Genomic DNA, 71,602 nt, shown 5'->3' with positions numbered 1-71,602 from the left:
AAAGAATTTAGCTGAAGAGCGAATTGAAGAAAGCATTGATGTGACATGACTGCCACAAGATGCTGCACAGTCAGTCGACCGACCTCCGACAACCTCGGAGTCATCCTCAGCGCTCTATCGGGTACACACGACTGCGCATATTTAATTGCTCATTGCGCGTGATTCGCGGCTGGGCCATGCCAAAGGGTAGAGAGAAGCCTCAACACTCCGGCTGCTCGACTCTAGTACTTTGACAGTTGGCACAAATTGCCAAGAGCCGAGCGCCAGCTTGCCAGCTAGTCAACTTTCTTTCTTGCGATTGGAATTCTGTGAGTGCGCCTGCGCAGCATCCTCTGTGTCATTGTCTCAGACTCTGCTTGTCGCCTACGCGGTGCATGCCTCATTTGCATTACTCTGCCGTCATGCAACATTTGTGCTTCTGCCAGTCGCTTATGTCCGTCTTCGATCGCCCGCTGCTGCTGCTGCTGCTGCTGATGTTGCTGTTGCATGTTGTCGCTGTCATAAGCCGCAGCAGCTGTCAGTTGGCTTTTGGCGTTTGGTATTGTGTGTTTGGCTCCCGTGCAGATGCCTTTCGGCTCGTTCCACAGTGGGCCAAGAGCAGGAGCTGTGTACGTCATGGACTAGTTGTCATTTGCATTTTGTGAGCTACTTTCTCATAAGTCTTAAATGTTAATTCGCTGCGAGTCAGAGTTCAGTCTCTCGCTTCATTTCGAGTCGAGGTTCGATAAAAATCATAATTGTTGCGTAAACATTTGGTCAGCTATAATTGCTTTAACAAAAATACTGTATTATATCTCCGCACGCAGTCGGACGCTGTAAAGCCGTCATTTACATAATTTTCTTACAAATCACGCACACGAAACACAACAAGGGTCGCTGGTTGAGCCGGTCGGGTTCAGCGCTGTAGCTGACCAAAACAAAGGGAAATCCAGTTATTGATTTACCCACAACATTGCCTTGTCGTTTATGCCACATCATTGTGCAACATTATTTGAGGCCATCAAGAGAGAACTTTTGTTTAGTTTACCTTTATGTGTCTCTCTCTTTTGGCGTATCATCGCTGAAATCAGCTGCAAATGCATCTATGGGACTCTGCAGCCATCAGCTGCGCGTCGATCTCCAAAATGGGGCAACAGCATCATTAAGCCGGACTTCAGACTCTAAGCTTCGAGCTCCACTGGAGCTGCGTATGTAAATTAGGCTTTGAGATTAGATTGAAGCAGCAAAGAGCTGAGATGCAATACTTGAGATGTCAATTGGTAGATAGTCTCGGCGAGATATACAGACTTTGTTCCCAAGCCAGAATAGACTCCAGAATGATGCACTGATGCAGTCATGTCGCCTTTCGCTCATGCGTCTGCCCGTACATAAGCATTTAATGGTATTCATATATCCGTCCACGTCCGCCGCGCTGCCCATTATTATCTCAGGCATTAACTGTTATAGGCTGGCCCATTCACATTACCCTATCTAGCACAAATCCCAACAGTCATTGCCCATTAACATAACCTCATGAGGGACGATGGCCGTGCCTACGTCCTCTCATCGTCGTCCACTCAAACGGCAGTCAACAAGTTCTAATAGGACGCCTCCCACACGTGGCCAGCATCTACCTGGCCAACATCTTCTTGCAGCCCCATCGTCCACAGCCCACGCTCTCCTCCTAGGCCCGTTCCCCTTCTCCTGCCCCCTCCCTTCATCTCACGAGCTGCAACTGTGCATATTGCATTTATGCAATACGTGCCTTGTTATTGTTCTGTCTGGCTGGTTTCTGCACTCTGCGCTCTAGCTCCAGTCCAGCTACAACAGATCGAACAACAACAAGAACAACAACGACAACAACAACAACAATGACCAGAGCCACACACCCACTGTCCGGTGGGCAGTGGAGCGCGCTTGCATATAATTTATATGCATTTGACAGTTTTGACTGATTTATCGATGCAGGAGCATGGCATACATAATGCGTGCAGCCAACTTTTCCAGTGAAATCAGGAATAGTCATGTACGCGCACACACCCAAACAAATACACACACACACGCTCGCACTCCTATACACACAATCAGTTCTACATATACGTTTATTTTACATAAAACTTACGTGTTGTAGATACTTTTTTTTTGCAGATCCTAAATCAAGGATTGCAGCGCAGCACAGCGCTTGTTGTGAATCAATTTGCCGATTTGCCTTCGTATGAAAAATAGCAAAATTGTTGCTCTATATGCATATTTTCTATATAGAGCAAAGTTTAAATTGCTAAATCACACCTTAAAACATATTCGAGATAAGATGGATCTGTATATATGGAGAGGTATCGATAGTAATGACAATAGTTAATAATTATCTATATTTATTAGACGAGCGAAGAGAAGAGAAGCTATCACCATATTTATGCTGTTTCATTTGATAATTTAGCATTTAGAATATTTATTATTAGAATATTATTGGATATAATAAAAATAGCAATTAAATATTTATTAGAATATCATTGGAATTGTTAGTTGAGAAATTAGCGTTACAAAAGCCGCTCATAAAAATTGGACTATTCTTTACTTGCGAGATAAGCTTGATATAATTACATATATCGTACTTTTCAACTAAATAATTTTCGCTAAGCAACAAAAATTATTCAGATACCACTGTAGCTATTCAGATACGACTGTAATTATCACTCGTTGACACTTGAATGACTTCACTGCTGAATTCTCTCAATGATTTGTCTTTGTACCTACAACTCTCACCTCCAAGAAAGGTGGAACATTAGCTAAAATACTGTGGAACATACTATTTCAATCAAGTCATCGTCAGATACGACCATGGTATGTTCGATGTCAATCGAAAGGCGAGCCAAGTCACTAGCATAAGGCGGCTGTGCGTTAGTTTGTGATGCAGTCTGTGTCGCGTGGTCTCAGTCCTGTCAAATTGTGAACGACCGTCGCACAAATTCAGCTGCAGTCCAACGCAAAACAATAGCCAAAAGAAAGTGAGTCGTGGTCGATGGGAGGTGGAGGGGTCGGTGCGAGAGACGTTGACGAGACAGAGCTCGACTTGGCTGGCTCGACTTGGCTCGGTGGCCCACACGAAAGCGTGTTTAAACAAATTTGATTATATGCACACGTCTAGCACTGGCTGCGGATACTTTTGTATCTCTGTTCCACTTCCAGTTTCCATTTTCACTTTAGTGGACGTTGGGGCTGTGATTGCCTTTGCTACGTTCTGACTATACGCTGAACCCGTTAAAATGGTAAGTCAGGGTATATTGGTTACGTGAAAATGGGTGTAACTGGCAGGAGAGGATATCCATCTCAATCTGTCTATATACTCTCGATCGGGACAGCACGCTAAGTAGAGTTTGTGGGTCCGAATGGTCAGTTAAACTATAGACTTTTAATCATAAATAAATATATTTTCATTCAATGTAAATTTTAGTATCTATAAAAAACGATAGCATGAATGTGCTTTTTCAATAGTGAATGATTGCAGCATCAGCTCCTCACTGAGTTCAGGGTATTTCCCAGTCGAGTTGTCTTGGAATCACCTCAAATTTTGTTTCTCTCTGTTTTTGTTTTTGCTTTGGAACGAGTTGCTTTACCGCAGTAATAAACAATCAAAACAAACACAAAGGCGACGCTTTATTGAGTACGGTTGGTTTGTCATCTTTCACTCCGTGGCCAGACCATGACTGGGCTAGCCTGCGAGCGTGGGTGGGTGCTGGCTCTATTTATGGCGTCTGCTGAAACTTAGCAGCCGTAAGCCAAAGTACATTTCGTCGTCGTCGTCATCGTCGTCCTAATGGCAAAATGCCAAATATTAAAAATACCTAACGAAAAGAAACTTTGCTTGCATTTTTATTGAATTTCGATAATGAGAAATGAATGCAAACTGGCGACGGAGACGCTGATGGCGACTCATAATTCATGACTGCAGCAGCAGCAGCAGGAGTAGGAGCACATTGAGCTCCTAACAAATGGAACCCGAACAGCTAGGTAAGCAACAAGAGGAATGAGAGCGACCGCAGCAGAACTGACTAGCATATTGCAAAAGTTTTTCAAGTTCATATTCCACGTTGCGGGTGCGTAAAATGATTTACCTGCTGCTTGGCTGTCGAAACTTTTTGGCTAGCAAAGTTCAACTCTTAATCTCATTATACGGTGACTTTTGTTTTTGGACGTGTTCTCCGCAGATATATAGCTCCGAGGCGCAGTGTAGGTGTGTGGATTGGGTATTATTTTCTTATTTTTTTATTTGTGCCCTGCGCAGTTGTCGCGCTCAAAACTTGCGACCATAAAGTTGTCTTGGCAGCCCGGCCGCAATCCAATTGCCAAAGTCCGGCAGCGGCGAGAGCGGAAGGGCAGGCAACTGTCTGAGGCCAGCAGAAGCTGCAATCCGCAATCCGCAACGAAATGTTATGAATATGAAGGCAACACGTAGAATTGACCGATGGGGCAGGGAAAGACCCAGAAGCATTGCGACACTTTGACGCCTTTACTAATCTTATTAGTCACAAACTCGTTGACTGCCAGTCGCTTAAATGTTTCCCATGGTCAGATAGTGGATGCCGATTGAACTACAGTTCCACACATAACTTTCGTTTTTATCTATTTCCTGGTTATCTAACTCTAAATATAATACTCCGTCAGCTCTGTCAGATTACACAACTTCTCACCTTTAAACGATGCATCTCTTTCTTGAATGATCGATTTTCAAGAAGAAGTCATGACTGCTCTCTCATAGATACCCTGTAATTGAGATTGCCTACTCTCGAATCGAAAGGCACATAAGCTGATGATTAAATTCCATTTATAGTCCCACTTTTAGGTATGTCACTTGGGGAATTATTTACACCCGACTGCCTAGTCGTACAGGGTATCACAATCCGCTATAGGGAAATCAACATACACATCAGAGTGAAGAAAAGCTGTCAGCATTTCAGTAATTCCCTCAGACCCAAAGCCAGCTCCGGCTTTGTCCATGCAAATCCCTGCATTGACGCCTTAGGTGTTGGGGCTTTGGGCTTCCAAATAATAACACAGAATAGGTGCAATAGAGCACTAACCAATGTCAGTTCATTATGAAGACTTTGCTGTCATTTGAGTAAATTTGATGGGGCTCTGAAGCAGTTAATACTCAGCGCCGACTATTAGACATAAAAACGATCATTTCGGGCGAGCGCAGTGAGCGCAGCTTTATGAGTCGAATTAAAAAACTATTCAGCAAAGTCCATTGGAAATTTATAAAAGCGGCTTTTGTTCGATTTGTCTACTTGTGGCGTCTAATAAGCCATAAAGCGATGCTCGCGTTGAACGGGCTTTTGTCGACGAATGTAAATATTTGGATGTAGCGTTTTTATCATTTCGGCATTTAAGAGGAAAAGTCGTAAAGTGAAGCTCTTTTCATGTGGTTATGATTGCCGTTTTGTGGTTAGCGTCAACTCACTGAGTCATCCAATATTTTCTTAAAGACTTCAATTTGCTGCGCATCAGATGGCAGTAATTCTGTCTAAGGCTAACTGGCGAAGGAGCCCTCTTCGGTATTCCATAGTATTTACAGTGCAGATTGACGACGAGTGTGCTCCAGAGTGTCCGCACTGCAGAGATGCCCTGCCAGCCCACATGTGCCACACGCCACGATTGTCTTGGGCTGCACAATGAGTTGGGTGAGCCGGCGGCTGAGGGAAGCCCCAAGTGCAATATTCAGCATGAGCCGGCTGCTGCTCTGCAGTGCTGCACTTCACTTTGATTTATCAATAAAAGGCAAAGTTTATTTATGAATTTCCGATTTCAATTCAATGGCCCAGGCAGAGGGAGGCCAGACAGATGCACAGATGCACAGAGACACTCGAGCAGGACTGCACCACCCATGCGACTTAAATTGTACGAATTACTTCGACAAGATGCAAAAAGCAACATACGCCACAGCAGCCCTCGGCCCTCCTTCACCCGGGCCCTGGAGCCGAGGAACCACTGCATTGTGCTCCGGTTAGCCCACTCTCTCGGCACATTGCGCAACTGCAACTGGGGAGGAGAGCGGGAGGAGGACGTTTCTGTAACAGGTAGGAGACGTCGGTGGCTCGGGAACCAGTGCCCTGCGGATACCCACTGCCTGCACTTGCCAATAGACGGGGGCATCTTCATTTTTTGCCCGCCACGACTTGTGCGGCGTCAATAATCATGATCAATAAATTCAGAGGCTGCTGCTGATATTCGACTCCAATTTCTGTGGCCTGTTCTCTGTTCTCTGCTCTTCTCGTGATCAGTTTGACCGCCGGCTCAGTGCCATGGGAAGATTTCTTCGCAGCACATCAACGAAATTTCTCCGTTTCTTCTCGATTCTTCGGTTGTCGTGTTGAGGCGACATTAGTTTTTATTTCGCTGGCACTTGCAGATTATCATTTTCATTTGATTTTCTCTTGTTTCTCTCCTTCTTTTCTTTCGGGGTTTTCAATTTGTTAGCTCGCCAACTTGCTTTTAATAATTTAATAAATCTGCAAAGCCGCGAAATGGGTCAGAGCCATTCAAGGTTAGGGATTTCGCAAGAGCCCATTCGCATTTGCGTGAACTACGATGGAAGCAGGGCGCAGTGCGAGAACAGCTCTCAAATGTACTTTCCCAACAGCCGACGGCAAGTTCCGTTATAAGCAACAGGAAATTGTTCATGAAAACTGAAAGAAAGGCTATTTATAAACGCAGTGTGATCTCAGCAAACACTTCCAGTAGAGATCGCTGGGACTGAGATGTGACTGGTGCCGAGTGGAGTCGCCTCGCGGTGCGCATCGAGAAGGCCTGGGCCCATTCACCTTCAGCAAATGGCACAAATGCGAGGTGGCACGGGGAGGCGGGAGGCGGTCAACCACATGAGGAAGCAGCGTGTCTTTGAGGTATTCTACCACTGTCCGAGAGCCGGAGATGTAGAGGCAGCAGACAAGGTTAAGCTATAAAGAATTCATTGTCTGCAGTTCAAAGATCGCAAATTGAAAAATGTATGTACAAGTTGTGCAGCCAAGCGCGAAATAGAGGGAGAAAGACAGCCAGAGAGGGAGAGAGGCACAGCGAGAAGAAGAGAGAGAGAGAGGGCAGCGAGCTAGCCGAGTGGGAAGTGCATGAGAATATTATTAATAAATTAAAGGCCACAGATAAAGTCAAAAGACCAGCCACAAGTTTACACAAGCATTCCCGAAACAGGCCGAGACGCACGATGCATGTTGCACTTGATGAGATCTTTATTGGCGGTGAATCTGCACTTTAGTCATGCAACATGCACAACATAAACCACATGCCTGGAATCAGCGACTCTTACGCCCTGGCCGATGCACTTGCCTGAGCCGGTCTCCAGCCTGCCGTTGATTGCGCGACGCACCTACGGACATGGATGGGCTATGATTGGATGGCTGGCATATAGGAAGTGCATCATGTGCACCATGCAGCTGGCCAAGGGTCTAACGATCGTCTTACCCGAAACTGCCTGAAATGTGTACGAACTACAAACAGGGAGCAACGCTCTAAAGGCTATTCGAGTATGATCGTAAGAGTGAGTTGACTCTGCGAGTGCTTGGATCAAGCTACCCGCTTTCAGTGTGCATCCTTAGCCGATGCCAAAAACCGCTCGAATTTACGATTCGAAATGGTTTCCAAAAACGCCGAGACAATAAAAATAACATTTTTTGGCGAATAGAATCTGCACTTGGTTGCCAAAAGTCTAGACGGCCGACCCAGAGGACACCAGTCCAGACAATGGCACAAACAATGCCAGATAGCTGCCGTAGTACATGGGCAAACAAACGCCGGGCAAGGGACGGGACTGCGGTCTGCGCAAATATACCTGTGGGACTTTCAGCTGACAGATCCCGCTCTAGAACTGGGTATGCAAAGCGCATTGTTGTAGAAGTGAAGGTGAAGGTGAAGGTGAAGGTGAAGGCGAGGTGAAGGCGAGGTGAAAACAAGGCGACGAAACATTCCGCGACATGATTAAACATAAATTAACCGGCCTGTAGCAACAGTTTAAGATCATCGGCATCGCAATTGGACTGGGCGGCCCAGCGAAGGACTTCGGACCCGAGCAGACCATTAAATGTTGTCCGCCTTAACGGAATCAACTCGTGTCGCAATAATTTATATGAAAACAGCGAACTGGGAACCAAAACAAAACTACAATAAGCGATGACAGAAATCGAAAACGACGAAGCGGATGGACCCGCTCGGTCAGGGGAGTCGCGGGCTGGGGGCGTGGCTGAAGGGAGGACTCCGTTGGAGGCGTTGTCTTTCGATTTCGTTGGTTCGTGCGGGCCTCGGCTGTGTCGCGTTGTTGTTGTCGATATTTAAATGGATTTCTGTTGTAGTTTTTCAGTTGTCTACAAGTCGGGCTTATGTTAACATCGACAATCAAGAGCTATTAAAAGCCGCGATATGTGTTATACATAACTCTGGAGGTAACTGCTAACTGAAGGTTATCGGGCCATAGATTTATCGCCCGATACAGATGCGTGTGGCTGCCCGAGAAAGAATCTGCCCCAACTCCAACGGCACACACACACACACACACACAGCTGCGAAGCTCTCCCTCAGGCCGAGAAGCACAAAAATAAACAAACCGACAAACGATAATGAGACATTTTATATTACAGCGACAAGTTGGAGCGGGGCTGCGGTTGCCCGCTTTCGGTATGAGTAATGAACCATCGCGAGCATTAAAAATAAAAACCAGAGCAGCGCGGCCCGCGCCACAAGGGGACGGAGCTGGTCTGGGCTGGAACCAGAGCCGGAGCCGGAGCCAGGGGCAGACTGAGATTGTGGTTTCAATATCTCAAAGTACAAGTTAGGCATATAAATTTCCCCACTTTTATAACGCTGGCCGGCATGCCTCTTGGCATGGCCTAAGAGACCGCCGTGATTTTGTGTTTTTTATTAACTCTTTATGGATTCGCAAGAGGATCTCATCACCGACGCTGGCGATTAAAACAATTTTACGACTTAATGAGCCACTCCGGCGAGGCATGTGGGTGCCACATTGCCCACTGGCTACGTCTTTAGCTCCAGTTCCAGTTCCACTTCCAGTTTCAGCAGTCGGCAGCAGACCGAGGCGCAGACTCAGCGAGGAGACAATAAAACGATGATAATGATGATGTGGCGCATAGAGGTGACAAAATTGCTGTACTCACAACTCCGGGACTCTGGTCATTTTGCATTAAGGCCCGCTGAGACTGCTCTGGTGAAAGCTGGAGCTGGAGCTGGAGTTGGTGCTCGAGCTGGGGATAAATGATAGCATCTTAGTAAAATAAAAATGTTTATGAGTGCCGGGAGCATTAGAGATTAGAGAGTGACTGCCAGACAATTAGCAAAAAGCCAAACAGATTCAAGTTGCTTCAAGATTTCGGCCAGTTGACCTCAGGCCTGGGTGCTTAATATAATTTCTTTGGTCTTGACTTGTGGAGGACCTTTTCTTTGTGCGGAAGTCAATTAAAAACATATTTAAGTAAGCTGTAAGTCAGTCCCTAAATTGTTGGTCTTATACAAGTCAAGGCCATACAGCTCGCTCAGGTGAAACGAAATGAATCCGAATCGATTATGAATAAATGTAGTAAACCTTTAAAGGGCTTAAATATATTTATTATTTTTATCAAGCTGTAAATAACATAGACTTGACATTTTAATAAAATATCCTCCCATAAACAACTTGAATTGCTAGGGACTCGGATTGGTATCTGAGGTTTCCAGATGAGCATCGTAGCGTTGCCATCCTTTCGTAGCCGCATTTCACTAATATAATATAATAATAATAATAATAATCTTAAGTTTTTGATATGTGATGAGCACATGATCTACATACTCAATTATATACTTGAAATTGAAATTATAAGTTTGGAGAGCCTAGCTTTAAAGATGTAAACCAATGTAATTCTAGTCCAGGTTATAGCGACGATAATAACAGCTTAAGAGATTGTTAAAGATCGTGTGAAGACAATCAATCTTACCTAAATGTAAGACTACTTAGATCTTCTGCAAGTTACATTAACGTGCTTTATGTAACTCATTTTTCATTCTCAGTTTCACTGTTTATACTTAAAAGGCCGCAATGATTCTCTCTTTAGAGATAAGTATTTGACAATGCTGCATGCAGTTATTCGTATTCGGCGTGGGCCTGAAGGGAAACAGTAACTGCCTCTGCCCACAACATCTGGGTTGCTATTAATGTAGCTGTTGGTGTAGACAGCACCGAGAGAGTGGAGAAGGGGGAAGGAAGAAGGGGGGGAGGGAGAGGGAAGATGTAAGATGCGAGCTGCTGGCTGTGGTGGGGCATTGTAGCTGGTTACGCTTGGTGCAAGTTTAGTTGCTTCAATCAAGTCAACGAAAATTTTCTCAAACTCAATTTAAATCAAATGCTTGGCGTCGCACACTCAACTACACACGTGCACACACACACACATTCGCACACTCGCACACACATGGGAGCGTAAAAAGATTTCGAAAAGATGCCATGTTGGCTGTTTCTGGCTCTTTTGGCTGCTTCGTTTTGGTTGTTTCTCGGCTGTGCCGCCGCAGCAGTTTTCACTGTCTTTGAAGACTTTGATTGTCAATTTGCGATTGTCTCGAAATTGAAGCGAGCGACAGCAACAGCTCGACAACAACTCCAAAGCAAAGCCAACAACTGCAACGGCAACAGCAACAGCAGCAACAACAGCAACAACAGCAACAGCAGCAACAACAGCAACAACAGCAACAGCAGCCAACAGCTCGTTGGTTCTGCTTCTGACTGTGAGTTCTGTCAGTTGGCTCGTCTATTTTTAAGGCGCTTTTATTTTACCATGAAACGGTTGTTGTTGTGTGGCCTGGTAATTGCTGCAAGGGCGAACGCCCGAAATGCCCAACTTTAAAATTGGTAACGCACATCACATCAGAGCCGAAGCGAGGCTAAGATGGAGGAGGAGGCGAGAGGCAGCAGGCAGCTGGCAGGAGATGGAAAGTGGAAGGAACAAGCGGAAGCCAGCATGATAGAAACATTGAGAGAGAAGGAACGAGCTCCCATGTGTCTGTGGCAGGACCAGAAGCGGAAACAAATTTGCGAGAGTTACAACTTGAGGCTCGAGTCGAGGAAATATAAAAACGGGTTACAGTTCTCTCGGCTGATTGACAGTCGAGCATGGCAATTGGCACTTGCATTATCTTGGCTATGGCCCGAATCGTGCTCTGCTTCGCTCTGGTCGCAGCCGCATACAGATTTACCCAGATAACAATCAAGATGGAGCACAATGGGAACTCGTATCCTGCAGCTACAATTTGGTGCAGCCCTTTCCAATACGCCGATTAGCGATCGATTGACAAAGTAATTTAACTAAGTTTCGATCTAGTATTAAGTAATTTGCTCAGCTAAATTGCTTGGGAAAGTTGAAGTGAGCCAGCTGAGAGGGCTGAAAGGAGCGGGCAGGAGTGGGCGAGAGTGGGCGGGAGTGGGCAGGTCATTGGACACTGAGTACTCGGCATTCCATCAATTCACATATGGCTAACCAATAGCACATCCGTTCGCCATAAAATTCATGGCCGAAAACCAAAATGCATTTCAAATAGCCACAAAAAAGTCGACAGCTACTTTACTGGCCGTAAAAAGGCCGTGCACTGCCTCAGCTCGCGTTCGGGAGCGAGCCGGCAGCCGCATTTAATCACACATTTTCCAATGAAACTACAGCAAATTGTTTATTTAATTTTTAATGTGTGCACTAGAGTAAATGCGCGAAGGGGCGAGCTAGAAGCAGCAGGGGGCATGGGGGGAGGGGGTGGGGAGTGGGGGCTCGCACGTTTCGCGTATCTTTGGGATGCGCGTTGCGCACTTTGCTTTATGGCCATTAGCGTATGATTTGTCTTAACAATTAAGCGCAGGCCAGCTCCGGCTAGACACAGACACAGACACAGATACAGCAGAGACTCTTGCTGCTGCTGCTCAGCTTTTATCTGCATCTTGAAGATACACATGCTGCATGCTGCATGCTGCATGTTGTTGGTGCTTCGCTTGCGGCTGCCAAGCAGCCACTTCAAAAGAAAAATGTGCATGTGCATCTCATGGTTTGCTCTATGTGCTATGCAGCCATGTTTATATATTTTATTTCCACTCCTGCTTGTTGCTGTTGCTGTGCTGTTGCTGTTGCTATTGCTATTGCTCGGGTGTCTGGTGTTTTATGAGTTCGCCTAACTGATTGATGCGCCTATTAAACGATTTCTCATTCGCTCGAGGTCTACTTACGAATATGTCTGTGGTATGCGGCGTTGTTTTGACGTTAATTGGATTGCCGGCTACGAGCTGGGAGCCGTGAGTATGGCCGAAATGAATAATGCCACACGAAAAGTGTGGGGAAAATAATTGAATAATCATTTACTGATTGCTTTCAAAGTGATTGTGGGTGCTGTGAGAGCGGTGCGAAGCCCAGCCACAGATGAAATCCAGTGATAAGCAGAGCGAACCAGAAGGCGACTGTGGCAGTGGTGTTGACGACACAAAAAGAAAGCGAGAGAATTACTTGGAAATTATCTGCTCGCTCGCCCTGCTTCCATCTACTCAGGACTCACAGAATATTTACAAAGCTCTGCTAGCACTGCATTCCTTTGTCGGTCTACCTCAGGCTGTTTGCCTCATAACTTATTTACGATTTTAATATTTTTGGCAAATAAAGCGACCTGCTTGCAACCTCGGCAAATTTCATTAGCAAAAAGAGTCTAGTTTCGACTAGATACTCTGCTCCTGCTGCTACTGCTGCTGCTCCTGCTGGTGCTGCTGCTGGTACTGCTGCTGTTGTGTTTATTTTTTCATTAAAAAATACATTTTCATGCAAAACCCAAATGACATCAAAGATTCATTTTTATCATGTCGAGACGTGAATGTCTGGCTAGGTCTCTGCCTATGGGTCTAGGCAGGGCCTATGCACTGTGCTGGACTGTGGTGTATTGTGTATTTCTCTCATCCACTCGCTCTCTCTCTCTCTCTCTCTCTCTCTCTCTCTCTCTCTCTGTGTTTGCCCTCCCTTCCAACTTGGTTAACGGTCTGCGTAAACGTCGTGCGACCCACCTCGCCTCGCCTGTGCAGCGACGAGCAGCTGTCCCTGTCTTCATAGCGCTTAAATATTTATAAATTTAAATTCAGGCGAAAAACCAAAGCGCCTATCGCTTCGCTGGAGTATTCCGGCGGCGCGACATTCGGCAACGAAGTGCAGCCATGTCGCGCAATTCAACAGAAATTGAGAAATGTCAAAAGGAAATGGCGTAATTTTGTAATTTTCAGTCGAGCAAAAAGCGAATGAATTAATCTCATAACTTGTGGGGCATTCCTCACTGCGGCGCCGTGCCACATGTGACAAGTGAAAGAAGGCGGCCATGGCTGAACAGCCCGATCCTGGCTCCATTTCCATCTCCATCTCCATCTCCGTCTCCATCTTCTTCTCGTTCTCCTTCTCCTTCTCATCAAGCGGACTTTTGATTTACGTGAAAAATCGCTTATGTGGAAATGTTTTTACATTAAATAAACAAAGGGCTCCAACAACAAAAACAACAACAACAACAGCAGCAGCAGCACGCACATCAAAAATACTCCTGGGCTTGAGCAAGCTCTGCCGAATAGCAGATTTGGGACCCTGTTTACGGACTTGACTGCACAATTTATTGAACGCATTTCAGTTGCTCCAGCCGCCTTTGTGCCGCGCACTTGCAGATATTATATACACGCATACATAGAAACACATGTGTATATATATTCCTGTTACACATATTCAAAATGAAAATTTATTGCATTTTTAAGGCGACACATTCGCGTATGCATGCTAAATGGGGATTAGGCCTTGGCTGGGCGGCTGCGAAATGGCATTAAAACCAGAAACGCCTGCTCGGCATAAAGCATAAAGCCATAAGAAATATAGGTCTTTGTACAGCAATGCCATAGTTTTTTTTTGTCGCTAGCGAAAGTTTATATTCTATATTAACTGCATTTGTAATTTATATATTTATGAATCATATATAATTCATATGACAAAAGCAGCTCAGGCTCTTCCGTTGCACTTGACGCACGTTCGATTTTGGAGCCCATTTTAATTTCCGCTTGAAGCTTGGCGCACACGCCAAAGCAGCCACGCCCACTCGCCGGGCTCCCTCTGCCTTTGTCCAGCTGGCCAGCTCATTCATGAGCTGAGGTCCGCCGAGTCCACGCTGAGTCAGCCCGATCCGGCATCTCTGGTTCATAATAATAAAAATCAACACACGCCTCCTTTATACGAAATTAATTGCTAATTTCGAGTCAGGGCAGCAACAACAATTTCGGCTCTTGAAGCGATCGATGCGGTGTCATAAACCAGGCTTTAAAGCCCATAAACAAACAGGCAAGAAACGACGTGAAGTGGCTTAGGCGGCTTCAAAATTTTATGCTTCTCATTTTTGATATTCCAAATAAAAGTATATTAAAAATTGAAATTCATAAATAAAAGCAATCCAAATAATCCAGAAAGCATGGCTGGCAGCCGTGAGGGATATTCTGGGAATATTTCCCCAAATAACAACTTGACAGCTTGCGGCTGGGCCAAATTAATTGGTATTTAAAGGCGTGTTTCGGATTCTTAGCGCTGAGTTTGGCTCAGATCTTGATGTGTCCGTGCTACAATTTATGCCTGGGCTCAGTTCGGCATTTAGAGGTTTGCGCAGAGCAGAAATAAACTTCATATAACATTTAGCATGGCCGATGAAGAAGAAGATTGGCAACAAATAAGATTGAATCACACTGACAATTATTATTAAGTATTAAGTATTTAATAAAATAAATAATAATAAACATAAATTCTACAATATAAATATAGTATATAAGTATGCGAAAACAAATACGGAATTTGCCTAAACTAAATTTATTCATTTAGTTTATTAATGCAATGCAAATAATAAAAGATGAGAATAAAACTATTTGATCTATCTGAAATCAATATAAATATTTTTTTGTTATTTTAATGAATACTATGGTCGACACATCAGTGCGATAAGTCGATAATTAGTTTCATACTTTAATTTAAATACAGCATAATCGAGATATTTTTCAAAAGCATAGTAGATAGCTTCATCTAAACTGCGCCTGTTTCATGACCTAGAGAAGAACAGAACATGGATATAGCCTAGTCCAGTAAACAGTATACCGCCGTCGAGCACCCTCAAGGAGCGCTCTTATTTACTCTTCTCTTTCACTCGCACGCAGCTCAGTTTATGAGTGAAATGAATTATGTGGCTATACCACGCAAAGAGTCTCAGAAGGATCATTAATAAATATTTCACTCGCCGGCTGCTTAGGTCTTCAGTCAAATTCAAAGGCCTAATGCACACATACAGACAGCAAAGGAGCTTAGCATGTTCGCATATGCCGGGCCTCGCTAGCTCACTCTATCGCGGGGCCGCGCGCCTCCCGGCCTGCGCCCTGTCAGTCACGGAACTGAGCCCCAGCCAGTGACGGGCCTGCCAGATCCGACCCAGTGGATCCGAGACCCAACAACAGGTCTAAGGCCTCGCGACGCATCTCGCAGATGCCATGCAAAAATTCACTCCACGCATTGGGTAATCCGCAATTTAATGACTTATTTTCTCAGCTTGCCTCTTGGCACTCGACAGTCGACAGTCGAGAGTCGAGAGCCGGGAGACGACAGTCGCCGTTCGCGATTACCTGACGTCTTGGAGCTCAGGCTGGAGCAGCACATGTGCTGGGCTCTGAGCTCTGGGCTGGGGTGCCGCCCGCGTCTTGCAAACGATTGCCTGCCTGGCACGTAGACAAACACCTACAGCTAAAGCAGAAGAGGAAGAGGAAGAGTCTCGTCCCACTACATAAATTGTCATTTATTATTTTTTTAAGCAATAAATATGCTGCTCTCCTTTCATGCGAAGCCGAATACGCATTCATTTGAATTTTCCTGAGGAGATAGTCTTCTGCGCGTCTCGGAATGGCCCCTGCTAGAAGGGGCTGTTTGCACTGCAGTCATGCTCAAATATTGACTCGATTGCCAAATGAAATTAAAGACTTGCAAATGCAAAGTGCGTTATCGCCCTCGCTGTAAGCTCTAAGGGTTGCAGTTGCCAGGTGGCAAGGTCAGGGAGCAGGAGCAGGAGGAGGCGGAAGGTGGCTGGGCAAGGGCCAAGTGGCGCTGCAGTGCCGACTATTAAAATATTTTACAAATTAACCCTTTCGGCCAGACGGTCGCTAGTTAATTTATGTACGTGTCTGCATAGCTTGCATTGACTGCAACGCGCCTGCAAGTATGCAACAGCAGCAGGAGGAGCAGCGGGAGCAGGGGGAGCAGCGGGAACAGTCGAGCTTACCATTTGTCTGTTTCTCCAGTTTGGCTGTTTGCTGATTAATTGCAAATTGCAGGGGTGTCTGCCTGGCAAACCACATTAAAAGGCACAAAGGTCACGAAAGCAGCGATGACAGCGCTGCTGCTGGCCAGCCCGAGCCATCGATTCCAGTTGCAGTTCGTGCGTATTCCTAGTTTATTATTTTCGCTTCCACCCGTCATTTATGCAAAGTGGCGCGCAAGGACCTGCCGCAGTACACACAGCGAGCACACTCCCCCCCCATCCCCATTCTTAGCCTAGTACCCAATCTAGAACCCTGCAGCGCAGCTTTGCACCTTTGATGTGCGCGCTCCACGTCGCAACGGCAGGGACTTTGGCACTGGCAGCGCCAGCAGCAGCAGCAGCACTTTTATCATTTGGCTTTTGCCTTTTGCACCCCAGCGCCACTTTCGACCACTTCAGGCAATACCAAAGGGGTTTCCACTTGACCATTTGTCGCTGTTCCCGCTACCGTTGCCACTGCCGCACCCCTTCCCCGTCCACTCCTGGCCACTCAACGTCCGTGCGACTCTCCGGACTCGCTTCAGGTCACTCAGTCAGGGCTTTGGCAGCTGTTAAGTGTTGTGTTTTGACTACTGACTCTACCCTCTCGCTCTCTCGCACACTCTGCCTCCTCTCTTTCGGGCACTTTCTCTCTTCTCTTTTTTTTGGCTCTTTTGCTTTATTTTACCTCAGTGCTCAGCTTGTTTGCCGTGTGCCTTTTGTGCGAGCAGATTGCTATTGGGCATGCTTCTGTTGACTGATTAACCACGTGACTTTAAAATTGACAGCTGCTGAAAAGTGTCTAGCATACAGCTGGTAGCAGCAGCACCGTCTCTCGTGGAAGCACCTCTACCGGAAGTGGTGTGCCCTGCTGCTGATGGCAAATGGGAGCTGGCTCCATTTTGAAGACAGTTGGTAGCCAAACAGAGTCAAAGGCGGTCTCCGCCTGGGTAAGTAGTAGGCAAATGCATTCATTAATAAATTATCGAGGCACACAAAACCTCAAACTAAAACAGCAGCCGCACACACAGAAAGCGCAGTAATGCAGAGGCTGGGCGGGATGGCTACAAACCAAGGCAGCCGCCGACAACATCAACAACAACAACAACAACAATGGCACACATCAGACAGTCCTGCCATGGCAAAGCACCACGGCGATATCATCACATATACGTAAAACTTCCGCCTTAGAAATTCAATTAAACTAATAAATTTTCCATTATCCTTATCGGTGGCAGCGCTGCCGATGAAGCTGGGTGTGTGTGTCTATGTGTGTGTGTGCGTGGCCCCTGGCATGTGGCGCTTAAAGTGGCCTGGCAGGGAACTGACTTTGAGCCAAACAATAGGACGGACGGACGAACGAGGACCGAGGACCACCACACGAGTAAAAATATCAGCAGCAACAAATATCGACAATTTGCATAAATTAAAACTTTAACTCAGGCGACGACACAGTGAATACATAGTAAAGCATACAGTATACAGAATACAGTATTCTCTGCAAGGTCAGATCTAGCTAGCACTCAAGACTGTGGGATCGATCGAAATCAAATAATATGAGGAATTGCATATTGTCTGATAAAATGAACACTGATTCGAATTAGATTAAATAATTGTTCTCGTTTGCTTAAATTTCTTATGATATATTAAATTTTATTTTTAAGTTCAATTTATTTTTGATTGGTACAGTTTGTTTAAATACATTGGCCAAATTAGTTCAGGTATAGAACTAAGCTGTTGGGAGCCAATCTGTTAATCCTCAACCTCTCTTTATTGATTGTTATATTATGAGCCCATGAAATAATTGAGGGTTAAATTTTAAAATAAATATAAATAAACTTCAATATTTAAATGAAAATTAAATAGAGAATCGAACACAAAGGGACAGCTTGTTCTGGATATTACAGAGCTGTCCATATTCGGCGGACTCATCTGGCAACCCTAGAATATTCGACAGACAAACCACAATCACAATTATGTTTACGATAAGAATAGATTTGTTGACGTCGCTGTCAAAATATATATGGGGATCCAGATGGGTCCGTCGAATATGGAGCTGTTTTGCAGATGTGTGCTCACACATAGTAATCACACATAGTTTCGTCTTATTCTTGTCAAACGATCAATCAGGTAACAGTCAGATTATAGCATTAAGTGTGAGTATTCTTTGTACTACTTTTACTCAAGGATAATACCTTATATACGTCGCTCTATATATGTTATATCCTTATAGCCATCTCTTATTAGTAATCAAATTTAAAATACGATTTTTTTATATTCATTGATTCAGCAATCGAGTGGATAAGTATGGAATATCATTATTTTAATATTCTCACTTTTAAAGGTATTTTATTATTTTTAAATTTTCATTAATACATTTCATCTGAGGCTTAGTGATGTGCACCGATGATTTATTTGCTTGTAAAAAAATAATAAAACAAAAAAGTAAGCGATATAAAAATATATATATTTTTAAAACGGGCTTAATTGATCGATCCACAGCTTATAAAAAGTCAAATTCCAGCTCTCACATAAGCGTGTATAGACCAATATTGATAACATGACAGCTCCGGCTGACTGCTTGATGTAGATAGCTTGAACAACAAATAAGATTTATTCGCGCAATCGTAGAACAATCTGTCGTGCATAATATACATCTTTGTTTTTCCAATTCTAAATAATAAACTCGAAAGTTGGCAAGCTTTCTATATTACTGGCCACAGAGCAACAGCTTTTCAAAACTGTTCAAGTTTGAAACAATCTTTTGGTGCGTCCAACTTTTTGGATCCCCAGCTCCGCTTGATTTATCGATTGGCATGATTAAATATTGGGCGATTGGCAGTCGAAGCTTGCCCACTGCTGAGTTGAAAGTTGAAAAGTGCCGATTAAACAAGTCAGGGCAGGGCAGGGCAGGGCAGGTGGGGTAGGCGGTCGGTAGAGGGGGCGTGGCGGGCGTGATGTTAAAGTGACAGGCGGTGTGGTTAGGTAAAAGTTGTCATACAAAATTAAAGCATGTTGTGTATGCGCGTTGTCCATTTAACTCTGAGCACATTAAATGGGCTTCCGTTGGTCTCCACAGAGGACGCAAAATTTACATAGCCCCGGAAGGGCAGCAGGCAGGGGTGGGGGCGGATGCTGGGGCAGAGGAGACGGGCTACTCCAAGTAAATACGACGGGTAAATGCTTCAGCTCCGGTTTTTGCATGTGGGGCGCCGCAGCAGCTGATTTCTTTGTCAGGACACACATAGTCCATAGTCCTTGCTGGTGCTGCGGTGGGAGCACAAACACGTAAATTAATCTGACAAGTGATACTTCTGGCCTCGGGCGGTCTGGCTCCTCCTCGGTCTTCGGCACACTCGAGCCAACGTGAGAGCCGGGGACGTCAAAATGTCGCTGTGCAGGACAGCAGCCATGTGGCAAGCATAAAAGTCCTTTGGACAGCACACACACACTAGCACATGTCGCCCACGACGCAAAGCCCCGGACGCAGGACAATGGGCTGAATGCTCTCCGGGCTGACTTTTTACTCGACTGCCAGTTGATGAGACGCTGACGTCGACGTTCTCACCAACACCAACAACAACGACAAAACGAGTGCACAGCATCCCTGGACCGAGGGTTAGTCCTGGCCGTAGGACTCTCCAGTGGGTGTCCACTTTTATTTACATGTATTGCAGTTATTTTGTATGTAATTTATTTCTCAACAGCCTGACGGCTGGACAGCAGCGCGCCAAGTGCGTGGAAGCCTCAGCAGCCAGAAGCCAGCAGTCGGCAGCTACCGCAGAGGACCGCCTTTCCGCCTTCCCGCCTCACCCTTACCCTTCCCCTTTGCCTTCAACCGTGTTTGTTTTTTCGGGCCCTCTACATGGAAGCTTTATGCGTTGCTTCCATCGCTCAGTTGTTTGTAGCTCACAGTTTGCAAAGTGCAATCTGCAGCACTCTTAACGTTGTTACCTCGGACAATATTCAGTTTTAATGGTTAGGCCGTGCAGTAAGTGGCCAAAGTCTGAAAAATAAAACAACTCAAAGCCTACAGCGAAAAGTAAATTCCATAAATTTTCATTCAATGTCCTTCTAACTGAATTATTCCTTAAGATCTCATCTGCCAAGGCATAATCCATAATACAATAATTATCAGACATTTTTCAGTTGCATCAGCATTAACATTAACACACAATAAAACAATGCAAATTATTCCGTAAAATCTCTCATAGACTTTAATTCTACACAAAAATGAGCAAAGTGAAATTATTCAGATCTAAAACATTCCTGTTTATTTAAACGAGATGCACACTAAATGATTCACAATGCAATACAAAAGCAATAATGTGCTCCATTATGTGAATACATATAGAGACAGAGCTTAGGAGCAGTCTGTTAATATTCGCTTCAGCAAGTCACTCAGACCCGCATATTAGACTCGATGCTCAGATGCCCCAGTTCTTTTAATTGTTTTGAATGTTATTTGACTAACATTTGACAATGCCCCGATGAGCAGCACTTAACAAAGGCATTAACAGCGCTGCAGTTTGATTGGGAATGGCCCATTGTCGCGCTTAGCTTAATCGATTGAAAACATTTGTGAATTTGAATAGAAAGTTTCGCCGACGCCTTTGCCGTCATTTTGGCACTTGGTAGAGCAAATTGTTTACATAGACATCGGGACGGACGATTCGCGAATGTGGTAAACAAGAATTGATTAAAACATCACGTAATCGCAATCGAAGTCGCAGTCGCAGTCGCAGTCGAAGTCAGCGCTAAACGGCGCCAACATCAAGTCTCAGCTGGAATGTTGCACGTACGCGTGTGGCTCTTATAATACAGTCAGCTCGTATGAATATAAATTTCAATCAATTCTAGTCGATTTCTGCGAATTTGCAGTTGATTCAGCAGTGGGGCAACGCCGAGAATTATAACTGCGCTCATCAGGCGGGGGTCCCAGGTTCAATTGCAGATCGCCTATTCCGCATCGAGCAGCGAATGACAAATTGAAAGCCGATGATGATGATGCTGATGATGAGAGTAGGGATGACTCAGAGTGGGTCAGCGGCAGTCGACTAACCTGACCCAGCCAGCATCTTATCAACAGCACCATAAATAAGCCAGACGGAATCCGCGTATTCGAATTCCTGGCAACAACAGCCAGCTCCAGCCGTAGAGCCAGAGCGGACACCGTAATTCTTTGCTGCAGTCTTCATAAATTTCATTTTTACATGCAGAAGATGTCAGTGCCCTGGCCGGGGCCCCGTCGGCTGGCCAGCCAAATATGGTTAATGACTTGTTTGTGTGCTGGATTAAATATAAATTATATTTTTTGCGGCGCGACCGCGATCGGAGGGAGAGGGCGCTGGTGCGGGCACGGGCAGGGCAGACAACAGGCAAATGCAAAACGAAAAATAAAAGCAACAAGAACAAGTTTCGTACTGCAGCATGATACAAATTTTATTCCAATGAAATTTGTTTGCATGCCCAAACCGAAAAGGGCAAAGCAATGCAAATTAAAACTGTGCAGCGATGGCAAAATATGTGAGCCACACACAGCCATGCACCCCTATTGATGATGGGCGGTAACGATTTGTACTGATGAATATATGTCAAAGTATGCCACTTTAATTGATATCAAATAGAAAGTCCGATGCTCGCACTCGGGTATTCCAGGCGGAGTTTGATTTATTGCTGAAAAATGGACGCTGCTCTAAAGCGAATGAACTAATCAAAAACATGAGTTCCCAAATTGCAGCTATTATCGGGCTGAGGTTCTGTGTGACATTTGGGTCAATTAATCAAGGGATTTGCGCTACATACAAAACGGCTTGGTCCTTAACATATAGCCTGCAATGAATCAAAAGGCTAAAGAGAAGAAGGGGAAAGGAAAAGGAAAAGGAAAGAAGGCTGCACATAAAAAAATTAATTTACAATGAAAATATGTGGAAATTTATGTACGTAACCCTCAAAAAAAGGCGCCACTTGCAATAAAAAATTGACCAGGACATAAGTTCAATGGTGCGTATGAGTAATATGTGTGGAGGAGGCGACGGAGGGTGGGTGCTGGAGGGTGGATGGTGGAGAGTGGAAAGTGGAAAGTGGCAGCCGGAATGCTACTTACGAAATATGTTTCGAAATAAATAAAAATATGCGTGCGAGCAGAGCCGCAGTGAAAATGATGTGCTCTTAGCCCTGCGAGCAGCCGACGAAGACAGGAAACTGCATGAAATTGCGCAAGGAGGAGGCAGGCTGAGAGAGGGGCGGGGCGGGGCTGCTGTTGCTGCCAGGCGAACTTGAAAGCTGCCGACGATCAATAATTTCCACACAAAGTTATGCAAAGCTGTCAGCCAGGACGGACCAAAATCCCTGCACATGTTTATGAAAATGTAAGCGAACGAAACATCGAAAATCTGCAGCCGGAAATCGAATGTCTGTCAGTGAGAAATTTATATAAATAGCAGCGGAGTGTTAGTAGGTAGCCTGGCGCCATTTCAACTTCACTACTCCCACCTACCTCCCGCCTCCTGCGAGTCGAGTCGAGAACTGGTAGGGATACCACCCACCCACGCCGACATAATTTATGCAAATAAGTCGGCACACGCATGTCTGGCAACGGCACAAACGGCACAAACACTCCCTCTAGCGGCTCGCCAATGAATCATATGGCTAAAGGAATTTGACAGCTACTGCAGATCCTAGAGCTCTCTCCTAGAGCTTTAGTAATAGGCCCGTTGGGTACTGTCACGCTTGTCTACGTGGCGTATGGGTAATGCATCCAGGCACTCGGCACTCAGCACTCAGTGCTCGACTCTGATGATTCGAGAGTGGAAATATCCAAAGTTTTGTGCTTAAGTCTGTCAAAGTCAGTGGACGTCTGTATCGGGGCAGTGGGCGGCTCGTCTCATGCACTTGACTTAAGCTTCAGCTATTGTCTGTCTGCAAACTTGGCTGTCAGCTGCTCCCCCAAGAGTTATCCTTGCTTTTCACCTTTCGCCGAGCGCGATAAGAAAATAACGATGACGAGATAGTAGCGCTACTTAACCTTAATTAACCCAGTGGCATAATCATTGCAGCTTAGAGGGGATATGAGGCTAGGGACCCTCTAATGAGGGCTTCTAGCAGCCACACGCCGATCAATAGCATTTTGCATATAATCAGCTAGCCCATGTGCGAAGCAGCCATGCATGAGCTCTCTCTCTCTCTCTCTCTCTCTCTCTCTCGCCTGGGAGCCATGCTGTTAAGCCGGAACGGACCTTTGGCCAGGGCTAGACAAAAAATCGCCCATTTACTCAATCGTGCACTCGAAAATGTCAATTTACATTTGCGGCTAGCACTGTCCACCCCAAGGGCCCGACGGGGAGCGACTGCCTGGGAGGGCGGTAAATGAGCCATGGGCTAACTGATGCTGCTTGGATGCGGCTGGGGAGCCGGCTTAAGCTGACTTTAACGCCTGAATGCATCTGTGAAAAACTCGGAGAACGATTCGTGATGCGCACATAGTGAAAGTTTTCGTTCCACAAACTTTTTATTAAAGTCAGCAAAAATCTATGGGACTTGGTTTGGTTTTAAATTTCCTTCTTCCCCTTCCCCTTCCACTCCCACTCCCACCCCTTCTCCCATTAGCTCTTTTTATTTCTCTCTGCATGTGTTTGACAATGTGGGCGTGGCACTTGGGCTGTCTGTTGCTCTGGTCAAGTTAATTTGTATGTGTGGCCATAAACTTTGCCAGCTTAGACTTGCAACACGCCCAACTGGGCATGGCTGAGCGCCCTGTACGCCCTGCACGCCCTGCACGCCCTTCTCGCCCCGCCCGACCGACCGAGCAGTGGTTGCTCCTCGCTCTCGGACATCCTCTTCTGATATCTCAAATGTTCAGTTGCCAAGTCCGACTCGGCACTCAGAGCTCCCAACTGGTCTCCGATTCCAATGGCCACAATGTGTGAATTTTGTTGGCTTATTGCTTTTGTTTGCCGCATAATTGCTGACTTCTTTCACACACACTCTCTATGTAGTGTGTGTGTGTGTGTGTGCGTGTCTGCTAGACGCTTTGTCCTTGAGCATTGCGCATAACTCACATGACCGAAACGCTGGAAATTTATGCTTCGTTGCATAACTGACGCTCATGTCGAAGGATGCTGGAGCTAGGCTGGGTCTGAGGAACTGTTTGGTCAGTGGCTAAAACAGATAACAAGCGCAACAGCCTCCAGGCGGAATGGCTGACCACTGGACACTCTCCAGGGGAGCTCTCCTCTGGCCTGATGTCCGCTGGCGGGCTGATGTCTGGGCTCGGCAGAAAATCAATTCCTTTTCAATGCACAACTCCTGCTCCATTCGCCGCATTACTTGAAGCGGTTTCTATATCCACACGAGGCGCCAACAGTTTCGCGCTTAGTGGGGCGGCGCCGTTACCCCGGTTAGCCCGCTGCCAAGGCGACCTTCGCTTGCTGCATGACAACAAACAACAAAACAAACAACAAACTAATGGACGCATAGCAACTGGGCAGGCAGTTTGTGTTATTTTTTACCACGTTAATCGACATTGAAACTGACTGCGTCGCCTTGAGAGGAGCTTATCTTCCATCTTCCAGCAGATCTGCTAGCAATGCCCTGCCTATCGGCCTGTAATGTGCGGTTTGTGAGCGCCGAGGCGCAGCTCAAGCAGAAGTGCCAGGAGTTGAGGGCTCGCGCCCAGACCGCCGCGTACCGTCCGCCCATCGGGGGCTATAGACCGTTGACATCACGAGCTGCTCATCAGGGCTGCTTCCAGAGAGGAAACGACCAGTTTGCGGCCTTTGATCAAAAGCAGCTGAAGCGCAACGAGCGCGAGAGGAGGCGTAATCAGGGCGCCAAGGAGCTCGTGCTGCGACCTGCCGACTTGAATCGCCTGAAGGAAAAGTGCAAGTTCGTGAGCTTCCATGACAAGCTGCAGGCGATTGAGCAGGCCGAGACGGAGCATCGGAAGCAATTGCAGCTGGTGAAGGAAACCAAGCAGCGCTTCAAGCAGATCGACGACGCTCGCAAGGCGGGGGCGGTTGCCGGCGAGAGTGAAAGAGAGAGTAGCGTCGACGAGGCCCTGGAGGAGCAAAATACTGTACTCAGTCGAGCCATTCTGGCCAAGCAGGAGCAGGAGGAGGAGGTGAAGCAAGTCAACCGCATGATTCTCGACGCCAAGTGCAAGGCTGTGCGGGAGGCCCAGATCCAAGAGAAGCAGCTAATGGCCAAGGCCCTACGCGAAGACGACGAGCGCCTCGCCAAGATGGAAAACGAGCGGGCGAAGGAGGCCCTCAATGCTGAAGATGAGCGGGAGCGCCTCGAAATCGAAAAGCGCGCAAAGTACGCACAGGAAATTCGTCAACAGCTGAGCGAGCGCGAAAACAAACGCTTCCTGGAGGCCCAGCGGATGGCGGATGAAGCCAAGCAGCTGCGCAAGGCGACCGAGCTGCTGCGGGAGGAGGAGGAGCGCCAGCGGAACTTTGTACAGCTGCGCAAGGTGCGTTTCCGTGAGGAGCTACAGCGAATTCGCGACATGTCGAATGTGTTCAAGACCATGCTTAGGGAGCAGGAGCGGCTGGCAGACCTGCGAGTGGCTGCCTACATGCGCGAGAAGCAGGAGAAGGAGCGCCAGCTCAAGGAGATGCAGAAGGCAATGAAGAAGCAGTTCGAGAGACGACAGCAACGCATCTACACAATCGCCACTGAGGCCCAGGAATCGCGCCAGACCAATGAGGAGCTTAAGTATCTCAGGGAACGCAATCGAGTGGAGCGCGAGTATCGCCAGCGGGAGAAGGAGATGGCAATGGCCAAGCGCGAGGCCGAACGCGACTTGCTTCAGAGTCGGGCCCAACAGGCGCAAGAAATGAAGCAGCGCCTCGCCCAAGAGATTGCCCACGCCGAGGAGGACTTCAACAAGCTGTTGACTCGCATGCGCGACGAGGAGGAGAAGCAGAAGAGGCTAGACCAGGAGCGCGAGCAGCGCACCCAAGCATATCGGAGGGATCTGAAGCAACAGATGACCGACAGGCAGGAGGAGCGACGTCGCCTGACGGAAATCGAGCACGAGCGCATGCAGAAGTGGATGGAGCAGGAGCGCCAAAGGGATGCCAACATCAAGCAGGTGATCACCTCTAAAATTGCATCCATGCGCGACAACTGCCTGCCCGAGAAGTACCTGCAGGATGTGGAGAAGCAGCTCAAAAAGATCCAAAGCAGTCGCAATCGCATTCGTTGAGCTCCCAAATCGACCGACTGCCCAAAGCCAGCTCACGGGACGAGCTTCCAGTGCATAGCTTTTGGCGGACATTTGCGGTGATCAATGGAAATCGACATATCGAACCCCTCCTATAACTATGCAATGCGAGTTTTCAAATGAAATGTAAGTTTAATTATATTAAGATGACCTTTTTGTGAAAGACATGTACTTTTCATCCTCATCCTCATCCATTCATTACGAAATTGATAATAAAGATAAAAGAGAATATTCAAATGAAAGCAGTGTAACGAAGGCTTTGATTTTATGTTCCAAACAATACCTTTTTACGACTCCAATAATATTTGACCATTAGAATGATTGCACATTAGCTTACAAAATTGTTTTGGAAGTTAAGCCACTTGAATATGATGAGAGGCTTAGTTTATTACTCCACATCAATTTTATTGTAATGAAATGGAATCAACTCAACACTGATTGATAACAATAAGAGAAATAATATTAATAAGCACATCATAATATGAATAATAAAACAATAATAATAATAATAATAATAATAAATAAAAACAAAATAAATACAAAATAAATCTAATTAAATAATTAAAAAAAAAAAAAAAATAAATTTAAAAAATTACAAATATAATAAATAATAATAAACAATAAATATTTGTATAGATTTTTAGTTTTGAGTTGACTTAAGTTTGACAAAACATATTATAATAAATAAATCATAAAACCAAACCTCTTTTTGTATTCCAGAGAACAGCAACTCAACCGTAAATACAATACATTAGTACAAATTATATTACAAGTTTAATAATGGTCGGGGCCTTAACATTATAATTTATACAATATACTTATATATATTTCATATCTTTAAATATCTGCTTGGATCCGATTTAAGAAAAAATTGTTTTGTGAATTTGTAGCTTGTGCCAGGTGTGGCCCTCGATCGAAATCCAAGTGCAGATTGACATTGGATGTGCTCTTTGTAGCAATTCTTGGTCTGTTGCGCCGTCGTACGATTCGAAGCGCACATGTGGAAGGAAAGTTGTCGAAATGGCAGCCCCGCCCAAAAGTATACTACACAATTCCGGATACCCGCAAGCCGCAGCTCAAATTAGTGGAGCCGAAATCAAAGGCACTGACGATAACCATGACATTGTTGCGTGCGACACAGTTAAACACTCTAAGATCCCGGCAAGACATGCCCAAGACATCCCATTCCCGCGCACAGTCCGCTAATTTCTTAGCGTGTGGGTGTTTAGTTTGCCATTCTCTCAATGCATTCAATGGCTCCCGGAGGCAGGCACACGCACACATGCACACACACACAACAATTACGAGAGCTACAGATGGCAAAAACTACGCCGCATTCCCCCTCTCCTATCCGTGAATGAGTGGTAGCAACTTTTGGTTACAATAAAATTTTATTATGCCAGACACATACGTGGCACACACAGCCACACACCAACACACCCACACACATATACAGAGAGAGGGGCAAACAAAGCAGCCACCGATGCTGAAAGTTGAAGATGGCTCCTCCACTGCCTGACGACGATGAAGTCTTGTGCATGGTTCAATTATCGTATTTCATGATTCGTTAAATTTTCGCATACGCCAAAAAATACGCAAGACATTGCTAGACCCACCTCCCGTCGCGTCCTACTCCACCGTCCACCGTCGCCCACCGTCGCTCTGCTGCTGGCGGGCAAAGAAAATCCAAACTGAAAAACAGGTTTTCCCCTAGCAACCATTGTGATGTCTACCTACAATGACGCTGACGCTGGAGACGGGCTGGAAAACTGCCAGACGAGCTGGCTATTCCCTTCCCCTTCCCCTTCCCGCTGTTCCGCTCCACTCACTGCTCTATTCGCATGTGGCAGTAATAATTCCAATGACAATAAACGTTGTCGTATTTACAAGTACCAACACACTCGCACCCACACACATGCACACACACGCACACATACACACTAGCACACTGACATGAATTGATGAGAAAAGTTTTTGAGGAAATGTCAATAGAGTAGCAGAGACAAACTATGCGTCGATGTCGTAGAAGAGCGCTGTCAGATACAGTGGTAAAATGTGCAGAAGATACACAATAAATCTGATGCTCTAAGCACAGTGGGGTTGCCAGAGGCATCTGCCAGCCAGTTGACGGTTCCATGTTGCAGTTAGGGAGCCAATTAAATACCGAGTCAGTATTTAATAATAAAAAAAGTACTTCAGCATCGATCAAATTTTTGATTAACTTTCGCTTTTTATGGAGTTTCGCTGGCAAATGGGGAATACTTCAGAGTTATGTAAATAGCCGAGCTGCTGCTTTGATTTGATTTCCGCCCACTGTTCGGCATATTTGCCATTTATAAATATCATGAGTGGCAAAAGGTAAAAAGGCAAGAAAACAGATATTGTACGAGTAATTGGAAAAAGGGAGGAAAATTGCAGCAGCTGCACTGCACCGCACTGCACCACACTGCACTCAGCACTCCGGCGGAGCACTCACTCTCGCTCCATATTCAAAATTTATCTGCAAGATTGCACTCGATTGTTTTGTACTTGGCGGGAGGGGAGTGGGATTTTTCGTTTCGTTTTCTGTTGTGCTTGAAAATAAATTGCTTGGCTTTGGTTTTGCGTGCTATTTGTAAGGCTTTCCCTCCGTGCTGTGGCTCCATTTCGGGCTTTGATTTCGTGCGCACCGCTAAACCACAAAAGTCTTTTGTACTTCAAAGCGGCAGTTATCTCGTAATGTATCTGCATTTGTATCTGTATCTGTGTCTGTGTCTGTATCTCTATTTACGTGTGTGCTGGGCCAAGTGTGCTCATATCTAGGTGACTAGGAAATGGGCCTCAATTACATAGCTGAACATCAATCGTTGCTGATGCGCTGCCTGGGGGCTAAAATCAATATAAATTGGCAAGCCCTGATGATTATGCCAGGGGCAGATAGATTCGCCGACACGAATTAGTGGGCCAGGAAATTGATTCAAATGCTTAAATATCAATTGAAAACTATTTGTGTACGGCACGAAATCAAATGAAACTCTTGGCTCCTCATCTGCATTCCGGGCCAAATCGTTGTTTAGTCGAAAGTTAATGTTACTGGCGCCAAGCCTCTTCATAACGGAACCGTTGTTTATTTTGATTCACTTATCAGCCCAGGCATGCAAAAAGAACCACGTTTTCTGTGGAGCACCCACAACGAGTGCGAAGCACCTAGACGTTGTATTATTTGTTCTAGTAACTCCTTATCAAGTGATTAGATACGAAACACCTCCAGTGCAGCCAGCGTAGCAGAGAACTGTTTGTCGTGTGTCTACAGCGTATATTATGACCACAATTACATATTGGCTCTATCGACAACGGCTATCGCAGCTGTCGCAGCGTGTCGCTTTGTCTTATCTGGCGCTCTTCTATCTGATTCTGGTGTTAAGGAATTTGCGAGATAGGCTTCCTCGAAAGTACGCACTCTGATAGAACTGGTTGAAACCAATAAACAGTTCAGGCCAATTAATGTTATAAAGCAGATTATAGATCTCATAGGGAGAGTTCAACAAATCATATTGCAGTAATTAATTTATTTGAAGGAATCGACAAACAAACACTAAACATAATTAACATAAAACAAATAATTATCATAAATCTGTTCATAAATCATTCGACTCGAGCACTAATAAATCTTTAACGCAAACTACAGCTAGAACATTTTAGATGACATTACATTGCTGCTTAACCGAGTATATAGGTTTCTTGCTGTGGAATTTGAGAACATCTGCTCGTGCATACCCTCATTTCATATAGGTTCGGCAAACCGAATCATCGAGGCACCATGAACGAGTATTGCGCAGTTGGTTGGACTCTGGCGACTTGACTTACTTTTACTTTGTACAATGTTTTTGCTGCCTTATCGACTCAAAACTATGCGATGCCGACGCCGACGTCGCTGCCTGAAGATGGTATCAGCTGATTGGGCAGCCCGCTGCAGCGGGCCGCGGGCCGCCGTCTGCTCATTTCAAAGCGGCAGCTGCGGCATTGTTTACTAACAAACAAGCGGCAGCCGCCAAGCGCCGAAGGAGCTGCAGCTGCTGAGCCAGTATATCTCTGATTCGGGCTACTCTACAATGGGTGTGATTGCGAAACGCTGCGAGAGCGGCTGAGCTACTGAGGAGTCGCTATGAGGACGAACTGCTGGCCATCTGTGCATTTACGCTTTGATAAGAATTATTTTGTGTCGCCGTTTGCGTTCCGTGCCCACGGTGCGAGCGGCCGTTGCACAACGTCGGATTTCGTAAATCATTAACGGCATGCGGCATGTGCATATCAGGTAAACAGCGCGCCGCGCGCTTATCACATTTTGGTTAGCTTCGATTTCTAATGGAAAAATAGTCGAAATAGCTTCAGCCTATGGGTCCCCATCTCTGCCGGATCTGTCGGCTTAGACAGCATTTGGCAAGCTCAACGGCAGCCCTGCTCCACTGGGCGGTGGCGTTGCGGAACGTGATGTGGGCGGCTTGTTGCCGCCGTCGCTGTCGCTGTCGCTGTCATCGCCGCCGTTGCTGCCGTTGCTGCTGTCGCAGTCGCAGTCGACGTTGACTGCGTGCTCGATATCGCGATCGGCCTGATCAACGACGTTGTTGGGTCCATAGTCCAGCGACGCGGCCGTGTCGGAAGCCGCAGCCGCAACCGCAGCGCCCGCTAAGAAGTGCACCTTGTTCGAAGTCGTCGAATTGTTATTCTCGGCCAGCAGCTGGTGGTGTAGATGGCGGTGCCGATGGTGGCAGCCAGCGCAGTTGGTCGGCGCGCTCAAGTAGCCCAGAGCAACGGGACTGGCCGCGTGGGGTCGCACATGCAGCAGATCGCCCACATAAATAGCCGTGATCGTCGCATAGACGACGCCCAGTAAGGCGCCCGCCAGCACGTCCGACCAGTGGTGCCAGTAGTCGGCGACGCGGCTCAGCGAGACGTACCAGGCGGCCATGAGCAGCAGGAACTGGAGTATGTGGCGTATGACGCGCACGCTGCCCCGCCCCTGCCACACGCTGTGCACGTAGAAGGCCAGCAGGCACATGGAGTAGAAGCTGAGGCTGCTGTGCGCGCTGGGAAAGCTCACGTGGAGCTCGCGTATCTGCTGCGAGGAGAGGTTGCGGTTGCTGCAGTAGAACTGCTGCACGTACACGTCCGCATTGTGGGCATCCGCGCAGCTCGAGCCGTCGTGCAGCCGCGGCTGGCAGGCACTGTAGAAATGCGGACGCAGTCGCCCCACCACGTGCTTGGCCAGCTCCGTGGTCAGGAAGGTGGCGATGAAGCCGAAGCTGAACGTCGCCTGCGAGCGCCACAGATTGCGCAGGTATTTCCGCATGCGCAGGTGCCTGCAGCGGCGCATTATCTCCACCACGCTGATGAAGAGCATCGGCAGCAGCAGCATCATGACCAACAGCATGGGCACTGTGATGGTGCACTCGCGGTATGGGTAGCGCAGTGACAGGTCCGAGCAGAAGAAGCCGCGCTTGAACGTGCGCATGATTGCGTTGGTTCGGAACTAATTCGGAGTAGATTCGGAGTTAATTCGGAGTATGCTCTGGGTAAACTCGGAGCAGGTTAGGAGCTTATTGGAAATTACTTCAGAATTAATTAGGAGTCATTTAAAAGTTAATTCGGAGTTAATTCGGAGTTGATTCGGAGTAAATGTTGAACTAATTTCAAATCAATTATTATAAAGTTTTCCCATTTGGGATCTCTCATTAGTGCACCGCTATCGTAAGTATTTTATATTCGGAGTCACTCCGAATATGTGATGACTGTCTGTCCTATGGAACTGATTTTGACTGTTCGGCAAACAGCATCTATTTTGTTTTGAAATTGTTTATTGGCTGCCTTATCACTTAAGCACTCGCTGATCTACACAATCGGCATGCCTTATAGCATCGTCGGCTAAGAGCTTTAATCAACATAAATGTTCGCAAGAGCGACTCGTTGTTCATTCACTTTTTGGCACTTGGCAGTCACAAATTGCGTTTTCATTTATTTTCGTAGATTTATCAACTCGAGTTGCTTTCAAAACAGGCGTCACGATTTTCAGAGCTCGCGTCAAAAGCAATTTTCTATTGTTTCTGGGAAGCTGTGAAGCGGCCTTAATAGCTCGTCGGAATAGTTTTTCAAAGTATTAGCGCGCGCATTTTGTCGGAGTGGAAAATTAAATCAATTGGCCTGAAATGCCACTGTCAGTCGTTCGTCTCTGGCTTAGCTGTTTGCCTTTTCTTTTTTGTTTTGCCTGTGGGCTGTGGGTTTCCTGGGCAACAATCTCGTTGGCCGTGTTCGCTTCGTGGTCTAGCCGGAGCTACGCGACGACGCTGACGGTTTGCTTGGGCGACGAAATCTGACTGTGACTGTGACTGTGACTGCGCCTGCGACAGCGGCGATCGTGCTGTCGAGCAGCTCAGTCGCGCTGCTGCTGCTGCTGCTGCTACTGCTGCTGCTGCTATTAGCTCGTGGAGAACCCACTAAACCCACCGCAACTGCGGAGGAGGGTTCTTGTTGTTGTTCGCATTGGTTCGCATTGATATTGAATTTCAATGCTAAGTTTTCTTATCAATTTAGCTTCGTCGGCGGCGGGAGCGTCGCCTCGTCAGCGCTCTCGCCTCGACCAGTGGGACCAGTGCACTCGTATTTCTCGGCTTCGGTGCTGACGCTAATGAGGAAACTGTTGAATTGTTTTAAGGTTTGCTTTTGCAATGTTTGCTTAGGCCTGTTTGCCAGCGTCTTGGCATTTGTGCATAATGAAAGAGTTGCATTTACCCGATGAATACCTGCAAGATGAAGGAGTGCCTCCGCTCGAGCAGAGTCTGCGGCAGCAGCTGACGACTCCCATGCCCTGCCTCCCTTTCCAGCAGTAGGTCAGCGCAACGTGCCTGAGTTGGCTGCTGGGCTCTGCTCGGATCGCTTGCTGCGTGTCTTATAGCGATTGTTGATGTAGGTCGTCGCACGGGCCGTGAGCTATGCGCGGATATGGAGACGACGACGACGACGACGCCGACGACGACGACGACTACGACGACGGCGAGACCCACTTGGACAAGTACTCCGAATGCTGCTGGGGCAGGCATGTTGCTCTGCAAATGCTGCCCATAAACTGCAGCGACTTTATGGCCACTTTGTAGTCTTACAGCGCATATAGCTTCTTTATGGCAATTTTCAACCTCTCAATTTACATAGAAATTGTCGCGGTTGGCCATTCGCTGTTAATTTATGCTAATTTCCGAATAAAGCGAAGTTGCAAATCTGTTGGCTTGCGACTCCGCGAGAGACATGTGAATCATTGCAAGTGGATTTAACGATCATATTTCATCTGTATCGAATCGAGGCGAAAGGGTTCAGCAGACAATGTTTTCCTACCAATGTTTAGCCTACCTCTGTATACCTTTTTGATGGTAATATAGGTTACTCAGGATTAGAGACTGGAAACCCAAAGACTTATCCCTGAAGGTAGTTTTTTTTTATACCAGCTTAATATTATATCTTATGGAGAGCCATTTGTTCTCTCTTTTCATTTGCAGCCTTGATCCATAATTTAACAGAAAGCATCGATTGTATAGCTCGTGAATGCATTCACGAATTTATCATTCTTAAATTCGCACAATGCCAAATTCCAATTGCAAAATAAAATTGAATGAATTATTTACATGGGACATAAGTAAAAAACGGTTTAAGTCTTTGTAACTTAACTCTACACAGTTTTTATTTTTATGTTATTTTTGCACTCATTGTAAGCCGATATCATTGGATTGGATTAAGCACAACGATAGCACACAGCCACATCGCAATAAAATACGCCCCACTTCCAGGGCCGAGTAATCCGCAAGCCGCAGATCCACAACCCATAGCCGTATCAGTGAGAAACCGCAGCACGCGCCACAAAAAGCGATCAATGCTGACCTGAGGGAGATAGGCGCTGGAGAGATGGGGAAGACAGGAGGGTGGCAGGAGGGAGGCAGGTAGGGGCGTTTGTAGAAAGAGCACAAAGCAAAAAGAAAAACGAAAAGGAACAAAATTCAACTGGATCAGCGAATTCGCAATGTCGCTGCAGTAATACAAACGAATAACAAATAAATATTAATTCAAATTAATTTTTTGCGCAATTCATCAATCGCGCTGAGGCAGCGATTACCCAACGCGACATCGATAAGCGAAAGTGCTCTGTCTGGGCCTGGGTCTGGCTCTGGCTCTGGCTCTGGCTCTGAGCATAACAGAGCATGCGAAATTAAACTACTAAATTCAGTAGCCATTGAAACGTCAACAATCCGAACTGGTTTCAGACAAAGATCGACAGTCGATTCAAGTTCAGGCCCCATTTCTGTTGGCTCATCAATCTGTAAATCAGTTTTTATATTCGTTCGCTTGGGGTGCAGAATACACTCTTCTTCCGGCCTGCTGCCCGTCCCTCTGTCTATATGTATTACTGTAAATGTTTACACACTACTATGACTTTTAATGATAGTCAAGCTGCCGTCTCAAAAATTTAAATGTATATTCACGAGGTCAATGTTCACATCTATTCATCAAAATTATATAGCTACGGTCATCTCTCACATGATCTCCAACTATGTAAATGACCTCCCAAACAAATAGATATAGATTGTCCACCCATTGGTATATTACTAGCCCTCAAATATAGATATTAGTATCTGTTTCAACTAATAATTATTATAGACAACATGGAGTAACTGAGATTTGCCTGGCTAAGATTCTCTATAATTGTAACTTGTGCATCGATTTTGCATTCCGGTTATATGAAAATGAGAAAGTGTAGGGGAGTGAGCGAGTGAGCAAGTGACAACATGCCGCGCATTCCAATGCCCCCAGGTTCAAGAGGTGTGGCTGATTAGCCCAAGGTGTAAGAATGCGATAACGATCGCGTAGGCAATCGCAGCCGAGCCCCAGCAGCCGCCCACTGAGCCCCGCGGAGGGCGCGACAAGTGCCAATTGTTTGCATCGTGACAATATTTGGTTTTTACTTTTCTCAGGGCTAATTGTTATTTCGCGGCTTGTTTGCTTGTGTGCACTTATTGTTGGCTTAGCCAATTCCCCCAGGCAGCAGGTGCCGCCTGTCTGACAGCCAGGTGGGCCGAAGCGAACTGAGACTGAAGAGAGTTGCTGATAAGAACGAATCGATTCGATAAGAGCCATTTCGCAAGAGCGAAACTTGCATTAGCCCGAAAAATATGAGTAATAAGCTGAGAGGGTAAAGTATTTTATATAAATATTATTCAGGGAGTGCAGCAAACCTTATGGTCGAATAAATATACATATATAATAAATAAATATATATAAAATATTGAACTATGTCCTATGGAAGTAATCAACATAGTCTCCTACGAGAGTAAACACCCTGCGGACAGAGCAATTGAAGATCCGAATTGAGAATCAATTGACTTTAATTCTTTGCACGTGCAATGCACCCACGAAAGCAAAGGCTCCTCAGCCCACTTATGAGAATATCAGCAACGGCCTAGAGTGTGCACTTTATATAATCCATAAACAATTAGTCACTTAAACAAAAGGAAGTTGTGGAATTATGAGTGCGATGATTAATTAATTCCAGTAACGGAAGCATTAATAACAATTTATAAATAGCGAATATACAGCCTTTATTCTTTCATCGAACGGGTAGCATAAATTATAGAGAATCGGATTCGCAAAACACACAAAAGTCACACACAGAGCCCAAATGCTTAAGCAAGCAGTCAGGATGATCAGCATTATAGGCAGTAAACAGCGATGCTGCTTTGCACAAACTCAATTAACAGAATGTATAAATTAACACTTAAATACGAAAAAAACAGTTAATACAGGCAGACTTCATATAAATATCATAAATATATTTGGACAGCAATTTAACAAGCTAACGAGCCGCAGACGCCGACAGCTGCGAATTAAGTTAGTTGCAAAAGCTGGGAGTATTCGTTGAGGGGAACCCGTTTGAGCTCAAAGCTCTGCTTCATTGAGCTTTGCGAGCTGAGCTTTCGAGCGTCATTGAGCGTCAGCTGTGAGGCCTGAATGAAGAATGCGAGTGACGTCAGACGCCAGAGTCTTCTCGCACAGGTACGCAGGTGGGGACTAGCAGCCTGGGACGTTGCACATCGGGGCAGAGCTGCGCTGCTAGTGACTCATGGCCAATGCCAGAGAGAAATTCCCAAGGCATACTCATTGGCGAATCAGTCCAAGCAGCAATTAGCCTCCGTCCCGCCCGCAGCGCCGTAACACTTCAGTGGCTCATGGAACGGAGCATCGCGGCGCGGTTCCACTTCATATCCACTCGCGAATTATGCACACGCATCAGAAGTGAAGTTGCAGCCACAGAGAACCACAAGGGGCAGGACCTCCCCCCGCACCTCGACAGCCGTGGCCAGGCATATGGGCGAGTGTATATAGTAAACAAGTTTTCTTTTGAGTGGTGCTAAAAATTTCTTTGGCCGCAAGTGAAACCAGTTTCTCCACGTCGATGCTGTGTGGAGCCCAGTTCGGAAGAAATTCGATGGTAAATGCTACGAGTCGATCTGCAGCTAATTTGCATAAAGATTCCTAGTCACTCTTTGGGGTCAGATTTGTCAGCTTGAAGGGCTGCCCCACTTTCTGGCGCTGGGCAGCCCCGGCACTGTGGTGTTGGGCTCCAATTAAAATCCATTGTGAGCCGCAGTCTTGATTTTCATTTCAATGAAAATGTACGATATAATTTTTAATTATTTATGGCTTGTTGATAGGCTGACTTACCCGTTACCAGGCAACAGCTGAGCCACTTGCCAAGTGGGCGGGGCGGTGTGCGAATGTAGCACGCGTAGAGCGGCAGCACTTGCAGTCTCATGTGACTGACAGACCGCAAAGAGCTGCCACAGCAGTCATTGAGAACAGATAGAAACAGAGAGAGAGAGAGAGAGAGAGAGCAACAGAGAGGAGAAAATCACGGCCAAGTCGGGCCCAGACCAGCCAGACAAGACACTCAAGCAGCGTCGCTCGGTTAGTAAAGCGCGGTTTGGCGTTCGGTTGAGACCTCTGCTAACGCATCTTCAGCTCGGAGTCGCTCGATCGCCATGTCCAAGTACACGAAGCTGGTCCGCGGCATTTGCGATCTGCTGTTGTGGGTCGCCCTGGTGGGCGGCATCGTGGCGCTGGTGAAGCTGGTGAAGCCCTTCAAGCGCGGCTTCTTCTGCGGCGATGAGTCACTGGGCTATCCCCTGAAGGAGGCCACGATTGGGGTGGCCTTGCTCATCGCCGTGGCTCTGGCCGTGCCCACGTGCGTGATCATCGTTGTGGAGCTGTTCAAGCAGCTGCCGGGCCGGGAGGCGGGCGCCCGGGAGAAGCGCGACGGCTGCCGACTGCTGCACCGCATGGGGCAGCTGTACAAGCAGGCTGGCTACTATCTCTTCGGCCTGGCCATGCTGGCGTTCACCACGCTGCTCAGCAAGCTGTGCATCGGGCGCCTGCGACCGCACTTTTACGCCGTCTGCCAGCCGGTGCTGCCCGACGGCTCCAGCTGCAGCGACGCCCAGAACGTGGGGCGCTACATCGACAGTTACACCTGCAGCAATCCCAACATGACGGACTTTCACTTTGATCAGCTGAATCAGTCGTTCCCCAGCGCCCACGCCAGCCTCATGATGTACTCGATGCTCTACCTGGCAATCTACCTGCAGGCGGCGCTCAGCACGCGCATCTCCAAGCTGATGAAGCACCTGCTGCAGTTCCTCTTCGTGATGTTCGGCTGGTACGTGTCGCTGACCAGGATCACCGACTACTGGCACCACTGGTCCGACGTGCTGGCCGGCGCCCTGTTCGGCGTGCTATTCGCCTGGCTGACCAGCGTCTATGTGGCCGATCTGTTTGCGTTCAAGCGCTGGGGTCGCGCTGGCTACTCGGCCAACACGCTGAGGAAGGGCCAGGTGTCGCCCAAGAGCTCCACCAAGTCGCAGTCGAATGCCGCCGCAGTGGCCGCTGCTGCTGCTGTGCCGCCAGCTCTGCCCGCCTACACCTTTGGCACGCTGCCCTACCTGGCGGCGCATCCTGCCCAAGCGCAATATGCCCAGCCGTACCACAACTACGGATACGTGCCCTAATCCCAATCAGCATCTGCGGCATCGCAAGCGAGGCAGGTGCTCCACGAACCCATTTGTGCCTCCCAGCCGAACCAGTAGAAGCAGTAGAAGCAATAGAAGTAGAAGTAGAAGAATAGTCTCTCACAAATCTGTTTTGTTTTTTATATTTAGCATAATAAAATTCGATATTAATAGCATAATGGAGCGGAATGTTTCACTTGAAAGAAAGTTGATAATGATTCAAATGAATTCGGCAATGAGCTGTTGATCGATCTGCGCCTCGAGTTAAATTAGAAAGCAAAGACCGAACGCAGCTTTACTCAAAGTCAGCTGAGTGGAACGCCTCGCTGAGGAGTGGAGTGGAGTGGAGTGGAGCGGAGTGGATGAGCACGCAATGCAAATATCGATGCAGCTGAAGGATTTCTACTGAAATATGTCTTGCCAATGTGCAGCTGGGGTGCCAGACTCTCTTGGCTATTCGATTTCAATTTGAGGCTCAGAGCCGGCGACTGCTTAAATCGTGTTTTAGAATGTTCTGTATAGTTTTACAGTTAGTTTTGCTTTTGTCAGGCAGGTTGAATCGAGCAGAGGTCTGAATGGCGCCATAGATTCTCGGGAGCAGCGGAAAGTCAACAAAGCCCATTTCAATAGCCAAAATTAGATATTGCCAAGCGCGCCACAGCCGGTCGAGAGACGAGGAATAAATTAATAAAGATTTGCATACTTGAGCAATCGATAAGCAGCATGGGAATGCGACAGCCCGACTCGGACTGGGCTGTGCATTGTTACCAAGTTTTGAGCAGTGAACAGCCCGACACAAAGAACGTGGCCAGCTCGGTGGCTGGGGGCTCTGAAACAAGTTTTGCCTGGTGGCAGCTAGAGCGGCCCTCGTAACTGCGATAGACATGTAAATTAGCCACGAGCCCAGCTGCAAGACACGGCGACCTCACCGCCAGCCAGCCAAGCAGCCAGCCAGTGAAGCGGCCAAGCAGCTAGTGTCAAAATGTGCGGCAATCCCAACACGCGACTGCTCTCGCGGCTCATCATCGACTTTCTGCTCCTCCTGGCCGTCTACGGCGCGGCGCTGGTGGTGCTGCCCCAGCAGCTGACGACGGCTCAGCGCGGCTTCCACTGCAGCGACGCCAGCCTGCGCTATCCGTACCACCAGCCCTGGCTGACCAAGGCCCACCTGACCTTGGAGGTGGTGGCGTTGCCAGCGGCCTTCATCTTGGTGGTGGAGATACTGCGGGCTGCTCTCCTGCCCAGCTCCGTGGAGCTGCGGCAGCGGTTTGTGTTCGTCGGGGCGCGCATTCCCAGCTTCATCAGCGAGTGCTACAAGGTCATCGGCGTCTACCTGTTCGGCCTGGGCCTCACGCTCCTGGTGATTAGAGTGACCAAGTTTTCCACTGGCCGGCTGCGTCCGTACTTCTTCGACGTGTGCCAGCCCAGCTGGGTCGACGAGGAGGAGGAGAGCAGGCAGAGCTGCGGCTCGCAGTCCTCAAGCAACGCCACTCGCTACATCGAGCTCTTCAGCTGCACCGAGTTCGCTGCCTCGCAGGAGCTGCTCGCGCTGGTGCGCCACTCGTTCCCCAGCGGCTTTGCGACCAGCACTAGCTACGCCATGGTCTTCCTCATCTACTACATGCAGGCCCGACTCTTTGCGCCCTGGCTGAGGGTGCTGCGCGCCACGCTGCAGCTGGCCTGCGCGGCGATGGCGCTGCTGGTGTGCCTGGAGCGCCTCTCCACCTACCAGAATCATCTGTCGGATGTAGTGGCCGGCCTGGCAGTGGGCTTCAGTCTGGCCTCGTTCGTGGTCATCTTTGTGGCCCACCTGTTCAGGGAGGTGCGAGTCAAGCGCCGCCAGTGGCCTCGCAACGAACAGATCTACGGCTACGCGGGCTACTACAATCGCGCCACATACGGATACTGAATGATTAATAAAAGAAAAAACCCATTCGTAAACTTACTGTCTTTTCGCTCTGTTTTAGCCGAGTGAGCAACCCGTAGCCCAGTTCAGAACCAATCTAACCCATCAACGACAAGCTTACGATCCACACAGCAAGTGAAATACCCCCGATCGCAGTCCACACTTAAGTTTGCTCTCTCTGCACAGCAAACCCTCTCTCGCTCCCTCTCTCTTTATCACTCTCTGCTTTGCAACGCTCCATCAACGAAAGAAAAAGCAACAAGTGGCAAAGCGATTTGTTTACCAATTCAACAAGAGCGAGCGCACGCATTTGTTTTCGATCAGTTCCGATCGGCGAGCGGCGCTTGGAAGTCTCATTCGGATCGATGCAGTGGCAGCAGTCGTAAAGCCAATAAAAGATCGCAAAGCTGGATATTGCGGACAATGTGAGCCATAAATAGAAATGAGTGCTACTAATAGAAGTTATAAAACAGGCCTCAGCCAAGCAATGCAAGTGAGTAGCAACGGGGGGTGGAGCAATCATCACTTTTTTCATTGTTTATTATCGTGAAGTGCATCATCAGCTAAATTGATTTTGGCTTTAAAGCCTTTGCATCCATTCGCAGTGCTGTTCACTCGATTTCAAGTATGCAGAAAATAAAAATAAAAAACAAATAATAATAATAATGCATTTAACGGGCAGAGTTCAAAGTGCATTTTAAAATGCCAGCAGTTGACCCGCACAAACAGGGGCAGAATGAAAATGAAAATGGAAAAAATAAGCGCCAGTTGCTGCATTCGAGTTACACTTACATATGCTAAAAAACAACAACAACAAAAGCTACAAAAAGTGAAGCATACAGAGACGAGAGCCTTAATTCAATCAAATGTCGCTTATTCATTCAATTAAAGGTCGCGCCATTTGACGTCCCACAACGACTACAAATACGGAATTCGAATACGAATACGAATACGAATACGACTATGAATATGAATACGAATATGAGTGCGAGCAGCCACTTGGCGGGTGGGTGGAGTCACTGCATACATATATCAGAGTATGCTTTTTATAATGGTTGACAGAGCGCATATTGAAAAGGGTATATTAGTGCCTCAGTCTGCCTGGCACTACAGTGCATATAGATCGTATTGCTCATGGTGCCGAATAAACTTCAGTTCTGCAATGACGCAATCGGCTATAATCCGCAGCCATAAGCTTTTGCCAAAATTACAGATAACTGCTAGACATATTTAGCCAAAAGTCACACTAAGCTCTTTTTTAAGCGTATCACGGTGATATCTGTAATCACTCTGAGTTTATCTAAATCTACATGTTGTTTTGTTTATGCGTATGAGCGAGTATTGCGCAGTCTGCTGCAGCCGACTGCACAGCTCAAATGGAGTTGCTTTAATGCAATTAACTGTTCAACTTTGTGCATGCAAAGTGCATGTCGCATTCGCTTTTGGGGACAGCACTCGACCCTCAGTCCTCAGTCCTCAGCCCACTCGAGATTGGCCAGACGGCGTTTACGAGCGCGGAGCTCGGCCAAAGATCAGAGCGCACAATGGGGCCCATTCTTGCTCTTGGAGCTGGAGGCGCAACAGATTAGCGTGTTCGCATTGCACTCTTAGCTGCCGCCTCATAGATGATAGTGCGAATCTCAATCGAGTGCGTGCAACGCGCCAATTGAATGCTTCACTGGCTCCAAACAATAGGCGACTACTTAGCGAGTCATGAGCAGAGCGAGTGAGTCACCCCGCGGGGGCAGCTCTTGACCCGCAATGTGCGCTTCATGGCAGGTGAAAGCGATAAACGCTGCAAGCGGCAGCGACTGTTTGCCAGTCAGTTTATCACTCAAATGAGCTGAGCATCAATGAATTGGCACAAAACCCAGCCCAGGTGACGAATACGGCGCTTTAGTGAGGGTCTGTTATCTGGAACACGCTTTTATTTATCTTATCAAAATGATCTTGAGCGGCTCTCTACTTGCGCTTATCAAGTGCCACGAAATTGCTACACTGAGCAAAATTGCCTTGTACGCACGCGATTCTTAGATAGCTCTAGTTTTCGATTCTAATTGGGTCTAATTTATCAATACTGCTCTTCTTTCAGTGCACGCCCACCGACTGCGAATACAATGCGAATTGCTTGTAGTCTAATCTGGAACTAAGCTAACTGCAAGCATAGTAAAATACAACTGGGAGAGAAAGAGAGAGATAAGTGGAGAGACCTTAAAAAACAATATGCGATGAGAGGAGCTCCGTCGCGCATGAAATGATCGTTAAATTAAAAGAACGTTACCCACTCGAGGCCAGCTCAGTCCGCCGCTGACAACGAACCCGCAACGACGCCAACGAATTCGTCGGGTATAAAAAACTACAAAAATAATAACAAAACCAACGAACCCAAACTTAATTAGACAGCATAAAAATTGGAATATTAACTAATTAAAAACGCATTGAGACCAGCGAGAAGCGGAAAAATGCGCGACGCCGACAACGAAAATAGCACAGCCGCCTCCGCCTCTGCCTCCGCCGCAGCAGCCGACGGCCAGACGGACAGGGAACTGAGACGAGCCTCTGCCGCCCAGCGCCAAACACTGCGCCGCCTGCTCATCGAGCTGTTCGTCATCGTGGTGCTGACGATACCCATCTGCATCTACGAGTTCGCCGTGGAGCCGGAGCGGCGCGGCTTCTTCTGCGACGACGAGAGCATACGGTACCCCTTCCGGGATAACACCGTGACGCCCCTGCTGCTGGGTCTGCTGACTGGCGCCCTGCCGTTCCTCGTCTTTGCGGTAGTCGAGTACGTGGACTCGATGCGCGCCGGCGAGCTGTCATCGACAGTGGAGCTGCTCGGCTGGCAGCTGTCCGCCTGGTGCGTGGAGCTAGGCCGGCAGCTGACCTACTTCATGTTCGGCATGCTGCTGACCTTCGACGCCACCGAGGTGGGCAAGTACACGATTGGGCGCCTGCGACCGCATTTCATGGCTGTGTGCCAGCCGCAGCTGAGCGACGGCAGCCTCTGCAGCGATCCGATCAATCTGCATCGCTACGTGGAGAACTACGAGTGCGCCGCAGAGGGCTTCACCGTAGCGGACGTCCGGCAGGCGCGCCTCAGCTTTCCCAGCGGCCACTCCAGCATAGCCTTCTACGCGCTCCTCTACACGGCCCTCTATCTGCAGCGCAAGCTGAGCTGGCGCAGCTCCAAGCTCGTGCGCCACTTCCTGCAGTTCCTGCTCGTCATGTTGGCGTGGTACACTGCGCTCAGCCGCGTCATGGACAGCTGGCATCATTGGTCCGATGTGCTGACCGGCTCGCTGCTGGGCGTGGCAGGAGCCCTGATCACCGCCCGCTACATAGCCAAGCTGTTCCAGTCGCCCTTCCACGCCGTCAGCCTGGGCGTCGGCCTGAGACGGGAGGACACCTCGGCCACGCTGCAGGAGGTCTGCCCCAGCACCCCGCCTCCCTACTGTGTCAACAGCAGCTACAGCGATGACCAGTATTGTACCAAAGTATAGCCGGATCGCCCTTCGGAGAGATTCGCCAAAGTGCAAATTTGTAATGAAACATTCCAAATCAAATAAAATACAGCCTGAACGAAGAACAGTTTGTGAATCAGAGTTGACAGAGTTGCTGGAAGATATAAATAAGTTAGCCTGTAGTCCATGTGTATTTTGTAGTACTCTAATTAACGCATAAGTCCATTGTAGTCCAGTACCAAATCGTTCAAATGCATTTGTAACATTTACTCATTCCACGTATTCATAAGATTCATTCAAATATCGACATATCGCATATTTATATATTTATTTGAGTTGGGCACCTAATACAAAATATAATTTGCATTCAGCCTCACAACTTATGCATAGTTTCATGATAAACTGTTGTACTCATATTGTAATACGTTTGCCCGTACACCCATCAATAAATTCGTTCGATTTAAAAGTACGTGAATAATAAGCTATATACTTGCATTCCATGAATATTATCGATAAGCGCCTATTTCTCCTAATTAACAACTTATGATGGCAAATTCAGAAACATTCACAAATGTATACAGGGAATTTACATACATGGAATACATACATATGTACAGCTGTTTATTCATACTTATTTATATCATTTGTATTTGTATTTGTATGTATAGATATTTATGCCTCACTCATGAATTTGAAAATATGTTTGCAAACCTTTTATAAATCCTTTTTAATGAGGGTGCCAAAAAAACACAACAGATTCGAATGATGATGAGTAATATTCGAGGCTTACGCTTCGCTGAATTGAAATTCAAATTTCAAATTTAATTCTCATATGAGGTGCTCAGCGCATTCACAAACTGTGAAATTCCCTTGTGTTTCATGTTTACCTATATTTGTAATCAATTTATCTACAAATTTCACCTTGTTTCATCAAAATAGCCTAATTGTTTTATTGTTGCTATTGTAAATAATTGTTTATCTATGTGACTCACAAAGTATACCCTCTAACTGTGTCACATCTATGCTAGAGTAGTCGACTGTGGAATTTGTTGGTTGATGCTGAAGGAGAAGAGTGAATTTCGGAATTCGGTAAGCAATCATATATGTATACTATAGACACAGGGTGTATTGATTACAGGGTATTGTATGCACGACTACATTGATAGCTCAATATTTATGCTGCGTCATCTACACGTCGCGCGAATGAAGGGACTGGCATAGATGATAAACTTTATCTTCATTGGGTCTTTGCTTGAATGATCGTGGGAATCGCGTGCCTCGGTCGGGCAGCAGCTCTGCTCATCTCAAATTTGGGCATGATGACTCAAGTGCTTCAGATACTTCCAACTGGATTCGCATAAGAATGCAGTATTAGAGCAGCTTTGCATGAAAGCTCAACAGAAATCCACATTCGTTTTGCCAATAATATTTTGATTATAATGTTTTTAAAAACAAGCTCATGCCAAATACATTTGAACTCTGAAGGCCGGACAAAGGCTAAAATTAAAAATATTATACAACTAGTAGAATCCCCGAGACGCAACACGTGCGCGAGTGCATGCGATGCTTATCTGTCAAGGCCAATAACTTGGGGAACTAATTTAGAGGCACTGATAACACAGAATTCATATTTAATCATTACGGAATGAGCAGCACTTAGAAATCTTAATACACTCAAAATATAAAACTCGCTGCTGATGCCGGTCGATAATGTATTTAGTGAAAGATATTTCGCTCTTTCTGTGAAATAAGTGTAGCACCTTTAACTATAGTTAAATAAGATTATAGGGCTAAGGCCTTGGCTCATTCCTCATTCTCACGCTAGAATTAAACATACTTTGCCGACTCACTTTTAAATGTCATCGATAGATGAATCACAGCTGCTTTAGGGAGCTGCCTTTTTTAGATAATCTGATAAGTCTTATAGACAACCCGACTATTTTCAAAGAAATAATTGTATGGTGCAAAAGATCTTTCCAGTACATCAAATGAAAACTGTCAATGGGAGCAGAAATGAGATTATAGACTAGCGACATAAGTAGACCTGCTTTAAATTATATTATAAAGATAAAATGATGTACAGTGTGGATCCACCACAACAATGAGACTAGATGTTCTAGTTTTGTTGAAAGTTAAAAGTTGAAGGTCTGCCACAGGCAGAAGGAGACATGGCAGACCCAACAAAGTGTATATATTCTTGATCAGGGCGACGATTTAGCCCTGTCCGTCTGTCTCCCGATATTTTGTTATCGAATAAAAACCTTAATCGAAAATTTGTTATTTAATTATACCTCATACACCTTTACAGCTCGAGTCTCCAAATTTTAACATGTCGACTCATATGTATTTTTATAGAATTTCAGTTTTTGCTGTACATAATTTACTATTGTAAATTCCAATTCACGTGGAACAATTTATTTTATTAACTTTATATGCCGCCAGAATTTATATACCTAGAGCGAATAGCTTTAGCTGACTTCCCCTGAGCTGATCAAGTTGATAATAATAGAGGAATATTTTCGTATACAATCATCGGTGCACTACGTATGTGTGTAAGAGTATTCAATCTTTGCCAGCTTGTAGTAATAAACTTTCCGTAGTGTTATATATAATTCAGCGGTAATCAGCAGAGATTGAGTCGTCAAAGAGGCTTGACTTTATTATGTTAAAGTCTTAATCTGAGGTCTAACGTCGCGCCTGGGTGCTTGATGCGATCAGTGACGCGCGAGCTGCCTAACTGAACGAATCATGAGTTTCGATCTAGATCTCAGCCAGCTATTCCTTAAGCGCGGACATTTCCGCCTACTGCTGGACCTAGCGCTGCTTGGCTTGCTGCTCCTGCTGAGCACGTATTTCAAAGAGCTCTGGCCGCCAACGACACAACGAGGTTTCTTCTGCGATGACGAGTCACTAATGTATCCCTACCGGGAGAGTACGGTGTCCTCCTCCATGCTTCATTGCATTGGTATCTATTTGCCGATGATGGCTCTGCTGATCCTGGAGACCAGTCGAGCTTGGCAGGGGAGTCGCCAGTATTGGCGTGTGTACAACACCTTGCGCTGGTTCATTTTGGGCTATGCCGCGGAGTCACTGCTCAAGGACATGGGCAAGAATGTGATCGGAAGACTGCGTCCGCATTTCTTTGAGGTCTGTCGGCCGCAGCTGCCCGATAACGGCTACTGCACAGACGAAGTGCATCGGAGCGGCGGGGTCTACCACACAGTCTACAGATGCAACACGGATCTATCGGGGGCCACCGAGGAGATGCTCGCCGACACCCACGTCTCCTTTCCCAGTGGCCACTCCAGCATGGCATTCTACGGAATGGTCTTCATGGCTCTCCACTTGGAGCGCATCCGCTGGCCGCTGCCTGGCAGCTTGCTGCGTCCAGTGTGCCAGCTGTTCTGCGTCTTCCTGGCCTCATTTGTCGGCCTTAGTCGAGTCATGGATTACAAACACCACTGGTCGGATGTTCTGGCCGGCTCGCTGCTGGGCGCCGCCATTGCCTTTGCGGTTGTCCGGGCGGCAGGGCTGGAGGAGCGCCTGCGTCTAGCAAGCGACAGAGGGCAAAATGCAAATACGTTGCCAGCCAAGCCAGCTGCTCCTACTGCTGTTGCCATGACTGCCTCTGCTGGAGCCCCTGACGAAGTGGACCCCGGAGCGAAACAGCTGCCGCATGATTTGTGCCAAGTTACGTGCCACAGCTCTAATTAGTTTTAGTTGCGTTTTAGCCCTAGCTTGTTAAGATAACTGACAGTAAAGATGGTCAATTAAAAGTGCAATTTGTTGCTTTCTCTTATAAGATACAATGCGCATATAATGGGACTAGCTGATAAGGCGGGCGAGCGTCTGTCGGCTCCTTCCTGCTGCGCCACAGCTACTAATAATAGTCGGCATAATGTAGTCCCAGATTAAGTCAACTGTCGCATTCATGTCTCGCTTTCCGCGTTCTATTTGCTCTGGCATCTTCATGCGAGTCTGTTTACAAGATTCCGCAAGTATTTGCGTATAAACACTATAGGACTGTACAAATATTTTGAGCTCTGACGTCAGTCAGCAGTGGCTGGCAGAACCGACATTTTTTAGTAACAATATAAAATTTAGGGGTTTTCCTTAGATTGCTTACCGACGCCAATTCCGGAATTGTTTACATACCTGAAAAGATTACAAATATCATTAATAAATAGATTAATAAATAATAAACTATAAGGAGATAGATATTTTAATTAATTTATATTATATGGGGAATCCGTATGGCATATAATTGTGTATACGGCAGAGCTCAAGTTGAAGATGAATAAATTTGAAATACGAGTCAGTGAAAAGAACATTAGATCTATTTCTGTCTTCCGCTTTTTATTCAAGAGATATATACAGTGGAGATACGGTAATTCGAAATGACAAGGGAATCAATTTCTTATTTTATTTTATTCAAATAATCGAGAATTATCGAGACCGAATATTTTCTTAGGGGATAGAATTTGTTTTCGAATTACCGCGATTTTCGATTTCGAGGAGCTCAAATTATCGAGACTCGACTGTACTAAATCCAAGTATGCTCTCTGGCTAAAGAAGGTTAATCATAATTCTTTGAATAATTTAAAAATTGGCCAACATATATATTTTGAAGCCAGCATCGGTATATTCGAAGTGAGTCAAGTTCTTTAAGATAAATTTATTCTAAGAAGTTAAGCAGAATAGTTGAATATGCTTTCATTCCAGCTCATAGGCAACAAGAAACTAAAGAGCGTTCGATGTTATTCGTTCTGTTCGTGGCTCTAAGCCGAAGATAATTTAATGGGAGTAACTTGTCGCTTGAAGCAAATTGCATGCAATTAGCGAGCTCGGCAAATTCTACAAACCAAAACCCATTGAAAGCCACAGAAACAGAAACAGACGCAGACACAGACGAGTCGCGACGTTGACAACGGTGCAACAATTAGCGACTCTTTTAGTTTCATTAGAAACAAATTTTCAAATGAGTTAATCCCAGTCAACGCCATTAGCCCGCCCTTTCTAGTCAGGTCCAGTGCAGGAGGAGGCATGGGCGCATGGAAAAGGAATGGAAGGGACGGGCTAAGTCGCTAAGAGGAATACATAAATTTCAGCAGCAGGCGCATAAATTGGCACAACCGAGGGATTCAGCGGCCCAATCCGAGAAGCTGACGATGATGCGCAACACCTGAGCCCCAGATTCAGTATAGGTGCTCGAGTCTCGGACGATTAAGGGCTACCCTCATCAGGACACGGAGGCTCTTGCCAGCCATTTTCACTTGTGGCCCGCTTAATTGGCTCATTTATTTTGATGGCAAAGAATATGTTGGCAAAGTGTGGTTTTTTCATTCGCTCGGGCCTCGCTTTTACCTGGTCTGCTGCCGGCTCTGCTTTTATTATGATTAATTATGGCACAAGCGCACAATTACAGACACATCTACACCGCCAGAGAGATACGCAAACTGACCCCAAGCTTCGGTTTCTTGCCAAGTTTCGCAACTGTGTCAAGCTGCCGCTGCTGTTGTTGGCGTTGTTGTTTTTGTTGTCTGGCTCCCAGATTCGAATGATAAATTTCTATGCAATTTATTTTAATCTGCTGCGACAGAGGCCCCCCTCCTGCCGCGAAACTATCTTTGCAGCTAGTTTCCATGCGTTAATTAAATGGAAAATATTTGCACATAACAGCTGAGTTGGGAAGGGATGGGAAAGGAAGGGAAGCGGAAGACAGGAGGCAGAAGGCGGAAAGCGGTTACTTCTAAAGTTCTCCTGCAATCCAATGAACTGACCTATATTTTGCATTAGCGAAAGTTTTGTTTTCCACACAGCAACAACAACAAGCATTAACTGAGAAGGGCTTTCAGGCGACTTCTCAGCCTCCCTGTGGCCCGATGAAGCCACAAACTGCCTGCCTGAAGCAGCGAGAGAAGACAGAGAGAAGCACAGAGAACCTTCACTGAGAAAAAGTAGAGTTAAAGTACTTTTTAAAGACAGGTTGCTTACTACTTGATTTCCCTTCATATATATGCAGGACTGCCCATATTCGACGGTCCCGTCTGGCAGCCCTAACAGGCTGCTCATATCATTATACATATGTTTAATTTTTATATATTTTGATATCAAAGAAAAATACAATTCATTTTGATGTTGATGTCCGCTTTGAGGCAGTACGACGTATTGTGCCCGTCTCTCTCGAATGGTATACGGCTGCCAAATGGGTCCCTCCAATGGACAGCCTGTAGCCCCTCTTTATTTTTGTAACTCTTACATATCTGTTATGATCGGATCTGACTTCTCCACATATGATAAATTTGAAAACTGCCTCTAGGACTTTTAGCTATTTTACGGTCTATCAATACTATATCGTTCTACAGCTTAACAACTTATCTGGTCTACTTGTTTGTCCACTTGTACAGGCTCTACTTTGGTTCGTTATCGACTTGCTTTAAGCAACTCTTGCAGCACTTCAGCAGTGTCGGGACCATCAATCAGCAGCTCGCTTAGCTCACACTACAGATTTTGCAGCCCAACTTCCGCAAGTGCAACAAATTTAGCAGCAGCGCCGTCTCTGCACATCACAGTCAGGTGTGATAATGCGGCATGCGTACAGCTCCTGTCCGTTCCTCTCCAGTCTGTGTCCAGTCGAGTCAGTTTGTCACTCTGCCATATCAAGCATCGCCATCATAGCCTGCCACATATTTGCATGCCTCTTGCATGTCTGCTTTACAAAACATCCTGAAGCTATTCAGGGTGTGCTCTACCCTTCTAAAGCTCTAGAGTCAATGCCTGTTGCTTAGCACCGTTCTCAAGGAATACTCTACTGCTTTGATTTTATATGACCAATGAAAGATATTGCCAGCCCCATTACATCTAAGCGTTTCTCTTTTATTAATTATTTTACTTCTTTATTTCATTTCAAGTCTGTCGTATGAGTCCCTCAACTATGCCGCGCTTGAGCGATATTTGAAAGGGTATCTCATATCTGTGCTATGGCTTTACCGCATTCTGTTACCGTTGCTGTTGTTAATGATGTCATCGTCGCACCGAGCGCTTCATATTTCTGCGGTTGCCAGTTTGTCCATTGAATTTCCATGCGACTCGGGATGCCATCCTAACTTTACCACTTGCTATTTGCCATCAGTAGTCGTCTGTCCGCAGTCGGCAGTCGGTAGTCGAGCAGTCGCCAGTTGTTAGTTCTCGTTCTCAGTAATCTGCGCCCTCATTGGCTTCGTGTGTGCAAAGACAATTTGATAATCGCAAAATGCAGCACAGCTGCATAGTTTGAGTTAATGAAGCTTGTGTGCTGGGCATGCATCCTTGTGTGCCACCTTGGTGTCCTTGCGAAACATGCTCTGGCAGACCAGACGAGACCACACACACACACACACACACACACGCCATCGTGGTCGTTGCGTTGTTTGTTAGAAAACAAGCAGAGCGTTTTGCTTGCCAATTAGTAATTTGTTTGCCGCCTGGTTGACTTCAGGACGCGCATTCGAACGAAATAGAGAAACAGAGAGAGAGAGAAAGAGAGAGAGTGTACCTTAAACAGCTTCAAGTGTGGGCACAGGTACTGGCTGGTTCAATTTGGTTTCATTTGATGACAATTTCCGTGGCGAAGTTTAATTCGTAAAGTTTCGACGATTGTAACTCTGGGTATTCGCGATTATTAGCCACATTATATTGTTCAGGCTGGCTATTGTGTGAATCAGTTGCATTGAAAGATCGACTGCAATAACAGCTCAAGCCGTGCACATGCCGCTTGGCTTATCCCCCATTCATTTTCAATTTGTTTAAATTAATTTCAAGCGAGCTCTACTTGACAGATTACAGTGCATTTATCAGATGCTGTCTGGTCTGCTGCTGCAGCGAGCAGCGCTGCTCTGCTCCCATGCTGTTAACTAATTTAATTTTTATCGACTGACAAGACGAGCGAGTTCAATGTGACAATGCGATAGCTCAGCGGCAACAGCAACAACAACGGCAACAGAAACGGCAACGGCAACGTCAACAATGACACGGACTATAATAATGGACGATGTGCTGACCCCCCCCGTAGACATCGGCAGGGGCATGGCCGATGCAATCAGAGGGCGACAACGGGACGTCGGCGATCTTGGATGGAGCAGCCGGGCGGAAGACAAAGTCGGATTGCAATTTCAGCTTGGCATTGGCCCTTTGTAGTGCGGCCGCACGATATTCGAAGTCGCTTTGCGCCCTGCTGTCCAGAAATCACACGCAGCCTCGACACGTGACGTCGACAGCAAAAGCGTCAGCCATTTTGCGTTTTGTGTCGCTGCCACCATCATTATTAATACGGCCGGAATGGCACGGGACCAGCTGGACCGGCCCGGACAACAGATCCGGGTCTGGGTCTGGGTCCGGGTCTGGGTCTGGGTCCGGGTCCGGGTGTGCCATAACGATGCGAGCGACATTTGCTTCTGCACTAACTTCCGTTGCGTGGCGTTCGTGCTGTGATTTTTTCCACGCTGCCTCCTGCCATTCGCCTTGCAGGCATTCGCTTTGGCTTGGCTCGCTGGCAATTTTGATTGCTTGCCAGTCGGAGCAGCTCCTGTCCGGGCAGTCAAAATAGGTGTGGCCGTCAACTGGCAATCAACTTTCATTTAGCAGCATCATTTGTCACGCTTGTTTATTGCCCGGTTACGTGTTGGTCAGACTTAATGGCTGTTATTGTCGCCAGCATCTGCTCCTGCTGCCAGCTTCCTGGACGGACTGACTGCCTGTCTGTCTATCTGTCTCTCTGACGGACTCAAAGGCAGTGCAACGATTCGTTGCACTTATTGAAATCCAAGAAGCCGAAACTGCCGTTCAGTTACCAATTCCCAGCTCTCTCAGCTTAATCTGCCGAAAATTAAATATGCAACCCGTGAGGGATCCTCGACAGGCAAATGTCGGACTGCTTTCCAGGCACGGTATGCTCAAACCGCACAGCAGTCGCTGATTTATTTTGGACTCAGTGGCAATGGCAACGGGGCTTGGTCAGCGACAGAACGTAACGGGATTCAAACGCTGCTGCCGTTTCTAATGCCGCGTTGATTATGAATATTTCAGCGCAGTCTGGCGAAAAGCAGGCTTGATGATGATTATGCTGATGACGTTGACCGCATGCGCCGCGAATGAGCAATAAATTTGTATGACCAGCCCTGCATTCGGGCGCTGTGCATATGAATTTACATTTTGGCAATTTCCACGTTTCGCAGTCTGTTCCGTCGGGCCTCGCCTCAGTTCAATTGGTCGGCTGAATTTGCCTATCGCCGATTGCAAATCTTCATTGGAGTGCAGCGCGTAAATTCCGTTGGCACGTCGCTTTATTTGGACCGTGGGTCCTTGCGTCCGTTCGCCGGGCTAGGAGATATTGCGGCTCGCTTCGTTCTGCCAGCAAATGCAATTTCCTAATTTCTCACTGGGGAAATGCAGCTAAGACTGGGACTGGGTCCACATGTCCGACTGCCCAGCTGATTGAGCCAGCTGGTGTTAGGCTAGCACTGGGGGCACCGCGGATGGGGGAGTCGAAAGTCGACGCTGCTGCGCTCGCTTCCGAATTAATGACCCGGCGCCGCAGACAAGGAGCACAAAAAACCGCAGACAAAGGAGCATAAATGCATAAAGTGGGCGGCAGTTAGCCGCGTCATCCTGGCATTCCTTCTCCACACTTCTTTGACCCTGGTGCGCCTGAGCTTAGGCAACGCAAATTGGCTTATGCATGAGCTGCCCAAGAGGACGGAAAAACGGAACGGAACGAAACGGACGGACCCGAAAAGCTTCCAGCCAACGCCTGCATGTAAGGAAATTCGCGTGAAGGGAGTCAATATGATGGAAGCACCACTGGGGTGCATCCCCAGTCCCGCTAACAGGTCGGACTGGGGTCAGACGGCGGGATAAGTAAATTGTTGGCAAAGTCTTTGATTAGCTTACCCCAGCTGCAGCTCGAGGGTTGCTCGTAATGCATTTCGAAAACCACACGAGCGGAATTTATGTACATCCGCTGGCCAGTTGCAGAAGAACCCACTGGTCACTAGAGCCGAGCATATATGCATATGCATATACATCCATTTCATGCTTTAAAATCACAAATTTTAGGAAGTTGTAAAACAACTTTAGTGCTTAGCCATTAGTTAGTATGTTGACTTATGCCAATCTTGCAATCATAAGTCGTAGCATTGGGTGCTATACACAACTATTTTGTAAACAGTATTAGAAAACAACGTAAGCTCTTCTAAATTAGAGCAACCCGATGCCATTGCAACTTTGCTGAGGCTGCAGAGCGAGCTGTTCAGTGGCCGCCCAGCTGCGGAAATACGATCAGCGAAATACGCTCGACGTGGGAATGCGAAAGCAGCAACGTCAGCAGTTCAGCGACGTACTGCCTAAGCTGTATCCAAGATGGGTTTAGAAGCTTCGCATCCACACAGAACGCAAATAAATATTTTGTTATACTTGAATAGAATAAAAAGTTATAACTTTTATATCACATAGATAAACAACGGAGAGCTTTTGATCAATAAATAGGCATTCAATTTTAGTTCTTCGTTTGTGAACCTCAATCTCTATGTAACATAGTCGGAATAGTATGACATAGTCCATCCGTGAAAAAGAGCGACGCGTTTTATTTAAAAAAAAATTTTTTTTTTCATAGAAACAGATCATCTCTTCTCGAAAACATCATGTATTTTATCCTAAAGTCTCAATCAATAAAAATTGAAAGTAAAATATGTAATGTATAAAAAAAATATATATTAATTATTCTCCCCAGTCTTCTTGATTTTTTTTTTGTTGTTTCTTAATTTTTTTAACCCATCAAAAATGGGAAATCGGTCTATAATCTTCCGTCTAGCTCACTCGAAAAGTATATACATTTATTCTTGAACGGGACGACAACCTGAGTCGACTAGCCTAATCTACCATGTTGGTTATTATTGCTTAGGAATCGAAAATAATTGAGATTAGAGTGATAGTTCGTTACCTAATCAATATTTCTTTCGTTTCCTTGGCATGTCTCAACTTCAATACGTTTACTCGCTATTTAAGCCTCCTATCCTTTTTAGCTCTAACTCAAAACCAAAATGGCCCTAGATACTGTCTGTGTAATGCAGAGCCTTTGTTAAGCTGTTATTTGGTTGACCCTCAGTGTGACCGAGGAAAATCAATAGTTGAATACAGACAAGCAAAATTTCTAGCCGGGCATGCCAGACAAGAAATTCAGCCCAGAGCCAAGCAGTCGGGCTAAGCAAGAATGGCTTTCTCGAAGTGAATTCATTGAAGTCAGACTAAAATCTATACAAATCGACGGTCTTCAGTAAATCGGGTTAAATTATGAATATGGAACTACATACGTTTGCAGGAAGCGCACTCCACCCTTTATTACACATTGTAAAAGGATGCAGGGTATGAACTTATTCTTTTTTTTTGGCTTACCAGCTAAATTGGATTTGTGAAAATAGCAAAGAACGAGGAGAGTGGCAGACCCATTCCGTTGGGTCCCATATGGTCCGGGGTGGGCAAATAACCAGATAATATGACATAAATGATTGGTTGAGGGCGGCGCTGTGTAAAAGTAAAAGCTTCGATTGTTTTTAGTCGCAATGGGAGATTAGGGCTCACAGTAACAGCAAAAACTCCCTCTCCTGCTCCTGCTGCTGGTCCTGCTGCTACTCCTGCTACTGCTGCTGCTTCCAGCGATGATGACGACATAAAAGTGCGGTTCTTAAATGTTATGGAATGCCAATCTTGAATGTTATGGAGGGCTTGGTCTACAACACGACGGGAGCGAAGGGGTAAACGCATCATCATCAGTTTTAACGACGCTCCAGACCAGACCAGACCAAACCAGACCAAACCAGACCAGTGGTCGTCCTGCGCTTGATCGCAAAAATCGCGCGTATGACTTTTCAAACGAATGACAGCAATTAACGCAGTCAATGAAGTCGAGGCCATTGTTTGCTTCTGTCCGACGCACCCGTCCACACCGCCTCGCCTCTCCTTCGCCTTCGACTACGCCTTCGTTGCTGGTGTCGCATTTCCTAAACAATCGCAGTCCACGCCAGAGCCACCAGCGCTAGGGCACATAAAAACAGGCCAGCTGGACCAGAGTATTGCCCGGCTGGTTGTTGCGTCCGGCTGCTGGGTTTAGAACAAAGCTGCTCTATCTGACGTTGCTGTTTGCGCCGACTAAAAGGGCCAAAACAAACAAAGTGGCCAACAGGCCAGGCCGGACCACTAAATCTGTTATTTATATGGCATCAGCGGGTTATCACAGCGCCTAGCTGAGACCAGGATGCGCCTGTTTGCATACTTAAACATAATTTTGGATTGGCCAATGCGTGTTGAGCTCTGCTGATACCTGGGCACTGGGTAATCGAAGGTCGCAAATGCTGCATACATATTATCGAATGGTTCTTTGGGCTACTTTGTATCCAGAATTCGTAGATTATCATTTAAATTATTTTCTTATTATTTAAAATATATACAAAATCTATATGATATCTCATCCCTAATTCATTTGACCAGTGACTGAAAAATAAACGACATTTAGTTTAATAATAGCGCAGCTATGATTTCTGATATATGATAATGTAAGATTTACTCAATGTAGAAAAATACAACAAACACCCTCAGAGCTCACTTATGGTAAAACCAATCAGACGCGAGTTGTTTGTGTCCTTCATTCAGGGGGCTCATTCCCATAAGTTATTTGTTGAACCCGATTTCGGAGCTCTTGCCTAAATCATTTTGATAGAAAATCCACAACCAAATCTGAACTGTAAAACAAGAAATTTGTTATAGTTTCTATGGAGATTATCTGTTTGCATAGAACTAGGGGTTGTGTTTCCTTCTTCAAGTTGACTGAATACTGACAGGGAAATAAGACTGCTTATATAGACACACACATGCAAAGTATTAAAAAAAAAAAGAAAATACATTTTGCCTACATTTTTGAAAATGTTAATATGCATTTGCGTGGCGGCTACTGGTGGCCACTGGTGGTGGAATATTATGCATGCGACCGCAGCCCACGCGTCGTATGTGTGATACAAGCCCCCAGAGCATTTCGAGCGACAGAGCGCAAACGTGGGGCAAAAGCAACTTTAGCAAAATTTGACAGCGGACGTGGGGGGCGCATTTCAAAACGCATACACAGACAGCAGAGCCCACGAAGCGCATGCAGCTAGGCCATCATTTAAATGCAAAAAAGCGATAACGACTGGGTAATGATGAAGTGGAGCATCCAGCGCCCCAGTGCCTGCTGGCCACTGTCACATAGCAGACGCCCGACAAAATTGGTTACGCTATTGGGTCAACAGCTGCCAACGTTTTGGATTACCAAACATGGGCTGGGCGGGTGTCAGTGAATGCCATGTTGACTGGCCAGCAGTCCCGGCAGTCCCGACAGCCCCAACATATTGGCCCCACTGATGGCACAATTAGAGCCAACGACTTTTGTCTGGCCACTGCGGGCCACTGTTTCGCAGCGACAGCGTGTGAAAATGAGCTGCCGTTGATGAGTGGCCAGCGAATGCGATTACTGTCACAGTTCGCCTTCAAGTTACAGTTGGCTGCTCATTTGCAGGTGAGTGCATCACGAGAAATTTAATCGGCCGCCTCGGCAACATTAAGTTCCAGCACTGAATTAAGTTTCAGTCAAATATGTTGTGGGCTTCGCTTCAAAATAATCTGAGCCTTGCCATCTGCAAGTCCCTAAAGAGTGAATTTACAAAAAATTATTAAAATATATCTAGCTTTATAGGTTGATATTTGAGATTGAGAATAATGGAGACTTTTTACAGGTGGAGATAGTGTCTTATTTATAACACATTAATTTCGTATTTCTTTTTAACTTCTTTTTCTCACTAAAATTCGATTTTTCTCGCGTATCGCTCGGTATCAGCAAACATTATGTTATTTAAGCCATAATTGTTTGGATAAAAAAAAAAAACAACATTTCGAAATCGAATACTGCACGTAAACAGCGCCTGATAAATTTATACATATATATGTCAATTTATACATATAATATCAAATGAACACCCACTTAAGCAGATGCGAAGTAACTTTACACTTTAAATACATAAATATTTACTAATTTTGTTTTTTATTTTGCAAAGGACCTACACATATTTAAAATTTTTATTTTTCAAGCTGTTTTATATTTAATACATCGACAATAATTGGTGAGTAGTTTCCCCATTCGGAAATGTTCATTGTAATCTTTGCCAGCTATTCTTAACTAAGAATTTATGGGTAATATTAGAGATCGACTGACAAATAATAATATATTTTTCGAATTTCTGGTCCACTGACCTTTTGGATTTTGATTGGTTATCGCTGTGTTCGAGCGTTCAATTGTTTTAGTGTTATCTAGTATTTGAACACCTCCAACTACTACTAGATTACTTAAATATTTACCATTAATTATATAATAATGATAATATCGTTGATAATGTTTTGTTGAGGTATAGGACATAGCTGGTCGTTTTGTATTATCATGAGTAGTTGTTTCAATTGTCTAGTATTTGCAATAGCAACAATAAATAAGGAAATATATTATGTAAACGGTTTTTGCAGTTTCCTTCAGAGTAACCGAAAAAAAATACATATAAATAGTATATAAAAGGTCATTGGGAAGTAAAAAACTCACAGTTTATATAATCTTTCACAATTTTCGTATATAGACATAAGCACATGCGAAAGATCAACCTGAACCCCCTGCCACTCGGTCGAGAAAGTGCAGAGTGCACGTACCACGAGAAATGAGGAAATATTGCAATAACAGCCCGAGGCATTCATTATTTTTCATGCTGCACCAGCAGAAGCGCCAGAGTCGAAACTGGGCCCAGTTTCTAGCATCAGGCTCATGATGCTAAGCACATGTTCGCCTCCTGCTCCCTGCTCCCTGCCCCCTGCTCACTGACACTCACAGAGTCCCGCTCTCTCGAAGGACATTCAAAGATGTTAGTGAAGTGCCTGTGCAATCAACATCGTCAGCAGCAGCAGCAGCCGCTGGAGCAGCACGCGCTCCTGCCAAATAAAAACGAAGCCTTTCTCCCTGCCTCGTCCTTTCCACATGCTGCCCATTATTTGGCAAGGCAATAAAGTTGGCAAGGGGGCGGCGCTGACTCTTGCCAACGATGCAATGGCATTGCAGTGCATCGCATATAAAATATGTTGCTACAGCCAAAAAGAAATTACAAGAGTGCAGCAGCTGGGAGTGCTCGACTAGAGGATACCCTGTGTAGGTCCGACTTCATAGCAATGCCCTAGATACGAATACGTCATGATGACATGAGTAACCACAATCCAAAAATATAGCCTGCTAGAAATCGATATTTATCGATAATCATCAATTGGTAATCAATGAGGTATTTAACTCTCAATACCAGGAAAGGCAAGCAATGAGCCTCTGCCACTGTTCTATTCCTCTGTTTAGATTCACTCTGCCCCCAATCTTGATTAGAAATTATTTTATGGGCTATTACTGTACCTGTTCTGTCAGGTACATTCATCAGCCCGAAACAGAATCCCACTTGCAAAATTAAATTTTGCGCAATACGTTTTGTATCATATATGTATCTTTACTTATGTATATACTACACAAGTCGATACACAGAAACAAAGTGAATGCTGATCTGATCTAGGGTAAATTCAAATATTTCGTTCGTCTGTCTGTCTAGCCGGAAACTTAAAAGTGATTAGATATGTTTCTTTACATATCAGTATATTTGTGCATATTTACACAAATATTTGCATAGAGGGTATGTGCAAGTTGAGCACTTTTTAGGCTCACTTTGACTGTTTTGTGGGACATCAAAAGATTGTGTCTGGTGGCGAGGCATTGGCAACGCTGCATACTCAATTCCCATAAAATAAAGCACAAATTACTGAAATAAAAAAGGATTCAGACGGTCAGCGGCTCCTCTTACCCCCTCCTCTCTCTTTATCTCTTTCTATCTCGCTCGCTCACTGTGCAACAGAAACCATTCCTCCGGTCGTCTTTCTGTTAATTGTGCGATTCTTTGCTTTGCTGCGCTTGCAGTTTGGCCCCAGCGACTCTTTTGCCCATTGGCTTTTTTATGGCAGTTGTGCTCTCTGTTTGGCTGACTCTCGTCCTGTCTCGCTGAGTACACATACACTCACACAGACACACACAGGCACAAGCACTCTTGTGTAGATGTAATTGCTAAAGGATTTCGTGCGGATTTATTGTTGCATAGTTTGCGCTTTGGGTTTGTTGTTTTAGCCCTTGAAAAGTTGTGTACGTACATTGATAGGAATTTGATTTGTCAGTTGGTTAATTTATGGCAGGGATTGCTGAGATTTATGCTGGATTGCTCCACATGATTGTGTGAAAAGAGTCAAATGTGAGGACTTGAGCAACAGCTAAAAGAAAAATAATGACAACAAATTGCAAATAGATCGCCAATCGCCAATGTCGCGTGGTATTCCATGGACCTATTGTTGAATTCAGCACTTGCCCTTTGCTCTGCTTTAAAAGTTTCAGGCCCCAAAAATCTGGTCCAGTCAGATGGCAGCAGCAGCTTTTGGCAGGATTTGCTGCTGAATAGTTTCTCTCTTCTTTTTTTGTGGGCAAATAAACTGTTAAAAATGCTGAGTATGCACGATTTTATGAGGGGTGGGGTAAGAGCTAAAAAAAACCTGCGAAAAACTGGCAGCGAATGAAACAACTGACGCCAAAACAATAAATGGCTGCGAATGCTACACAGCAGCAGCAGGAGAAGCAGGAGAAGCAGGAGCAGCAGTAGCTATCGACGAGCACAACAACTGCAAAGGAACAACAGCACAGCAGAAGTGCCAAATGGCCATCCGAAAAGGATGAGGCCGGAGCCAGAGCAGGAGTAGCGGCCATTTCAATGCTTAAAGGAGGGCGAAGCGCGCACATGTGGCAAAGGGGAGCCCAGCGAAAATTGACGAAAATCCTTTTGCATGTTGTTACAAGTGGCCAGGACGCAGTCGGCGCGCTTCCCTCTCGCAGTTCGCAGCTCGCAGTTCGGAGTGCGGGCCACTTCAATCCGTGCTACCAAAACCCAAATAGTGCCACTTTTAGCTGCCTCTTCATCTGCTTGCCGCATGCCGCATGCCGCTCGCCATACGTTGCCATTCGCTTGCTGATTCAGCAGGCAGCAATTGCCACGTAACAGGGCTCCAGGTCCTTGTCTTGGCTCTGGCTCCGCCGCCCTCTTGCACACTTCTTTTTTTTCTTCCCGCTCTGTTTGTTTTATTTTGGCGCATATCTGCAGATATTTTTGCAACACTTCATAAACCATAAAAGCACAGCCAGCGAATGTGGTGTAAAATGCAGCCAAATTTAATTTGCAACTCATAATTTCCGTTTAACGCGCTTCAGGCAGCAGCTGCACAAATTGTTTCTCTTTCCTCTTCCGCCCAAGGCAAATTCTCTCTCTCTCTCTTTCTTCCTCTCTATGCATGTGCTGCCATGCCAAATGTGAGCTTGCCGGTGAGCATTAGTATGTCGCTCTTTGTGCATTTGTGTTCATTTGCATGAATTAGGTAAGCTTTCTTAGATATCATCAGCGGATCATTGGGAGTATTACACAAAACAATATTTGTAAAGATAGAAAGTGATGTCTTCATTGATTGAATTTGACGCAATGGTCGACTTTACCAGACTGCTGTCTATATATTTACTTCTACACTGAATCAGAGAGACAGAATTTGTTTATGACCAACAGCTTTTAGAGCCGATTACAAGGGCGGATGAAAGAGGTTATATGACCTGTGGCCAATCAAAGCCTGAGATTTCCAATTTAACTTTATATCGACTGCGAGCAATGAATGAACGAATCTTCAACTGTAGAAAGCGGCTGAAACGTTTATCTATTACTATAAACTATGGATGTATGGATCCATATATAATCATATACATCATTACTATACATGAAAAGAATAATATTGCAATTGCTAAATAAAAAGCCGACTGGCTCACACACATAGCGACCCACAACAGAGATCTAGACTAGCAAGTGCTGCCAATGGAGGTGACAGCATATGGGAAGAGAATTCGGCAGGAATTCATTGGGATTGCTTCATTTTACAGCCTGAATGGATAAAAGTTGTTTACGGGAATCATGCCACATAGAGTTTGGATGAAGTGTGGTGGTGGCAGGAAACACATGAGCTACCGATTGAAGGTAATATAGACAGTTGCACAAGAGAATGCTAGAATGGTGGAAAAGTTTCTTTTGATCTGTGGAAATTTACAATTACAATTTTCGCAAGTTTAGCCATAGAGAGTGGGTTTAAGTCGGCGCCAGGTCAAATCTAATTAACACTAATCAAGGACCAGCTTCGACAGGAAGTGAAGTTGCCAGCTGAATGCGATTCATTTTGCAGGGCTTCCGGGCCTCTGGAGCAGCTCCTCGATGTCCGAGCGAATGCGCGGATGTCACAAGTGTCGGGCAAACATTTCATTAGGGCCAAATTTAGTGTGTTTTCTTTTCACAGCAGCTGCTAATGAGAAATTTGTGTCTGCGCGAATCCTTTTCAAGGTGCCAAGCGCAAGGCAAGCTCCATCGTCCGCCATTCCCAATTGAGCGTTGCAGCGTTGAGAGCGGAAATAGCACGAAAATTAATTAAATTTACCCCGAAAAAAAAAGAATAAAAATTATAAAAGGAACCAAAAAAATAGCTATTTCCAGCAAGTCGAACTGCAAGTACCCTAACATTTTTTTCTCATTTAATACGCTAAGATAACATTATGATAATATTTAAGCAATAAGAAAAACTTCCTAGTTTCTGTTAAATTATCATGGGTTGTTATGTATTATAGACAGAATTATTATGCACTTCCAAGAGATTCGCCTCGGAATAGGACAAGTAACGCATAGAAACAGATATGGGAAAAGAAATGCGGGTCTGGCAGCTCCCATAAATTTTCCATTATGAAAGCCAGACTTTATTATTCTTGAAGAGGATGCGCGAAATCGTAATACCTCTGCAGCAGAGCAAGCGGATAGCGAGCACAAAATATAAGCCAAGCCAGGCTGGCTATCTGGCGAACAAATGTCCTTCTAATGAACACTGATTTTGCTTGTTGCCAAATGTCAAACGGCAAATGGCAAGCGGCCCAAATGCCGAGCTTTTGTCTGTCTGGCCGTCAAATATTAAAAAATATATAAATCATAAACAGATGACGCTTTTTTGTGATGCTTTTTAGGCTGCTGCCGTTGGCATTGCCATTGCTATTGCCATTGCTATTGCCATTGCTGTTGCTATTACTACTTTGCGTATTATTTATTCATAATTTCTTTTTATTGTGTTTTATTGTCAGGACAAAAACAGGAGCTGCCATAGACTCGCCAAGTTGTTCGTCATTTGTCGCGTCACACGCACAACGTGGCGTATACGTCACGTGCAGGTTCGCAGGGTGCCAGGGCAGGGCAGGGCAGGGCGTTTGCTTTTGCTTTTGTGAGCGCCCTCCTCTCGGCCTTCCCATTGAATGCTTTTTTACGCCTGCCTAGCTCAGCGCAATCAGTTGACACTTCCCTGAGCATGTCGCCATTTATCCAGCAGTGCTCGCCGCCCTCTGCTTATTTTGCAAATTTGTATTTCTTGTACAACTGTCACTGAGACACAGTGGGGGCAGACGGGGCAGACGGGGCAGATAGACGCGCAGCTGCAGCAACAAAATAACAACAGCAGCAGCAATACCTAGCGGGCGGGGACAGTCAAAAGAAACATCCATGTCTCGTTTGGTCTGTTACTTCTCCTCTCCCACCACAACCTCCACATCCTCATCCTCATCCCCATCCTCATCCACATCTCTGTTTGTATGTGTCTATGGCTCCCGCCCATCGGCAGCGCCACACATGTTTCCCTGCGTTTCTCGCTTGGCTGCTTGCCCCACCGAGGCAGTTGTCATCAGCATCAGCAACGCGGAGCACCCATAGCTGATCGAGGGGGGCGGGCATTAACTTGCTCCTCGCTCCGTCTTTGGCAGTGCTGCAATCATTGTCATTATCATATGCGTCATGATTTTCGGCTCTGTCTGTCAAAATCAGTCTGGGCGCCGCGTAGCCAGCCAACCAGACATGTCGTCTGTAATGGCTCCAAGTCGCTGATGACATTTGTCATAGATTGCCGTTGCATAACCTAATAAAAAGTGTTTCGCAATAACAGTGCAAACAAATCAGAGCCCTCTTAGCGATTCGCCGAGACTCACACCCAGCTCAAAACCTCACTATCAGATGTATTCCCTTTCTCATATAAACATAAAAATACAAACATATATTGTCATATTTCAAGTAATAACAAAGATACATAACCCCTGAGCATATACAAAACACGCATGGGCTGCCATGTGGGCAACATAACTGTTCCTGTAACAGTATATCTACATATGATACATTTATTATATCAATATATTAATAAGTATAGTAGAAACCTATTCTAACGCAGCCGTCGTAGTATCCGGAAGACGCTGTAACCATTACTCATATAAGTTTGCGGAGTCATTATAACTGGCTTTACTGTATTTACGTACATCATACATATATGATTATGTGAGTATATTTATATATGTATATATATATCAATATATTAATCAATCAATATATCAATATGTCAATATAAATATAACAATATATTAATATATAAAAATATCTCACTCTTTCTCTCTGCCTTTGCATACATGTTTTCTGTCTCTATGTTACTCTATCCTCCCTCTCTCTCTCTCTCTATTTTAGATATTATAAAAATGAACAAATTAAGAGATTTATTTCTACAAAATATGATTCCTTAAGGAGAGGGAGCTTTGCATGCTTTACAATTACGCTCTCGACTGGTGTAATTACGACTATGAACTACATCTTATTCGAGGAGTTCAAGAGATAAAACTTTTTAATTGTAGCTGGTGGAGAGAGCGATTACCGCTCCATGGCAGCTGATTCGAATGGAGGACAAGAAATTCGCATCAAAGGCAGACAGACGCATTTCTCTGTTAATTTTTCTGTGGCGTTGCCTAATGTGCTGGGGGATGTGGATATGGTAGCATTTCACGGCACTTAATCCAAGTGTCGCACCGGTGTTCGGGGTGCACGAATCGGTGTAAGGGCGAGTGAATTATGTGCGACATGTACGAAAAATTACGCTTAAAAATTGCAGCGATGAAATAGAAGGAAAAAATGAATTTATTGTGCGAGCGGACGGTGAGGCAGGGTTGAGATTCGGTGCAGGCTTAAAACCCCTTTTGTCTGGCGGATTTAACACGCTTTTGAAACTTATAATGACATTTTTCAGTGTGCCGCATGCGAGGGGTGCTTGAGAGGAGTGGAGCAGGGGGAGGAGGGGCAGATCCATGAGCAGCATAAGCAGCCTAATTTTCGACGAGTGCTGTTCAAAGTTTCTGCGCATTTCAGCGTAGAAAATGCAATAAATTAAGCAAAATACTCGAGTCACCTTGGGCCTTGAGCCTCGAGCCCTGATCCTTGAGCCGCGTTCCAACCTGATGGCTGCAGGGTTAGAAGTCAGGCCCAGAAGGGATGCCCGCGTATTTGGTGCGACAGCAGGCGTCGCCTCGAAAGTTTATTTCTGCTCCTTTATTCCTCTCTCATTTTATTTTCCATTTTTTATTTGAGTGAGCGCGTGATTAAATGTAAAATTGGATTTTTATTATTTGTTTGCAAAATATCCTTCGTTGTTGTCCTTCGCTGTCTTTTGGCAAGTTTTCAAATTTAATCGGCAGGCAGCAGCTCGGACCGGCAAGGGGACGAGAGACAGAAAGAGATAGAGAGAGAGAGAGAGAGAGTACGTCAGCATCCCAGTCTAGTTCGCATATTTTGCGCAATTTTTTAAGGGGTTCGCCCCGTAAAACCTTTATAATGCGATTTCGCCACTCACTCCCCCGGCAATCCGCAGATAATGCCCCTGTAGTGCGTCAGCTGTTGAGCATGCGCCTGGCATTCCCAATGAGTCGCATGCGGAGTGCTGGCCTCTGTCGAGCTGTCGAGCTGTGCGCTTTGGAAACTCATTATAGAGCCAACTTACTGCACAGTAAATAACCCATTTATAAGTTTATCTACCGAAACAGGCACCCAAATATATATTTCACAATCAACCCGAAATACATTTATTCTTTCAGCGATAGTTACCTCTATCCTCCAACTACCCAACTCACGGACACCAGCCAAAAGCCGCCAGCTAATTGACACTAATTGCAAACAGTACGAACAACAATTGCCTGCTCGCTCTGCTCTGGCCTGTTGTTATTTCTGGCTGATTATCGGGCCAGCAACAATTACAGATGGCACAGACAGCAAATGAATAGCTGAAAATCATTTGGTGCGAGTAATTGCAATAAAGTCGTCAATAGAAAGAGAGCGAGAGAGAGGGAGAGAGAGAGAGAGAGCGAGAGAGAGAGAGAGAGTCAGACATTTAGTGACTGATTATGCGCCAAATGAATTTGCAATGGCTTCGATTCGCATCGAAAACGAAATCCCAGCGTGCCAAGCTGAATAAGGAATGGCTAGAGGCAACAGCTGGCCACAGAAGCCGCAGACAGGACTCTCAAAAGTTGCCCAAAGTCTAGCGCCGATGCAATTATGCGAAATTGCTCATCAATGGCTGTGAGTGCGCTTGGGCTCTCATTGTTTTGCGAGTGCGTCGTCTTATATAATCATTGACTTTCGATGGCAATTGATGCAGCTGCGATTAGCCAGTGAGGCAGTTAATTGAAAGTGTGAGTGAAGTCGCATTGAGAGTGTGTGTGTCTCTCTTTGGCAGTGATTAGGAGTGCTGCGCCTCTGCTGGCTGCTGCCGCATTAAATTGTCAAATGTCTGGAAGTAATTTCCAGTGGCAGTCCCTAAACAATTGGCGTGCCAAATCTCCGTAAGCTCCTGCAATAGCATGCTTGTAATGCTCGCCATGTGCCTCGGCGGCGCCTAGCAATCAAAATGCCATTGCTGCCTGGCCGGGCTCAGTCCCCGGGCTGTTGCTGACGACAACAACTGAAGCCATAATCAAATTCTGTCACATTTAAAGCACTTTCGACACATTTTAAAATCAAATTTTATGGCCAGAAAACGTTTGGCCATAAAGCCAAGCTCAGCGCGTATGTGTATGCATTCGTGTGTGTGTGTGTGTGTGTGTGTGTGTGTGTGTGTGTTAAGCTTAGGCAATGCGATGCGATGCGATGCGATGTGATGATAATAATAGGCAAAAATTTGGCAGCAATTTGCGTTCGGGGAGCGATGAAGACAATCGCAGCAGCACAGACTGCCTGAGAATCACACGAAGAGCAAGCATATCCATGTATATGTACATATGTACATATGTATATGTATATAAGAGTATGTTTCAGGAAATCCGAACATAAAAGAGCCTCCATCCCGACATATAAGTATTATCTGGTCGTGTTGCTGTCGAGTGTACTTAAATCCAATTGACAATTTGAAATTAAAATGCTGAAAAGTACAGCACATGACCGCAAAAACAAAAACGAGATGCACTGAGCAGATGTAGATGCAGATGCAGTTGCAGTTGCAGTTGCAATTGCAGCAACTGCTACAGCTACAGCCACAAATACATATGCACATGCACATGCACATGCACATGCTGTTTCAGATACAGATATATAGATATATAGAACGCAACGCTGCGCATTGCAAACGCAGCACATTTCACTGGACATGGGAGAAGGTGTGTGTGTGTGTGTTTGTGTGTGTGTAGGTTGGACTGTGTATATGCCAGGAATAGAAATTGCAATGTCAGCAATTGGCAGCAAAGCAAAATCTAAATAAACATTGTCACAGAATGCAAGCAACTTACCATACCCCACCCGCTCCCCACCTCCTCTACCCGGGGCAGGGCTAGGAAAGGGTTCGCCCTGCCCAGCAGTTCGAACGTCGCCTTCGCAGCAAATGCTTGTCAATAAAATTGCCAACAGATCCGAGTGGGCAGGGAAGGGACATGCGAATGGCACGCCGAGTGTGCACAGCCAATAGGTAGTTAGACAGCGCACAGAGAGCAGACAAATGCAGTTTTGCATCTGCCTGACTGCGTGGCTGTGTGGCTGGGGGCTGGGTGGCTGGCTGCCGTGTTGCGATACAGATAAAGATATATTCACAGATAGATAGAAAGATACGGATACATCCTGTTGCTTGACACGGAGTTGGTTTGCTCACGTTTATGCCAATGCCTGGCACTTGGGACTTTTGTCGTTTGCTTTATAAATAAATGCATTTTCATTTGCATGCCCCACGCCCACGCACACGCCCACGCACACGCCCACGCCCACGCACACGCCCTTGCCCACACTGGCTACCCCCTCGCCCAGTGATTTGTCAGCTTCACGCTACCCATTCAGCTGCCCCGCAACTCTTGTTCAAATTTCCATTAGAGCTTCCGGCATTCGTTCTACCCGCGCCGTGCCGCAGTCCAGCCCCGCCCGGTGCCACTGCTTTGATAACTTGCACATTAGTCGCCAACACCTTCTGTTCGGCTGCAAAATACCTGCAGGACATCATTTAAAACCCACCAACTCACCTGCATTACGAGTGCTGTGCACATATGCCGACTGCAGTTCGAGCAGGCGACACGTGTGTTGATTAGAAAAGTTGCCCTTTGCATTAGTTTCCCAATTGTTTGAGCACTAAAGTGTACCTTCGTCGTATTCTTTAATCATTAGACTGCAGCCAGGTGGCAGCAGCGCTTCGTAGTGCTCAAAATTCTCACGTTACTAGAAATCGAAGAATAAAGAGGGTCACTCGGTTGTGGGTGGCTTGAATGAAAGTGATTTGATTTTGAGAAAATATGCATCCATACCATTTTCACTTTTATTCAAATCATTATAAAGGCAATAATTGCAGTCTCTTCAGAACATTTCGATCCAACGTTTATTCATAAATATACATTCAGAATATATAAGGAATTTTATGATATGCGGTATTCAGCAGAGTCCACAGACAAAAATAATATTACTTAATTACTTATAAAGCGTGTAAACATTAAAGCCTTTTACACTTTTATACATAATGAGTTGATCACATTTAAATTCATTTCAAAAAGAATTCCGCATTTAAAGTAAACATTTGATAAATGATCTAAGGCCAAGTAAATATTCCTGTACTCTTCCAACTTGTATAAATATATACAAATATTTACATTGATTTAAAATAGTTATATACATATATCACATTATTTATGTATTATTAAAAATAATTTAATTAAAATTTAACATTATTTAGCAGGTAAATATTCTTGGCTGGCTTCCCACTATGGGGCGCTGAGAGAGCGTAGAGAATATTTGTCTGCATGCGTAAAGGGTATATTCTAGTCGGCTACTTTAAACGAGAGCACTCATCTTTGACACAAAGGAGCACTTGTGCGATGAGTGCATTCAAGGACTTTTTACAGTTACTATTTATAGTTCATTTTTCATCCCTTTTTTGTTGTTATTGTTATTGCTGCTGTTGCTGCTGCTTCATGCAATAATTTTAACAATTAAAGTGGATAAAAAAACATGAAGCCATGACAAAGCAACCAGGGACAGGAGCTGGGTGGGCATGAGGGGGCAATGGGAGGGGACGGCATGCCCAAGCACGACCAATAACCCTTCACTTAACCATTTGTATATGTGTGCATGCGTGTGTGCGTGTGTGCCAGCAACAATCAGAGCAGCGACAACAGCAACAGCAACAGCAACAGCAACAGCAACAACAACAACAACAACAACAACAACCACAACACCAGTGGCATTAAAAAGTCACCTTTGTTGCCAGGGGACGGGCAGCACATTCACGTCGAGCGCGCCGGTTGTCCTTTTCAAATTGTCATTCTTCTTGTTTTATGCCCTGTAGTTCTTGCTGCTGCTGCTCCTGCTGCTGCTGCTGCAACTCTATTGTAGTTGCCAAACTAATTGTACGCAACAAAAAGCACAACAAATATTTTCTGTGTAAAACATTTGAAAAATTCCCGTAAGGGGCAATTGCACTTGGTGACAACAACAACAACAACATGAAATGTGAGGGCTTGGCTAAAATGAATGTGAAATGAGCAGGAGCCCACAGGGCAGAGGAGTTAGAGTTCGGGATGAGGCGTTGCTTAAAGGGGGAGTTGTAGTTTCGCTATTATTGTTTTATACCCTGTACCCATGTGCTGCTAGGCAGGCATATTAGCTCGCAGCTAATCAAGTTTGCTATGAAGGATGACAATGTTCTCTCTGATTCCATTAGAGAGTGGCAGTCTCTGAACTATTCACACTATTCTCAAAGTATATGCAATGGATTTAGAATATTGATACCACATACCACATAATATGAAGACTCAAAACTCACAGTTTTATCAATATTTATTCAGTAATATATGTTGCTTTAATTTTAAATATTTCTACTTTGGCTATCATTAAATACCCATTAAAGTATTCACTTTGTAAATTTCATATTTAATTAAATATAATTTTAGCAGACTCTGATTGGGCTTATTATTGTGATATTTCGCTCTACCAGAAAATGTGTTTGAAAAATCTAATTATTCCCTTTGCAGATTGGGCTCTCGCATAGAGTATTCTCAATTCAGGTAGCCGCTCCGTACTCTCACTCTCTGTTATTGGACTTGTTCTACAATCGCTATAAATTAAGCAGCATAAATAAGTATATATGTATATGTATATATACTATGTATATGTGTATGTAGCTATGCTAAAAAAGGAGCATTTTTTTAAATTTTAATTTGTGTGTGTGTGTAGACTATTCCTTTTTCCCTAACTTGTGGCACAGCCCTATTCGAATTTAGCGCCCCTTGCCGAATTTTATTGCTGTCGCGGTGGAAAATTCAAATTAGAATTCAGAAGCAAAGCAAAAGCAACACCAAAAGTCAAATGAAACGCTATAAATTATCGCATCCTTGTTGGTGGTTGTTGTTGCTGCTGTTGTCGTTCTTATTATTGTTGTTGCTGTTGTTTTGGTGTGTTCTCGCTTCGAAACTGCTCCTGCCGCTGGCTTCCCCTTCGCGTTTAGCCCAACATCTGGAGCAGGTAAATTTGAGCGCGATTTGTAACGGTTTTGGCTCTGTCGTAATTAAAGGACATCCCAACACGCTTCGCCCTGGGCACTTTGGCACTTTAATTCGTTTTTGCGTTTCACATTTGTAAGGAGAGAATTATTGTGACAGGTTTCCTTAATTTGTATATTACGTATGGCTAAATTTAAGGCCCAACTTATTTCAACTATTGCAATGCCCGGGAGATTTCTGGATCATTAGGTTGTACTGTTTATGTTATCTCTTGAAGAACAGAGATGATTCTTTTTGTGGAAGCGAATGAGCAGCTTGAAGCGACGCCTGTAAGTACTGACAAATATAAACCAATTACATCTGTGTTAAAGCCTAAACACTTTAAGTTCCCGCTCTCCAAGCCGGCGAGGCAGAAAGTAAAATTTGAGACCGCGAAATTGCGATGTCGCCTAATTCAACCTTCGCTAATGAACGCGGCCCCAGGAGCTGCCTGGAATCGCTGACCGAGCTAAACCACAAGGCATCCCACTTCGGACTGCCCCTGTCCCAGCTTGGAATAATAAAATCAACGCCTTGCTACAAAAAAGTTGATAAATTGGTCCA

General features: G+C 45.6%; 6 protein-coding genes across 6 annotated transcripts; 5 read left to right on the top strand and 1 right to left on the bottom strand.

Moving 5' to 3' along the window:
- The first annotated feature begins 24,613 nt into the window (after positions 1-24,613).
- On the top strand, positions 24,614-27,024 carry LOC6583550 (cilia- and flagella-associated protein 45). Its single transcript, XM_002009180.4, has one exon. The coding sequence runs from the start codon at positions 24,920-24,922 to the stop codon at positions 26,543-26,545; it is 1,626 nt and encodes a 541-aa protein (XP_002009216.1). The 5' UTR covers positions 24,614-24,919; the 3' UTR covers positions 26,546-27,024.
- Positions 27,025-30,091: 3,067 nt separating this feature from the next.
- LOC6583549 (putative phosphatidate phosphatase) lies at positions 30,092-32,939 on the bottom strand. The gene has a single exon (XM_002009179.4). The coding sequence runs from the start codon at positions 32,052-32,054 to the stop codon at positions 30,969-30,971; it is 1,086 nt and encodes a 361-aa protein (XP_002009215.1). The 5' UTR covers positions 32,055-32,939; the 3' UTR covers positions 30,092-30,968.
- Positions 32,940-37,527: 4,588 nt separating this feature from the next.
- LOC6583547 (putative phosphatidate phosphatase) lies at positions 37,528-38,819 on the top strand. The gene has a single exon (XM_002009177.4). The coding sequence runs from the start codon at positions 37,618-37,620 to the stop codon at positions 38,638-38,640; it is 1,023 nt and encodes a 340-aa protein (XP_002009213.1). The 5' UTR covers positions 37,528-37,617; the 3' UTR covers positions 38,641-38,819.
- Positions 38,820-38,906: 87 nt separating this feature from the next.
- On the top strand, positions 38,907-40,581 carry LOC6583546 (putative phosphatidate phosphatase). Its single transcript, XM_002009176.4, has one exon. It carries the CDS (start codon positions 39,623-39,625, stop codon positions 40,547-40,549), a length of 927 nt encoding a protein of 308 aa, XP_002009212.1. The 5' UTR covers positions 38,907-39,622; the 3' UTR covers positions 40,550-40,581.
- Positions 40,582-42,953: 2,372 nt separating this feature from the next.
- On the top strand, positions 42,954-44,132 carry LOC6583545 (putative phosphatidate phosphatase). Its single transcript, XM_002009175.4, has one exon. The coding sequence runs from the start codon at positions 43,009-43,011 to the stop codon at positions 44,044-44,046; it is 1,038 nt and encodes a 345-aa protein (XP_002009211.1). The 5' UTR covers positions 42,954-43,008; the 3' UTR covers positions 44,047-44,132.
- Positions 44,133-46,705: 2,573 nt separating this feature from the next.
- Positions 46,706-47,789, top strand: LOC6583544 (putative phosphatidate phosphatase). Its single transcript, XM_002009174.4, has one exon. The coding sequence runs from the start codon at positions 46,756-46,758 to the stop codon at positions 47,719-47,721; it is 966 nt and encodes a 321-aa protein (XP_002009210.1). The 5' UTR covers positions 46,706-46,755; the 3' UTR covers positions 47,722-47,789.
- Positions 47,790-71,602: the final 23,813 nt, after the last annotated feature.

Source organism: Drosophila mojavensis, unplaced genomic scaffold, assembly GCF_018153725.1.
Source record: "Drosophila mojavensis isolate 15081-1352.22 unplaced genomic scaffold, ASM1815372v1 contig_74, whole genome shotgun sequence".
Taxonomy (NCBI): Eukaryota; Metazoa; Arthropoda; class Insecta; order Diptera; family Drosophilidae; genus Drosophila; species Drosophila mojavensis.
This window is presented reverse-complemented; position numbering and strand designations above follow the sequence as displayed.

What these genes read in the sequence shown, in the direction of transcription:
- LOC6583550 (XM_002009180.4), top strand. Translation starts at nt 24,920, where the DNA reads ATGCCCTGCCTATCGGCCTGTAATGTGCGGTTTGTGAGCGCCGAGGCG.
- LOC6583549 (XM_002009179.4), bottom strand. Translation starts at nt 32,054, where the DNA reads ATGCGCACGTTCAAGCGCGGCTTCTTCTGCTCGGACCTGTCACTGCGC.
- LOC6583547 (XM_002009177.4), top strand. Translation starts at nt 37,618, where the DNA reads ATGTCCAAGTACACGAAGCTGGTCCGCGGCATTTGCGATCTGCTGTTG.
- LOC6583546 (XM_002009176.4), top strand. Translation starts at nt 39,623, where the DNA reads ATGTGCGGCAATCCCAACACGCGACTGCTCTCGCGGCTCATCATCGAC.
- LOC6583545 (XM_002009175.4), top strand. Translation starts at nt 43,009, where the DNA reads ATGCGCGACGCCGACAACGAAAATAGCACAGCCGCCTCCGCCTCTGCC.
- LOC6583544 (XM_002009174.4), top strand. Translation starts at nt 46,756, where the DNA reads ATGAGTTTCGATCTAGATCTCAGCCAGCTATTCCTTAAGCGCGGACAT.